Source organism: Erinaceus europaeus, chromosome 12 (genome assembly GCF_950295315.1).
Source record: "Erinaceus europaeus chromosome 12, mEriEur2.1, whole genome shotgun sequence".
NCBI lineage: Eukaryota > Metazoa > Chordata > Mammalia > Eulipotyphla > Erinaceidae > Erinaceus > Erinaceus europaeus.
Window position 1 is genome coordinate 31,870,440 of NC_080173.1, and position 71,333 is coordinate 31,941,772.

The 71,333-nt window shown below is 47.1% G+C and overlaps 1 protein-coding gene across 2 annotated transcripts; it reads left to right on the forward strand.

Moving 5' to 3' along the window:
• Positions 1-2,205: 2,205 nt before the first annotated feature.
• Positions 2,206-39,808, forward strand: FAM3D (FAM3 metabolism regulating signaling molecule D). Of its 2 annotated transcripts, XM_007537471.2 has the most exons (10): positions 2,206-2,467; positions 14,696-14,746; positions 16,209-16,316; positions 17,479-17,502; positions 19,962-20,079; positions 21,860-21,918; positions 24,316-24,366; positions 25,262-25,346; positions 26,326-26,452; positions 39,534-39,808. In XM_007537471.2, exons 2-10 carry the CDS (start codon positions 14,734-14,736, stop codon positions 39,621-39,623), a joined length of 675 nt encoding a protein of 224 aa, XP_007537533.1. In that variant the 5' UTR covers positions 2,206-2,467; positions 14,696-14,733; the 3' UTR covers positions 39,624-39,808. The 2 variants fall into 2 exon arrangements, with proteins under 2 accessions (XP_007537533.1, XP_060058402.1); XM_060202419.1 differs by lacking the exon at positions 16,209-16,316.
• The last annotated feature ends 31,525 nt before the right edge of the window (positions 39,809-71,333 follow it).

Below are 71,333 nucleotides of genomic sequence, written 5' to 3' on the forward strand. Positions count from 1 at the left end.
CCTCTCTCAATTTCTCTGTCCTATTCAATAAAATAGAGAGAAAGAAGAGAAGAAAGGAAGGAAAGAAGGAAAGGAGGGACAGAGGGAGGGAAGAAGGAAGTGAAGGGGGAAATGGCCTCTGGGAGCCCCTATTGGCAATATAAATAAGTCAATAATAAATAACCTTTGGGGATGACAAAATAGCTCACTTTATAGTGTGATGCTTTCCTATGTGTGCAAACCAAGTTTAAATTTAGCCTCCACCACACTGAAGGAAGTTTTGATGCTGTGATCCCTTTCACTCTCTCACTCTTTCTTCCTATCTATCTTCCTTAAAAAACGTGGAGAAAGGCTGGACAATGGCTCACCTTGTTAAGCATACATGCTATAATGCCTAAGGACCCAGGTTCAAGCCCTGGCCACCACCTGAAAGGAGAAAGTTTTACATGTGGTAAAGCAGTGTTGCAAGTCTCTCTCTTCTTCTTCTTCTCCTCCTTCTTCTTCTTCTTTTCTTCTTCTTCTTCTCCTTCTCCTTCTTCTTCTTCTTCTTCTTCTTCTTCTTCTTCTTCTTCTTCTTCTTCTCCTTCTCTCTCCCCCTTCCTTCTTGATTTCTCTATCTCTATCCAATAAATAATAAATAAATAAACATTAACATTTTTTAAAAGTTTCTCACTTCCATTATTATAATCACATTGGGTAACATAGCAAAGAAAAGTTTGGGTTGCAGATGAGATGAAAGTTTGCTTATCAGCTTATTTTAAAATAAAATGATTATCCTGCATTCCACATGAGGGTGCTAGGTAATCACAGGGGCCTCAGTGAGGCAGGGTAGTTGGGGAAATGGCTCAGTGGTGGAACTCAGGGCTGCGTGTGTGAGGCCCCAGGTTTGATCCCCAATACAAGGGATGCCAGAGTAGTGCTCAATATAAATAAAAGCAGAAGAGAAAGATGTGATAATAGAAGCAAGGTCATAAAGATGAAGTATTGCCAGCTCTGAGGTGGAAGATAGCAGGCATGAGACATGAAATATGAAGCTGGAGAGGGGAAGGAAACAGATTATCTTCATGAACTCCCCAAAAGGGATGCAACCTGCGACACTGTGAATTTGTATGTATTTAGGTATGTGTTTAGTTATCACTGGAATCTCTTAGCCCTGGGAAGGCTTTTTCATAGAAAGATAGACACAGGGGCCACCCAGGTGGTAGCACATCTGGTTAAGCTGGAATCTGTGCCACATGTGTGGCAAGACTCGGAACCTATGTGGTGAGCTACCTGCCCAGCAGCCTTACACTGAGAGACTGCTAAGAGCTGGGCCTGCTGCACTGAGTGGCAGGCAGCCTCCTGGCTTCTCTGCTCCAACCAACATGACAAATCAGCAATGACTCCACAAGCTTCATTTCAGGCTGCAGTGAGTACCATCTGCACAGGAGATGGTGCAGAGGACGAGGCACTGGACTTATAAGTCATGGAGTCCTGAGTTGGAGCACCAGCATCTCATATGCCAGAGTAATGCTCTGGTTCTCTCTCTATCCTCCTCTTAAATAAACAAACAAACAAGCAGAAAGAAAGATTGAATGATGGATAGACAGAAGGAAAGTCAAGCAGTCAAGCAGACAGGAACTGGATAGTGGTGCACCTGATTGAATGCACACATTATAGTAGGAAAACCCCAAATTTAAACCCCCAGACCTCACTTACAGGTGAGTGGGGGGGGAGTTCATGAGAAGCAAAACACTGCTGTAGATGTCTCTCTTTTTCTCCCCACTTAGTCTCTCAATTTCTGTTTCTAACCAAAAAGGTGATGGGGTAGGGGGGGAATCAAACAGACAGCTGGGGAAATGGCTCAATGGGTAGAGTGCAGGACTTACATACATGGCTCAATCTCTGCCACCTTAAAAGCCAAGGCAGTGCTCTAGCCTCTCTCTCTAAATGTGACAGAGAAAGAAGGTGGCAGAGATGGCCACCTGCTCCACCCCCAGGGCTGCAGAGTTTGTTGGCATGGGAACAGTCATTTGGAAAGGTGCTGAGTTTTTCATTTGTATTTTTTTGTAGGCAGAGACTCCTAATTGGCCAGGCCAGGCCCCCAAACCAGGAGAGATCTGAGTGGGGGAAAAGACAGTCAGCCAAGGTTCCAGGTGGCTCTCTGGCCAGGCAAGTCCTTAGACTGACTTCCTCCCAACTGAACATTCAAATGAACTTCCTTCTTCCTGGTGGCATTGTTTAACAATGCTGGGAGGCTTTATGGCAGGGTTCATAAAAGAGGGCAGTGTAGGTAGTGCCAGAGAAACTGCCCAGCGGAGGTGCTAGGAGCCTCTCCCTGCAGCATCCAAAAGGCCCTCCCGGCAGGCTCCAGGCCTGGAGAAAGTCAGGAGGTGGGTCCCTAAGTGGCTGCCCACAGTGGTGATTGGTAAACTCTGTGCAGCAGCTCGACCAGAGCACCTTCTCCACAAAAGGAAGAAATTGGGGAAGTGGAGGCCTGAACCCACAGGTATGTTTCTATCTAAAGGGAGCAGGCTCTGCCTCTGGGTTTATATTACTGACCAACAGAAAAACAGAATGAGGTGAGGATTAAGGGGAGAAAAAGCCAAGAGAGGAGGGTAAAAGGAAAGGGTAAAGGGAACTACATAATCAAAGTGATCTCCTAAGATCAGACCAAGCAAGGCAAACAAAGGATCACCTCACAGACCAAGAGTGATCCATTGATCGGATGAGGTGGGCCCTGGACCAAATTCTGAGCCTTCAGTAATGTCTGCAGTGGTTGACTGGTTATATATACCTAACCTAGGCACAGGAAGGAGGCATGAGGGATCTTGAACCCATATTGCAGGCTTTCTTCCTTAACCACAAGGGGCCTTTGGCTTTTATTCATTTACACATTCATCTATTCATTTAGCCATACAACCAAAAAAAGTATACTCTGAGTACCAAGTGTGACCCACTCACACAAGTACCTGAGAAAGGGATGAAAGGTGGAAAACAGTGTTCTTTGATCTTAGCACGTTTTATCTACAGATGAATGGTCTGAAAAGTGACAGTGAAGGTGCAAAGTCTAGAGAAATGGATTCACTGTGTCCTACGATACTGGTTCCTAGCTTTCTCTATGTCTCAGTTTTCTCCTCTGTAAAAGTGGGAGGCAGAATCTGGACATGTGCCCTGCCAAGCCCTCTAGTTCTATCTGTCTGGGTATGTGCACTAATAACGACAAAAAACGCATGAAGTGGCAGCAAGTCCAAGCCCCACTCAGAGCTTAGTGCCCTCTTTATAAGAGTTCATTTAGTTTCCAGTCTCTGGTTGGAGGAGCACTGCTATTCGGCAGAAGGGAAACCAAGGCACAGAAAGACTAAGCAATTTCATTGGGGCTGTATATCTGCAGCTGCTCTGTTCACCACTACAACTTGAACACAGGCTACAACTTGAACACAGTTGATTCTAAATCTGTGACTGGAAGAAAGTGGCCTGGGTACAGGAGTGTCCCCTCTTGATGATTCATCCAGTGGCCATTCTCCAAGCACTTCCTGAATGGTAGGTAGGTAAGCCAAGCATAGTGATTAACAGGGCAGGAATTTGTTTTTAAGATATTGCTTTAGCTACTGAATAGAAAGTTAAAACAAAACAAAACAAAAAAAACTTGATCATTACCATGCACATGGACCTGGTTTTAAGCCTCTGGTCCCCGCCCATAGGGGGAAAGCTTAATGAGCGGTGAAGTAGGACTACAGATGTTTCTCTGTCTCTCTCCCTCTCTATCCCCCTTTCCTCTCAATTTATCTCTGTCCTATCAAACAATAAATAAGAATTTTAAAAGGTTGGTCAGATAATCTTTTTAGTATTTATTTACTACCTTTATCTGATAAGGTAGAGAGAAATTGACAGGGGAGGAGGAGACAAAGGGGGCAGGTAAATGGACACTTAGAGCCATCTTTCACTCTTGTGAAGTTTTCTCCAGGAAGGTGCTTCCTGGTGGTGGCTGAGGGCTCAAACTGAAGTCCTTGTGCACGGTAACATGTGCACTGAACCCAGGCCCCCAGCTAGTCATTTCAAAAACAGTTTTGATGTGTGCCAGAGAGGAGAGCCTGGAAGTTGAGAGAAATTCCCCTGCAATTAAATCTGCCAAGGAGTGCTTAGCAGGGCAATGAGAGCACTGAGGCTCTGACTGGGAGGAGTGAGGAGGGAAATGGAGAGAAGGGGTGGGGTAGTTCTGGCCCAGAGGCCAGGCTAAGCACAGTGCTTGGAGGAGTCTGGCTTTCCCTAATGGCATTTGCCCCAGATTTTCCATCTGCTTTTCCGCTCTAGACCACCTGCCAGCCCCCCCTCTCCCTCCAAATATATACACACACAGGCTGGTGGCTGCATGTGTGATGCCAGGCCAGGCACTGGTGTCACATGGCAGGAGCCAGCTTCCCTGGAGTTTAGGGTCACTTTTCTGAAATCAACTCCACATGACCCAATAGAAATCTGGGGGGTGGGGGGTGGGGTTTGCTGAAAACCCCAGGCACACCCTAAGGTGGGGAAGGCTAGAAGCCAGGGGTTGCCAACACCTAGCTGAACAGAGCAGCTGCTCCTTGGGTGAGACCAGCCTAACCTTGGGCAACAGAGATGGAGAGCCTGAAGTTTGCCCCCAAGAACCATGGCCAGGGAGAAAGACATGCAACAGTCATGGGGAGGGGTCCAGCCTTGGAGTTTGGGCCCCAGCTCTGCCTTCTCACCCAGGACAACTGCCTCATCTGTCTAAGCCTCCAAGGAAAAGAAGGGGATTAACTGATATAGATTTTATAAAGTTATCTTTATAAATCATCCTTCCAGGAGGCCAGGGGGTAGAGAGCACAGACAGTGTTGTTGTCAGAACTGAGCACGCACAAGCCACTGGGCACTGGACTTGGGATCAGGACAGGGAGGTCTTACACTGTAAAGTGTGAATGTTTACCATGAAAGAGGACTTAGGTTCAAATCCCCCAGCCACCGCCTGGGAGCACTTGCATGGGGGAAATTTTATAAGCAGTGGAGCGGTGCTGTGGTGCTAGAAATAATACAACACTATTTCAGCTACTCACAGTCGATGAGATGAACTATTAACATATGAATGATGGCAAGTAGGGCAGGGGCACAGTGAGGCTGCAGATGTGTGTTCTATGTGCTCAGTGCAAGTAATGGCACCATGAAGGGGGCTCAGAGGGAGGGCTGGCTCTGTCTGGAGTGGTGTCACATGCTGAGCTTGGACTTGATCACTTCATTAGAACAGCTCTGTACCTCTGCATGGCTGTTCTCATCATCACTGGTGTGTGGATGGATTTCTGGGGACTGGGGAGGAGAGATGACTTGACCCAGGAGACAAGGCTGTGAGAGGTAGTCTTTGCACCTACACACCCAGATCCAGTGTCCTTGCCCTGAACTGTCTCACACCTGCCATTCTTCTTCTAGCGTTTGCCCTTCTTCCATAGCCCACCTGCCATTATACACACACACACACACACATACATACACACACACCTCAAAGGAAAGTCTCACAAAGGAAGGCAACATTCTATCAAGTATAGAATTCAGAAAGAAGATCACTCTGGTGGGGCAACCAGTCTGAGCAGAGGCAGCTGGCAGGGCAGGGGGGGAGAGGCCAAGGATCTTTCTACAGACATGCTTGGTTCTCAGAAGAAATTCTGCTGGTGGAAATGAGTGGGACAATGTGGCTTCTGGTAGGAAAGCCATCAGGAGGCTGCTTTTAAAAACTGAGGAATGCTAGGAGGTGATCTCTAGGTGCCTGCAGGAGCAGAGATAGCCAGACCTCAGGAGAAAAGAGGTGTGGAAGAATTTTTTTACCATGATCTTTGATATTTTTTATTTTTTTAATTGCCACCAAGGTTATAGCTAGAGTTCTGTGCCTACACAATGAATCCACTGATCCTGGAAATCAGTTTATACTTAAAAAAAATTATTTGATAGGACAAAGAGAAATTGAGGGGGGAGATGCAGCACTGCTTCACTTTATGAAGCTTCCCCCAACTGCAGGAACCAGGGGCTTGAACCCAAGTCCTTGTGCATGGCAATGTGTGTGCTCTCTGGGGTGTGATACCACCTGGCCCCTGAGAAGGAAACTGAATCTGAGTCTTTCTCACCAATGCAACTATGGTGAAAAATGGGGGGGGGGGGAATGTGTGTTAAGAGCATTCTCCTAGGTGCAAGTAACAAAGACAAACAAACAAAAACCCTCTAGAGGCCCCCACAATTAAAGGGCCTATAGCATCCAGGAGGTTTTACAGTGGGCAGAGCACTAAACTTGCAGGTGTGAGAGCTTAAGTTCCATCCCCAACATCACATGTGCCATAATGATGCCCTGGTCCCCTCTTTCTCTCTTCCTATGTTGTACTGATAAATAAGTTTTTTAAAACAAATAAATAAATAAATGGCCAGAACTGACCTACATAATAGAAAATTCTGGGGGGGGGATCTGACTTCATGTGAGGCTGGACTTACGAGCTCTCTGTCTCTGTCTCAGTCTCCAGGATCCTTTCTCCCACATTGCTTCATTCTCAGGGGTATGACGCCACAGGGTGGCCAGGATAACCTCAGCGATTCTGCTCTCAGCCCTCCCAGCTTTGCAAGCTCAGCAGAAGGGAAGTTACTCCTTTCTGAGAAGGCCAACAGGAGTTCTAGGGGAGCCCTCACCTCGCATCTCTGTGATGGGATATGGGCCATGTAACCAGGATGCCCAGAGCAGAGAAGGGACCAGCTCTCCCCAGCTGCGTGGCAGGATCCCCAAAGGGAAATCAGAATGGTCTTGGGAAGAAGGGACCGACCATGGGTGCTAGGTAGCTGACAGAAGTCAGAGCTATAACCACACCCTAACTCCAGCCACCCCTCCTTCATCAGATTCCTTACAGCTTCTACTCTGATGTGTGGTGATATTGCATGTCATTCTACTTGGACAACCTTGAGCTTAATCTCTTTAAGCCCCCATTTCCTCTTTAGTAAAGCATAAACACACACACACACACACACACACACACACACCTGCCTCAGGAGATTGCTGAAAAGATTAATGAAAGGACAAACAAAGCTGAAAATTTACTGCTTATTCACTGGTTACTATGCTAAGAATCACACTTAACAATCACACTTAAATCATACATAAAGCTTGTGCTTAATAATGATTATTAGGATCCTCTACCTCCATGGCTAAGACTTAGCTCCTACTGTCTTCCCATTCCCCTGGCTTCACCCTGAGGTCACCATTTGGGGTTCATTTGGAGGTGAATGTGTTCAGAGATGACCAGCAGCCCCAGATCACCTCAGCCATTGGGATATCGGTATTGGGGGCTGGGCTGCATGCTAGGTGGTCTCTCTTCTCCCCCTGCTCTGCCTGGTCTGGAGGGACACACTCCTGTTCAGAGCTCATTTTTTTCTCTTCCTGGAGGGATTTATACCTCTCTAGGAGGGGGGAGCATCTTTATGGCCCTCTTCCTCCATGCCCTGTGCCTTGGTTTCATCCTTGCCTTTAGTCTTTGCATAATTAGTGATTGCCAGGACCACATTCAGAAGGGAAACTGAGGCTGAGGATGGTGACCACAGTTCCAAGGCAGGCCCCAGATGGGGCTCCCAAGCCCTTATTCTTCCCGGGAACACTACACTAAAGGACCATCAGCCTAGATAAGGCCTCTTCAAAACCCATCTAAATATGACTAATTCTGCACTTACTGGTGGCCTCCTAGGAGCAGATGCCTCCAGAAGCTAGTTTAGTCACATGCACTGAGGAAAAACCCCCTCAAGGCTCCTAAGAGGAGGAGGGCACACATCTGAGCCCCACTGAGCATTTAATGTAGAGGGGAGGAGGGACAGAATCTTCAGAACTCTCCTACCTCACAGAAGCCTCCCTCCTCCACACACAGGAGATTAAAGCTCAGCCAAGGCTGCTTCATGTCCCTTTGGGTCACACCCAGAGAGGGATGGTCAAACTAGAGCACCCTCTATCCAGGCTGAATATGTTTACATGCTGTCTATGGCTGCTCTCCTACTACAATGACTGAGTTAAAAAGTTGTCAAAGAAAGTATACAAGGAAGAGACGTGGAAACAGCAAATTATTATGTAAAAAAAATTATGCCTGGATCTCTAAGGTCCAAGGTTTAGTCTCCATCACCACCAGAAACCTGTGGTGTGGTTAAAAACAAAAATATAGGGGCCAGGCGGTGGCACACCTGGTTAAGCATTCACATTACAGTGTGCAAGGATCCAGGTTCAAGTCTCTGGTCCCCACCTGTAGAGAGGAAAGCTTCACAAGTGGTGAAGCAGGGCTGCAGGTGTCTGTCTATCTCTCCCCTGTCTCCCACCCCTTCTCAGTTTCTCTCTGTCTCTATCCAATAATAAATAAATAAAATATTTTTTAAAAATAATAATTAAAATATAGAGGGGCTGAGAGATAGCTTACCTGGTAGAGTGCATGCTTTACCATATGCATGGGCCAAGGTCCAAGTGTCCAGCACCCACATGAGAACACCTGCAGAGGAGAAAGGGGGAGCTTCATGAGTGAAATGGCACTGTGGTGGTGCTCCTTCTCTCTGTGTGCTCTGTCTCTCATCCTCTTAAAAAATGAAGGGGAGGGGGCTTCTATTAGGAGCTCCACATCTGGCCTCAAGTCACACCTTCCTATTAATAGATAGCAGGGAGGGCTCTGTGGCCAATGCCCTCAGCAGGGAAGAAGCAAATGTGTATCCACAGAGCTCAGTTGCCATTATGCCTGTGTGGTGGGGCTGATGCCATAGGAATGCTAGCTGAGCCTGAATCCCTATAAGGAGCTCAGAAATGGTTCCTGAGTTCTGTCTTTCCAATTAGCTCCATCATTTTTGTTTGTTTGTATAATTTTATTAGTGATTTAATATTTATTTATAAAATTACAAGATAATAGGGGTACAACTTCATACCGTTCCTACCACTTGAGTTCTGTATCCCCATTCCCTCCATTGTAAGCTACAGCAGTTTTTCTAAGGTTACACATACGGGTTCATTATCATTTCTACAACTATCTTTCTATATTTGTATATCTTTGCCCACTTTTTTTTCCCCATGGTCCCATCTTCTCTTCCTTTCTAAGTCACACCTACACCTAATACTACATCCAGATGTCCCTCCCTTTTTCCTCTTCTCCCTTTGGGTCCTGATGGAGTTGGAGTTAAGATCTCTGGCTATCTCCCCCCTCTCATTTCTCCCTCTCTGGGAGCATGGACCAATATTATTTTGGGGAGTGGAGAATGTGGGAGTTCTGGCTTCTATAATTGCTTCTCCGCTGGACATGGGCATTGGCAGGTTGATCCATACCTTCAGCCCATCTGGCTCCTTCTAACTGTGGGCTGCTTATACCAGAGCCTGAGGAGGTGCCCACGATTCATTCAGGGAACCAACAGATGATGACTTTGGCACGTCAGCTTCATGTCAGAGACCATGCACAGATTTCCAAGGCAGAGGAAATGCCTCAAGGGCCTTGATCTAGAGAGCTGCCAGGTCTCCAGGCCAGATTCAGGCAAGGGAAGCACTCACTTATTCCTCCATCGAGGAATCTCCTGGCCCAGTCTGGTGAGGGAGTCAGCCTTCCTCCTTCCATCTTGTCTCAGGGAGGATTGGGGTTGAGTCCAACACTTCAGTGTCCACAGGGTTCTGGGAATTAGGAAGAAGCAGATGCCCCTGTCCTCATAGGGCAAATCAGAAATGTCAGGAGCAAACAGACAGTGAGCTGCTGTGAGTGTGTTTGTGTTTCAGGGAGAAAGCAGACATCTGAGTAGAAGTTCTGGCAGGGAGGCATCAGGATGAGTGGGGTCTGCCAACCAGGAAGGCTAACCAACACTTCCAGACAAGCAGGTCCTGCCCCTACCCCTCTGGTGAACAGGTAGAGTATCACAGAGAGAGAAAGAGAGAGAGAGAGAGAAGAGAGAGAGAAGAGAGAAGAAAGGAGAGAGAGAAGAGAGGAGAGAGAGAAGAGAGAAGAGAGGAGAGAGAGAAGAGAGAGAGAGAAAGTGAGTCCCAGAGAAGTATGGCCCAAACACACAGGGAATAGTGGCCAACTTGGGTCTGTCCCATCCCAGTCTATCTGTCCTTTTCCTGACATCACAAGCTTGACACCCCGTCTAGGGCTTCTAACTCAGCCTTAAACTTGTACCTTCTAGTGGGCCTCATCTGTCACAGGATGAGGAGAAAGGGGTCCCAGCAGCACTAGAGCTGCATGCATCTACTCAGCATAATCAAGAACAGAGCTCTCTTTTGGGTTCCCATGGGCCCACCCTGGGAGGCTGGGGTGGAGGACACCCTAGTTGAACCCACTTTGGTAACCCCCTCCCTCCTGAACCAACAATGAAGAAATCACAGCGTTCCCACTGACCAGCCTTATTAAACAAGGTAGGGTGCTAAGACAGATAAACCTCCCCTGTTCTTGCCCTAAAGGGACCACAAGTAGGAGTTCAAGCTTCATTTGGTACATTCCAGAGGAAGTGGAGTTTTTTGTTTGTTTGTTTTTGTTTTTGTTTTTTCCTACCAGAGCACTTATCAGCTCTGGCTTATGGTGGTGCCAGAGACTGAACCTGAGATTTTGGAGCTTCAGGTGTGAGACTCTCTTTACAAAACCATTATGCTATCTGCCCCCGCAGATATTTATTTCTTTATTGGGGGATTAGTGGTTTATAGTCAGCAGTAAAATATAGTAGTTTGTATATGTGTATTTCTCAGTTTTCCACATAACAATTCAACCCCCACTAGGTCCTTCTCTGCGGTCATGTTCCAGAGGAAGGGATTTTAATACTGACATTTGAAGGGTGGGTAGGAGCATTCTAGGGCAACAATGTCTACCCAGAGGGACTATTAATAGGAACAACATAGCTCTTCCACACCTATGAGCCCCAAACCTAGGGCATAGCTTGCCTGAGGGTACTTTCAGGAATGCAGCCCATAGCTGGCTGTGTGACCTCAGACAAGTGCCCTTTCTGGACTTCAACTTCCTTCTCTGTCTGGTGGTTGAATCCTGCCCTCCCAGGACAAGTGTCTGTTGAGTCAAGCCTGTGCTGTGTGTGTGCACCAATCATTGGCTGTGAAGAGTGTTTGGTGGTGAGGTGTTGGGGGAGGTCATAAAAACACCCTCAGTCTCTTATCAACACACCGGATAATGTGCCATATTTGCAGGGGTAGAAGGGGTAGGGGCTGGGAATGAGAAAGTCAATTTACTCATCACCTCTTCCATGCTCAGCATTTACAGAAAGGACAGGAGACTGAGCCCTCTATGGAAGAGAAGAATATTCTTGTTGTTCCTGCATGTGGCAGCCAGAAATCAGAAGAAGTCTAAGATGGGACAGAGTGAGAGCAGAAGCCAAGGCTGGTTAGGGAGTAGCAGGGACATCCTCCAGGGAGAGCCAGGGAGGTCCTCCAATGTCCCTACTTCCCCCTTACCCAGCTTCCCCTGGGGCTGCCAGATCTGAATAGGGTCATATGTGAGAACAGTGCCATAGCACCTTGCTCCATGGATGTTCTCACAGCCCGAATGACAGGTAACTAACCATAAGCTCCCACCCCACCTCACCCCACCTCACCCCACCCCCAGAATCAGGTTCCTAGAGGAAACTATGTCTGATCTGGCTGCTGGAGTTCTCTGTCTATCCTGCTGGCCTGCCCCCAGGTGCCTGCTCCCCTCCCCAGCATCCCAGAGGTAGGATCAACCATGGGGACTCAATCGCCCAGAAAGCCTATAGGTGTGGAGTGGGCATTCAGGAAATGATCGAGAGAGACCTCAGCCAGGAGACTCCTTGCTACCTGTCCCTCCCCACAACCCTTAAGCCAGACTGACATGACAAGAGGCTAGCCATCACTTCACTCAAGTATATACCCTACACACTGTCTCTGTTAATCTCTTATCTCTCTCTCAGAGTGGCACTTTCACTCTCTAAATCTGGGTATTGACAAGCCCTGAGGTTTTGTTCTTTATCTCTGTTCTCAACCTGTCTCTCTGTCTCTTTGAATATTGGCTATCTCCATCTCTCCTGCCCCTCCCCCGTTCTCCCCCCTCACCTGAAGGTGTGTCAGTTTGTCTGAATTCCAAGGTCAAGACCCATCCTTTCACCATCTCATGAGTTTGGGTTTAAGAGGCAAAAAAAATCTTGGCTTTTTGCATTCCAGGAAGTGAAAGGTCTAACAAAATCTCTGTGAGGAAGCCAGGTGGTGACACAACTGCTTGAGTACACACATTATAATGTTCAAGGACCCAGGTTCAAGCCCCTAGTCTCCCACCTGTATGGGGAAAGAGTCATGAGCAGCAAAACAGTGTTGCAGTCTCTCTCTATAAAACAGTGCTGTGGTCTCTCTCTCTCTCTCTTTCTCTCTCTCTCTCTCTCTCACCATTCCCCTATATTTCTCTCTGTCTATATCATATATATGTGTGTGTGTGTGTGTGTGTGTGTGTGTGTGTGTGTGTGTGTGTGTGTGTGTGTGTGTGTATGTAACCCCACTAACACTTCAACTTGATCCCTGGTAGGCACTAAAGGGCAGAGCAGGGGTATGGAGAGATTTCTGGAATTCCCTCAAGAAGCAGTAGATTGATTGATTGCACACTGAGCTATTGTTGTTTAAATGTCCAGGACTGACCCAGCGTGAGTTAGAGCCAGGAGTCCAGGCCAGCTCTCTAGGCTCAAATCCAGGCTTTTGGCAGTTGGGACTTGCAGACCCTGTCTGTTGAGATAGATTCTTACGATAAAGAAGATTCTGGGCTGGGGAGGAGGCAGGAAAAACAGTGGGGAGTGGGGGAGCCATTGCAGTTAGAGACCCTCTGGCTAGTTACAGAGAGCCTAAGACCCAGAACAGTCCCCCAGCCCTGCCCTCCCCTCTGCTAAGTCTGCAGAGAACTAAGTGGAGTTTTCAGAGCTGCCAAATTGCTGGTAAAGGCCAGTTCTAGGGGGGGCACAGGGAAGAGACAGGGTCACAGAGGCCCCTGCTGCTATCTTAGACTTCAGGAGAGAGGAAAACAGCATTGCTAGTGGGATTCTGTGGGACCTGTGCAGCCAGAGACTTGTACCCCAAATCTAGCTCTGTCTCTTGCAAGAGAAATAACCCTGAACTTGAATATGGTGAGATTCAGCTTGCCTTTCCCCCACAAAAAATGGGGGTGGGGTGAGGGTGGGAATTAAAGGCAATGATGCATCTGCATATCTCAGTGCAGACTTCATATGTGATTCATTGAATCGTGTGTCCCACCCGTGGTTGCTTTAGCAAGGCAAGACTTAACTTTACGTGGCCCTTGGACTGGACATCCCCCACCCATAGGCCAGCTCAATCTCTCTTGGCTGGCTGGAGGGATAGAAGGAAGGGTTCTTAGATGGATGGGTGGCTGCATGGAGTGGAAATAGTTACTGCTGTGAAGCAATTCAAAGAGAGATTTATTAGTAAGATGATTAAGAGTGAACTGGAGGGCTGGGGAGATAACATAATGGTTATGCAAAAAGATTTTCATGGCAGAGGTACCAAAGGTCCCAGGCTCAATCCCCAGAACCATCATAAACCAGAGATAAGCAATGCTCTGGAGATGTATATGTCATGCTGGAGAAAGCATTAGATGTCTCTAAGTGCTAGGCTTCCCCTTCTCAAAGTCTGGTCTCAGCTATAACCATTATTATAGGTGGGATATAAACACACAAAGAGATACAGAATTCTGCCATCAAAGATAAAATGTGACATGGAGTTCTCTAAGAAATGAAGATGGCATCAAGCAATGATCTCTTGGGAGTCTGGCGGTAGTACAGTGGGTTAAGCACACGTGGCACGAAGCGCAAGGACTGGTGTAAGGATCCTGGTTCAAGCCCCCGGCTCCCCACCTGCAGGGGAGTTATGTCACAAGTGGTGAAGTAGGTCTGCAGGTGTCTGTCTTTCTTTCCCCCTCTCAGTCTTCCCCTCCTCTTTCCATTTCTCTCTGTCCTATCTAACAATGACACCAATAACAACAACAATAATAACTAACAACAATAAAAGAACAACAAGGGCAACAAAAGGGAAAATAAATTTTAAAAAAGAATTTTAAAAAATTAAAAAAAAACAATGATCTCTTATTGGACAGAGTAGGCATCATCTGTTTGTGGAACAACACAAGAGCTGGCACTTATAAAGGGTTCTTCCTATGCTAGAGAGGTTTCGGTAGGCATGAAGACCAGGCTCAATAGCTGATCTCTGGACCCTTCATCCAGCAACGTGCAGCATGACAAAGGGAGTGCTGGCCTGAGTGCATGGCCTCTACACAGCAACACTGTTTGGTTATTTATTTTGCTGAGTTGAGACCTCTGTAGCCACTGACTTAACAGTTTCCCAGAGCGGGGAGATCTCAGATGTTTCTTCAGCTGTCGATGGATAAATGGATGGATGGATAGATGGATGGATGGATGGATGGATGGATGGATGGATGGATGGATGGATGGATGGACAAATGGGTAGATGAGTGAAAAAAAATCTGTCCTCAAATAGATAGTAGTCAGCTTCCTAGAGATAGTAGATTTCTTGATACCTTATACTTTATGGTTCCCTGAACACAAAAATTCAAAAGCAAGAGTGAAAGAGAAGGAGGCAGGGAAGAAGGACAAAAACTGCTCCCTTGTTTCCTTGGCAGATGGTGAGGAACCAAACTCATGATCTTTGATGTATCAGTCCAGGCCTTTCAGTCTTGTTCACTTTTAAACTCCCAAAGCAGGTTTCCAAGTCACTTTCCTCTCTCCACAGGTTAACACGGACCCCACACCACTCTTCACCTGGGCAGGATGAGAGTGTCAGGTAGGCCCTGCTCAAAGCCTGAGTTTCGAGTTTATTTAGTCCCCTGAGTTTAATCCCCCCACCCCCGTCACACCCCATCCAACTAATCACCTCTCTGAGCACCTTCCCTTTTTCACCTGGAAATTCAGCAGCATCCAACATGTAAGAGGAATAGAAAGATGGACAAAGGCAGGCCTATAGTGCTGTTTACACAGTACCTGGCACACAGTGAGCACTACTGCAATAGAGCTGATACCTCAGAGCAATCCCAGGTCTCCAGAGCCAGAAGATAAGTAGAACCCTAGAAGATAAGTAACCCCCATGGATGGGAACCCCAACCCAAAGGACCCATGAGAGAAGCAGGATTCTCCACTCACCCCCCCCCCCCATGTAACTAGGCACCAGTATGAAGCCATGGTTGAATTCAGGGCTGGGGAGAAGGGTTACTTTTGAAGAAGGAGATTTGGGAACTTACGGTGAAGGCAGTAGTGGCCTCCAGAGAACAAGAGAGGGAAATAGAATGAGAGGAGAGACAGTACCACTTTACCATCCTTGAAGCTCCCTTTGTTCCATGCATGGTGTTTTCATGTTGTCCAGGGGCTCAGACTTGGGCTTTACACAATGTAAGGTGCACACCTTGTAGGTAAACTACCTCCTCACCCTGCATTTATCTTTTTCTTATCCTTCTTCCTCTCTGTTTTCTCCTCCTTTTTCCTTGCCACCAAGGTTATTGCTGGAGTTCAGTGCCTTCATGACTCCCAGCAGCTCTTTATTTTAATATTTTACTAATTTTGGAGTAGAAAATGAGAGAGAAAGTGATGGGGAAGGAGAGAGAGAAAGACAGATACCTGCTTCACCATGTGTGAAGTTTCCCCCTGCAGGTGAGGCATAAACCTGGGTCTTTGCACATGTGTGCTCAATCAGATGCACCACCACTCGGCCCCTCAGCAGCTATTATTTCTTTTCTTTCCTCTCAACAGAAGGTGGGAGATAGAGATGGAGAAAGACAATGATACAAAAGAAGGATGACAGAGGACCTAGTGGGGATTGTACTGTTATATAGAAAACATAGAAAGTTATGCACAAACTATTGTATTTACTGTTGAATATAAAACATTAATTCCCCAATAAAGAAATTTAAAAAAAAAGAAAGAAAGAAAGAAAGAAAGAAATGAGACAGAAAGGAAAGCAGAGGCACGGCAGCACCCCTCCGCAGCTTGAAGCTTCCCCATAGCAGGTGCTCCCAGTGGAGACCTGAGGTCACTTCTACACACTCTCCCAGGGAAGCCCCCTGCCAGCCCCTGCCCTGTACTTCTGTCTCTCCCTCCCATGGACCCACTTTGGGAATCAATCCCACATAGTACCATCACACCATTGGTCCAAGTGTGGCCTCACCAGGAGGTAACCCAGGCTCATGTGAAGGGCAGGGCCTTTCATCTGCGGGTCATTGTGAGGTCTCCCACAGTACTTCCCTGTTCTGCAGGTGTGCTCCGCCTCCTGGTCCCCATCTCTGCCCTGGTGATCACATGGGTGTTTCTTCACAGTGCTGGCAACATTCACATCCAGACCATTCGCCTGCCCCGCTGGTTGGGTGAGAGGGTTAGAGGGCTGGGGGGAGGTAGCGTCCAGATGGGTGGGTTATGGCATCACTTTGGGGACCCATCCTGGGGGTCATGGGAGTCAGAATCAAAGAGGAAATCCCAGGATGTCTAGAAGACAGAGCCCATGGGGACAAGAAGGTTGGACCTTGGCCTAAACATGTGCTACCCAGGACCATTTGGGAAATGTGACCCCCAAGAAGAAAAAGAAAGAAAGTTGGAGAGGGAGAGAGATGGAAGATGCATAGGGGGACTGTTTCCTCTGCCTAAGAGCCCTTCACACATTTCTCTGTGTGCTTCACACCTTCTCAGTTTTCAGTCACTGCTCAAATGTCACCTCCCCCAAGAGGCCTTCCCCGACCCTTCCAACCATGCACATGCACACCATTAGCCTGTGTCCTTCAGGGCATCTCATCATCCATCCTCTGACCTCTCACCCATACCCTAGGATGGAGGCTGTGCTGATCCTCATGGCAGTATCCCCAGGCCTGGCCCCTGTTACCAAGTACAGGCATACCCAGAGACCAACAGAAGGGCCAGGTGGGGACAGCCAGGGCCCAGTCTGCAGTGAGTCTCCCCACAGCCACTCTCTCTGAGCAGGAGGGTTGTATGATGCACGAATGTGGGGGCCAGGGCATGTGCATATGGGCATGTGCATGTGTGTGTTTCTGTTTGCATATATCTACATGTGGATGTTTGCACATTTGTTTTTGCATATGTATCTGCATGTAGATATGTACATGGGTGTCTCTGTGTTTGTGTGTATGGCTGTGTGCATATGTGTCTCTGTGTACTATGTGAGTGTGTGCATGTGTCTCTCTGTGGGTGTTTGCACATATATCTCTGCACATGGATCTGCATGTGAGCATGTGCACATATGTCCCTGTGTGCACCTGTGTCTGTGTTTGAGCATGTTTGTGTGTGGGATTGAGTCAGTGTGTGTGAGAGAAAGAGAGATGAGGAGAGGCAGCAAGTAAAGGAAGGTTGCAGACATGTTGGGTGGGACTTTTAGCTCATTTAACCATAAGGGAAGGGGCTCTACTTAGCCAGGCCAATGCCAAGGCCAGGTCCCCTTCCCCTAGTTTCCAGCCCTGAACTTCCACCTAGCTGGGGAAAGCTGAGGTTTTCAACCAGGCTCTGCTTTCTCTCCCACAGCTCCTGCCACCACCAAAGAGCTCCGTGAGTATACATCCCCTAGCTCACTGTTTGCCATTGGATAAAAAGTCCCATGGTCCCTATACCCTTCCCTGCAGAAAACCAGTTTCCACACACAGATGGGTTTGCGGGGGTGGGGGGTGTCTGCTCCAAGCTCCATCCATCAGGCAATGTCAGCTGCTGTCCCTGGGTCCTGTGAGAGGGGCATTGAGTCTCATAGGGACTGCTTGCTTATCTCCCTTCGCCAGTCTCTACACCCTGCAGCCTGGATTAAACCCTCACACACACTTCTATCATTCTTATCACAGCACTGGTCCTGCACCCCCTCCTTGACCTTTCACCCAAACCCTAGGATGAGGGCTGTACTTGCAGTCTTCACTGAAGTGTCCCCAGGCCTGGCTTCTGATCCCAAGTAGGGGGTCCCCAGAGACTGACAGAACGGGAGATGCATATTGTCTGTTGATGCACATGTAGCTGAAATGCCAAGACTGGCAGGGAAAGGGCTGTGGGCATCAAGGAAGAGGTGGCTACCTAGCCCCCAAAGAGCTCCCACCTTCCACAGTCAGCATCAAAGTGAGATTTGGGGCAAACTGCACAGTAGACCAGGTCACTAATCCCCTCCAGGGCTCAGCCCCACACCTGAGCTAGGGGTTCCCAGAGAGACTAGGCAGCTTGTGGGGAAAGCCACTGTCTGTATCCACCCCCAAGCCAGAGTCCAAAAAGCAAACCCCTTCCCCCCAGGAGGCTGAGACTCTGGCCATGCTCTCCTTCTGTCGGAGCCTGGCCTGCGAGGGCTGGATGGTCAGAAAATCAATTTCAGGAAAGCCTGTTTTAAGCCAGCCAGTTGACAAGGGGTTAGTAGACTGAGCTGCAGTTGATTAGATGCCAAGAAAAAACACCAGGTGGCCCCCAAGGGGAGTAGTCCCTCTAACACTGGAGGGAAGCTCTGGTCTCAGCCAGGGCTCAGGGGAGGAGTGGGATTCATAAAAGAGAGCTCTCCCCAAAATCCCCTGCATCCCTGGGCTGGGATCCTGTCCAAGTGAGAGCTAGGGGGTTAGGGCCCATGCTGGTGACAGGCTCAGCCAGTGCTTGACTATACCCCCCCAGGTGGGCAGGTGTGCTGAGCCCTTGGGGTGGGGCTCAGAAGGGAGACAGCCAGAGTAGCTCCCAGAGTGCCCAGCATGGCTGATATTCACTGCCGATATTCACTGCTAGAGCCCTAGCAAGATGCCTGAGGGTTGGTGCCCAGCTCACAGAGACAGAGAGACAATGAGACACCACCACACCAAGCTTCCTCTGTTGCCATAGCACCTCTCATATGGTGTCTGGGCTCAAGCCTATGTCACCTGATTGTGGTGCTTATCTATGGTTGTTGGAGGAGGGGGGCTGCCTGCTCCTGCCTGGCAGGTCCTTGCCCTTTTATCACATGTTTGCCTGCCACTCCCTCATGAGGCCTCTGAGCAAGCAGGTGGTGCTAAAACACACATCACCCCAAATGAATGCCTTCTGACTGGCATGGCCCAGTGAGGGCTCAGTCACTCAGTAGCTGTTTGAGAGATCCCTGTGTGTCTCTGTCAGGCTATTCACTGTTGGGCTTCTAGTCCCAAGGAGAGGCACAGGTCTCAAAGGAGCAAGGATCAGAGCAGACACGGGTCTGAGTCCTGGGTCCTGAACCCCTGTCCTGTCCCCAAGGTCCAGCACTCAGCAGGTGTCCAACAATTCAGTGAGGAATAATCAAATGATAAGAAAAATAATCTGTCTGGAGAGATATCTCACCAAGTAGGGTACCTGTACCACCACATCCAAGACCCAGGTTCAAACCCCAGCCCCACATGAGAGGTTCTATGGTTCTGGAGGAAGCTCCAGTGCTGCAATATTGCCCTTGTTTCTGTCTATCTGAATGAGAAAAGTGTCCCAGAGTGGTGAAATCATGCATGCAGAATGCCCACTCCCATTAGAAAGAGGAAAGTCACCAACATGCTCTTGGACATTGATCTGAACTCTTTTATTCCTCACAAGAACCCCCTGAGGGCACCTGTTCCCTCATTCTACCGATGAGTGAATTGATGTTCTAGGGGCCTGAGGACTTGGCCTGGGGACCCAGGGGTTCCCCTGTCCTGTAATGGCTTTGGGAGGGTGTCCATGGGCCCTCCAAGAACTGAAAGTTTGTAGTGGCCCAAGAATAAGACTCTCAAGTGTGGCTTCTGTCCCCTACTCTGCTCCAGGGGGGTCACAGGGACTGTGTGGGGCCAGGGCTATGCTAGGCAGAGACTGTGGACATAATTCTGAGCTAAAAGATACAGCCTAGGGTTTGCATGCTCTTTGATGGGAAGCTACTGGAGGCGCTGGGAGAAACGGGTTGAGGTTTCTCAAAGAGGAATTACCTAAGCTGGGTCCTAGGATACCCCTTCTCAGCCTGCCCCCCCCCACCCCCAAGTCCATTCCCAGTTGCTGCCACCATAGCTGACTTGTCTGCTCCCCAGATGCCATAAAGAGCAAGTGTGGCAACAGGAAGCCCTGCACAGATAACAGCTTTGCCTTTAAGATCTCCAGTGGGGCAGCCAATGTTGTGGGCCCCTCCATCTGCTTTGAAGACAAGGTGTAAGTACCAGAGGGGGGCACTCATGCTTTTATTCTTCTGTCCTTCTTTCCCTCCCTCCATATATACAGCCATCCACCTGCCCACCAAACCACCCATTCCTCCACCCATCCATCTCTCCATCTTTCCACCCATCCCACCATCCTGCCATCCATCCATCCCTCCATTCACCCATCCAACCATCCACCACACATACCTCTACCCACTCACCCACCTATCCATCCCCTCCATCCTTCCATCAGTCAATCCATCCATCCCTCCATGCATTCATTCATCCACCCACCAATCCATTCATTCATTCACAAGTTCAGAGACTTTCTCCCAGCTTCCTGCCACATGGGATAGGTGAGTCACAGACAGCCACACTCCCCACCTCTTCAGTGTCCGCCAGTTCCTGGCTACAAGCTTCATACATCCACCCCATTCAGTCCCTAGCACTCCAGAGGTGATGCTCTCAGTAATTTTCCCATCAGCATAGGAAACTGGGACCAGACAGGACCACCCCATAACCCGTGATAGAGCAGGATTTAAACTCAGGCCTGCCAGGCAGCCAAGCTGCTGGGTTCCCTGTGAAGAAGGCTACCTATGGGGTGAACTCAACATCAGGGTCCAGGTTTCAACTGTATCAAATGCCCATGGTCCAGCCTGGCCATAAAGAGCTGGGGGCCAGTTCAGCCTACAAAATGAGACAGAGATAGGCATTTGAGTCTGGATTTGAACCTCCCTCTTTGTTTTACCCTTGCTTGGATAAAACAAGGTACTTGTGGTTCCTATTTTCAGAAGGTCAGACACATAGGCTTCCGGGTCAGCAGGGTCCAGAGCTTCAAAGCAGGCCCCCCTGCCTCACAGTGTTGTTTTTTTTTAAAGAAGACATTAACAAAACCATAGGATAAGAGGGGTACAACTCCACACAATTCCCACCACCAGAACTCTGTATCCCATCCCCTCCCCTGATAGCTTTCCTATTCTTTATCACTCTAGGAGTATGGACACAAGGTCATTGTGGGATGCAGTAGGTGAAAGGTCTGGCTTCTGTAATTGCTTCCCCACTGAACATGGGCATTGACTGATGCCTCACAGTCTTCTGCTCTGCTCTGCCTCCTTGATCATTATCAGAATCTGCTCTCTTTGGAAATGGATTTTAAAAATTATTTATTTATTTAAGAAAGTCAAAGCACTGCTCAGCTCTGGCTTATAGTGGTGCTAGGGATCAAACCTAGGAGCTCAGAGCCTCAGGCATGAAAGTCTTCTGTTAAACCACTATGCTGTCTCCCCAGCCCTGAAAATAGGCTTCTTTAGGTGGAGAGGGAGAAAGAGAGGAAGGCTGACAGAGAAGCCAGGTCTAGTGGCACTGGTGTGAGAACTTTCCTGACTGAATCTTTTTGGCAAAGACCCCAGCGGGGTCTGCTGGGCAGCCAGAGTCACAACAGCACTACAGTTAGAGCACATGCTGCTTTGCTTGTCCAAGCTGTGGGGGAGGCTCTGTCCCAACTGCCCCCTGAGGTGAATGTTCCCAGGGGCATGATAAGACAAAGTTGTAGCTGTCAAGCTGAACTGAGAGTCCTGGGAGGCCACAGGGTGGTTGCAATTCTGGATTCTGCCTTTATTATGTCCAGGTACCCCCAAAACCTGGGGACATCTCCCATATTCTCTAAGCAGACTGCTTGAGTTCAAGCAGGCCAAGAAAAAGTCTGCCTGGATCACTCCTATGGTCCCCCTTGGGTTCCAGAATGTTCTGTCACTACTATGGACCAAAAATGGTGTTTTGTCATTCTCCTTCAGGCTCATGAGTCCTGTGAAAAATAACGTGGGCAGAGGCCTGAACATTGTCCTGGTGAATGGTGAGCTTCCCTTTCCTTGCATGCACCCTGCCACTTGCAGTGTTTGGGGAAGCACAGAAGGAAGAGAAGGGGAGAAGGGGGCATCTCTTAGTGCCCAGCAGGACAGCCTGGCTGACTGTGACGTGAGAAGACCTAGAAGATCTGGCTCCACTCTGAGAGATACACCTGGCCCAGTGTATCCCAGGAGGACAGGACCCCAAGAAATATCACCCCAACTCAAACCCAGACACATAGGCCACAGGGACCCCTCACAATAGTATGAGAAGAGCCTCTGGGGTATACCTGCACCCCTTCACTCAGCAAACACCCACACAGCCCATGTAGATGTCGCCCTGATGAAGTTTTCCCCTTACAGAGAAGGGGGACCGAGGGCTTGAACCTGGGTCCTTGTCCACTTGTAACATGTGAACATGTGTGCTCTCTGGGTGCATCACCACCGGCTCCTCTCTCTCCCTCTTGAGTAGAGGGGCCTGACTCCAACAGTGCTCCCTTCCTGAGGGAGGATTCACCAGTTCAGAGGGGTCTCACCAAGAGTTACAGAATGTCCGACCCACCTGCCCAACCCACCCTCCACATGCCAGTGCCTCCTTCCAGCCCCTCACCAAGCCTAGAGACAAAAATCAGCACCAAGAAGAATCAGATGAGTTTGCACTGTACACGAGCTCCTTCGTGGCTGCTCCTCAGCATCTGGGATGGAGCTCTGCCTGGGTGCCCCAAGTTCCAGGCAAGACAGGAGACTCTGAGAAGCTGAGCCATTTGCCTAAGGATACTAGTCAGTGGAACTGCTAGGGGTGGGGTGGGGGGGCGGGGGGACAGATTTACTGGAGGCCTTCCCAGCTCCATCCCTGTAGGTTCATCTCAGAGCCTCTTGAAAGATCTGCGAGATAACATTCAAGATTGATAGGCAGATTCCAGTCTTCATTTATTAAGTTATAAGGTAGATATAGTGCAGAAGTGAAGTTAGAATGAAGACAAAGCTCAGAGGATAGAGTCCCTGAGGTCCTGGAAAGATTCCCCAAAAAGGGCCTCTCTGTGTGTCTTCTCCTTATACACGTCACACCTGGGCTAGCTTCCTATTGGCCTGCTGAAATCGCCCAGGATTGGTTACCTTACCAGACCTCCTCCCACAGTGTGCATCTGTTGTGCTAAAGTTCCTACTTCCCATGTGGGTGATGGAAATGCAGCAAAGTGTCTGTGTTCCCAGGCTCCTTTCTATCAACTCCTTGACCTCAACAGAACCATCCAGATCTGAGCCTAGGGCTGGCTGCCTCTGTGTCCACAGCATTCAGCTGAACTGCCTCCCTGGACTAGAAAGGCCTTCAGGCAAGAGCATAACACCTCCTGTGGGGGTCAGAGCCAGCAAGGAGCTCCACCAACAAAAGACCGATAAGCACCGAAAGTTCTTCCCCCTAACAGAGGCTCACATTTCATACATGCTGTTCAAACACCTCCTCTCCCTAATCCCAGAATTTCCCCACCCCCCAACCCCACAGGATCCGGGATCCTAGGTGAAGTGCCCCAGGGAGTGGCAACGGAAGGGGCTGTAATGTGAGCCTGCAGCCCCACCCTCTCCCTAAAGAGAGATCTATAGGGAGGGCTAAGAGTAGAGCCCCATGGCCTCTGCAACACCTCCATCTAGTGGCGTAGCTTGAAAACTGCGACTTCCCACCTGAATATCTGCTTCCCTTGAGGGACAATCTCGCAAAGCCTGCAGGTAGCAATTCTAGCTACTGAACTCCGGGGACCACCGAAAGGGTGGTTTGTGTCCACTGCAAACCTCTTAGCCTTAAAGATATGAAGGCTCAGATTGTGGGCTCCCTCTCTAGACTAACACCTGTCATTATTTTAATTCCAATTCTACAGCTAGCACTTAACACACACGCTGGCAATTTCCTCTCTCTCTCTCTCTCTCTCTCTCTCTCCCCCCTTTGGCTCTCATAGCCCATTGTACTGGGTAGGAAGACAGGCAGGTTGGCGCACAGCCAGTCCTGGGGAGACTCCACCTTTTTGTCTGGTGCCTTTTCTCTCTCAGCCCAGCTGGTGTTAGGGGCCTGAGTACATTCTAAAAGACCTGAATTTAATTTTTTAAGTGTATGCTTTATTTTACTTTAATGAGAGATATATGAAGATAAATATACCAAAAAAAAAAAGAAAGAAAGAAATAAAGAGTGACAGCACTGTTCAGCTCTGGCTTATGGTGGTGCTGAAGACTGAACCTGGGACCTCAGAGTTTCAGGCATGAGAGTCTTTTTGCATAGCCATTGTGCTGCCTCCTCAGCCCTAGAAGATCTGGCTTTATCCCTTGTTATTCTGCTTTCTGACCTTGAGCTGGAGGAGGAGGCACTTTCTTCAAAGTTACCTGCAGCAGAAAGTGACAGCTCTGCTCTCATCCCTTAGGCACCACGGGGGCCATGCTGAGGGACAGCTTTTTCGACATGTACTCTGGAGGTATGGCTGTTGGCACTGAGGCCCTGGGGGTGGTGGGATGTCGGGGCACTTGGCTCCTATTTCCATGGGGAACTGCCTGGAAGAGGTGTGTGTATGTGGTGGTGGGGTGGGGGGACATCCTGCTGCCTATGAAAGTCCTTTCTCCATTCTCTGCTGGGCTTTCTCAGCTGTGGATCTGGAGAGTCTAAGTGCAGCGTTTGAGACAGTTTCAGGGAATAGCCATGGGATGGGGGGTGGGAGGGTATCTGGAATATTTGAAGACTTTGAAGCCCTTATGAACACACAGCTCAGAGAGAGAGCTCAAAAAGGAGTGAGGGGTCAGGGGGTTGGGTAAGAGGGAGAGAGAGAGACAGACAGAGAGAGAGAGAGTGTGTGTGTGTGTGTAGGGGAGAGGATGGTCAGAAACACACTGGCAGCTGGGGGCCAGGCTCCAGGGAGAAATGCAGGGCTGGTTGGCTGTGCCCAGGAAGTGGCCGTGCAGAGGACATGATAACCCTAACCCTGGCAAAGCTGTGGAGGAGAGGGTGGAGCCTTCTCCAGGACCCCACACACACACACACACACAGATCAGTAACCCACTGGCTACTCAGCCCCTTCCTGCATAGGAACCTCCACCAGGAGCCATGAAGTGTCAGGGCCCCTCCACAAATGGGCAGGGCACCCCAAGAGCTGGGTCTTCTCTCATTCCTGCTGCATTGGGAAACAACCCAGAGAGCTGTTGCAGGCTGAAATTCCAGGTCTGGCAGCCCAGCCCTGCAGGGGGCTGCCTCACTTGCAATTTGCACCCCCATCCACCCACACCCACTGGTCACTAGGGTGGCAGCAGAGAAAGAGTGACCACCAGCATTCTTCCCCCTGCCCCCCCCCTAACCTGCCACTCTCCCTTCCTGCCCAGACCCCTCACTCCTGGAGAGATTCCTTAAAGAAGTCCCAGAGGGCACACTGGTGCTGGTGGCTTCCTACGATGATCCCGGGACCAAGTAAGTGGGATGCATCACCTTCCAGGTCACCAGGGGGAGCCACCAGAGCTTCAGAGCTGATCTGGAGGTGTTCACAGCCTCAGGTACAACAGGGGAAAGTGAAGTACATTCACTCTGCCCAGTCAGAGCCTGGTTATAGAAAATCTGACCTCGCAGGGTGAGATAGCATGGTAAAGACAAGGGAAAGACATCAGGCCAGCTCACAAGATAACACAAATCCTAGCTGAGGGCATAGGAGAATGTCCTTCTTCTGGTGCTGGAGGTGGAGGAGGGACAGGTTGTAAAGGGAACTGGTGTTGGGGGGAGCAGTTAGGGGCTCATTCCATGGAGCACACACTTCACCAAGCACAGGGACCTGGGTTTCAGCCCCAGCCCACTTTCTTGAAGTCTGGGAGCACCAGCAGGGGAGAAGCTTCCTGAAATGTGGTGTCTCCCTTTATCTATCTCCCTCTTTCATTCTCTGTCTCTCATCCTCTATCAGAAAGAGACAAAGAAAAATAATTGGCTGCTGTGAGCAGTAGAGTCATGCATGCCCTGAGCCCCAGTGATAACCCTGGTGTGAAAGAAGAAAAGAAAGAGAAAAAGAAGGAAGGAAGGAAGGAAGGAAGGAAGGAAGGAAGAAAGGAAGGAAGGAAGAGGATGGAGGGAGGGAGGAAGGAAGGAAGGAGTAAAGAAAAGAAGGAAAGAGTTGGTATGCCTGAGAGAAGAAAGCATGAAGGAAAACTAGGAATATTTCTCTAGAATTATGTTAAACGAGGTAAGAGTGACATGTCTAGATACTGTGCAATTGCCCACACTTTCCAGAGGAATATGTGACAGATTTGCACATGGAGGCAAGCCCTCTTGCTGCCTCCAGCCACCTCCAATGTTTTTGCAGAGGGCCATGGTGGGTGGGGGTGGGGGAGCAGGCTCCAGGCCCTCTTTCCTGCCTGCCCCCCACCACCACTTAATGTGTCTGTGTCCCCCTCTCCCTGTGAAGAATGAATGAGCAGCTCAAGAAGCTCTTCTCAGACCTGGGCAGCTCCTCTGCAAAGCAGCTGGGTTTCCGGGACAGCTGGGTCTTCCTGGGGGCCCGGGGCCTCAAGAACAAAAGCCCTTTTGAGCAGGTGAGTTTGGGCCAGCCCCCTATCACGGGGGGGGGGGGGGGTTCACCAGGAATGGATGGACAAGGATGGAGGGTACTTGGCTACTTCCTAGCCCACCTGCCCAGTCCCCAGTAGGGAGGAACCCTGGCCATTCTACAAAGAGATGAGTCATTCAAACACACACACACACACACACAGGCAGAGGAGAAGGCCAGATAGAAGAGGCATGACTGTGGAGATGAGGTCTTCTATAGGGCTGGCCACCAAAAGCAGGCGGGAGCAGGGGCCTTTTGGCTTCTGGTGCCTTCCATGACCTTGGCGAAGTCCCTCTTCCCAGGCTGCAGTTCCCACCTACAGAGAGGAGGATTTGAGGCAGAACAGCTCAGTAGGGAGAGTGTCTGCCTTGCTATGGGAGAGGGGGGCCCTGGGTTTGATCCCCAGAATCATGTGGGATCACCATGGATATCATCAAAGAAATATTCTGTGGGTGTCACGTCTCTGGCGGGGTGATCTCCAGGGGAAAGGTAACGGACTGGTTCTTTCTAGAGTAAAGACACCGGGGAGCCCTTCAGCATGCTCAGAACTTGTTTATTAGCAAGGTGGACATGAGTTAAATAAAAAACCAAACAAAGGGAATTATTATTGAAATATGTCAGAAATTACAGGTTTCTTAAAGGTCAGCTTGCCCCAATACAGGAATTGATGCAGATACATAAAGGTCAAGATAATTAGTCTCCTGATGCAGGCATTTAATTACCCAAAGGCGTTTTAGGGGAGGAGAGGGGTTGAACCAGTTAAGGCAAAATAGAGAGAAGATAAGCAAGGTTTGATGCAAATTTAGGACATCAGAGTGCACTGCTAGGAGTGTGTGATAAGGTGTGTTCTTCTGTGATAAGAAGGTGACTTTGAATAAGTGAATCTGTGGCCATGTGGCATGCAGTTAATGGAGGGAAGTACTGGAGTTTCTGTGGGCCTGAGAGTCAAGAAGGAAAGAACAAAGTCTGAATTTCCCCCCTTTTGCTCACCTCGGTTGAGAGCGACTCACCAAGAGGTTATCTTCTCAGACCTCCATCCAAGGATGGGGGTAGTTCTCCCTAAGCTCTATCAGGCTTACACATAGTCCCAACATCTCCTCCTTATTTCTTTAATTAATGAACAGTGTTTATGGATCAGTGTCAGAGCATTTATTTCCTCTAAAGGAATACGAGTGTAAGGGTGAACAGGGACCCTCTGCACTGTAACATGTATGATGTCATGTATGCATTTCTTGAGGAATTTAATGAGGCAAGAAGCAATCAGCAATAGAACTATAATAGCTAGCAAAGGGCCTAGGAGAGGCAGAAGCCAAGCAGTTAAAGAAGAAAACCAAGAGTTAGTATTGAAAGGGGAAAAGGAATTCTTAATATCAAGGCTAAGTTTGTGCAAGATATTGACATTTCATTCTACAAATCTAGTTTAATTTATGAAAAAACACATTCTTCCTGCAATGCTAGACAAAGGTCACACTGTTCTGCATAAATCAAGTCCAAATTATGGCGGTTCTGGAGTACCACCTTAGCAAGGGAGTTTATCTGTCTCTGGAGAGGCTTCAAGCTGTCAGAGGTAAAGTCAAATGGACTATTAAAGTTGATTTTCAATGTGTCCAGCAGCATAGAGAGATTATCCCAAAGTTCACCAACAAGTCTAAGGGGAGCAGTCAGTTGATGTGATGTCCAGAGGAAGAAACAGCACATCTGGTCCTCTGGTGGGTCAGTGCCATCTGATGAAATTCTTCTTCTTCATAGAGGGTCAGCTGTGGAACAAGCGAAACTAGGAGGCAAGGACCAGGTAGAGAAAAACTGACACGAAAATATAGGGGGGTGTTGCACCAAAACACAAACAAAGGAGGTGCATACACATTAGAAGTCAAGGTGAGGTTCCTTGAACATCGAGGAACATTGGGAGAAAAGTGAGAGGTCAATAAACATGTAAGAATGAAGTCAGAGCCAATGGCTTCTGTATAAAGAGGAACTGAAGTCAGAGGTGGTAGGTCAGCAGAAAGAGAAGACTTGGATAGGCTGGTGAGGTTAGCTGGAGCATATACTGGCATGGTGTCCTTTATGGTAAGGACTTGCCAACAGGGACTCTGGATTTTCTAAGACCAATAATGACATCCACGATAGTAAAAGAAAAACAAATATAGACATCCAGTGTTGAAAAAAAGAAAAAAAATGTCTCTATGACTGGAAGAGTGGGTTGCTTTGCCAATGAGATATAATAGATGGACAATTTGAATTTTTGTAAATATTAAGAAGGTTTAGTATAGTTACTTCATTGACACTTTAGCCAGCTGAATATTGGGGGGGGTGCATTCCCCTTCTTTTTTTATTTAATTGAGCTTAAGGGTTATAGTTCTGGGAATACTGTAATAATAATGTTCTAAAGGAAACAAAAATACATGGAATGGATATGTCTATTGAAGCAAAGCAGGAGAGCATATGGCCCATAAGGTTTTTGAGCTTTTTCTTGTTTGAGCTGTAGCCCACATAAATTTAGAAAAAGTACCAATTGAGAAGAAAAATATATATTTTTGTTTACCAAACATGGGCAGGTGAGTTACATCAATCTGCCAGAGAGCATTGACTTCTATCAATGGGAATTAATCTTAAAAGTCTGAATAGCAGGATCTTAATTAAACAACGCAGGAGCCAGTAAAGTGCTCTCACTATGGCAGGTCAAGCGTTAAAATTGTAAGAGGCTTGTAAAAAAATGAGAGAAAAATTTTAGGATATGAGTGTCTTTAGGAGTCATCACACACCCATAAATAAAAACATGTGGGTATGAATTGGAGCTTTGGTCTTAATTCTCTCTCTCTCTCTCTCTCCCCCCCCCCCCCACTGTGGGAAGGCTGCTCAGCAATATCACACATATACAAGGCCTTGGGTATATATATATTTTTTACCTCTTTTTTTTTTTAATTTTTTATTTAAGAAAGGATTAATGAACAAAAACATAAGGTAGGAGGGGTATAACTCCACACAATTCCCAACACCCAATCTCCATAACCGCCCCCCCCCGTGATAGCTTTCCCATTCTCTATCCCTATGGGAGCATGGACCCAGGGTCATTGAGGGTTGCAGAAGGTAGAAGGTCTGGCTTCTGTAATTGCTTCCCCGCTGAACATGGGCGTTGACTGGTCGGTCCATACTCCCAGTCTGCCTCTCTCTTTCCCTAGTAAGGTGTGTCTCTGGGGAAGCTGAGCTCCAGGACACATTGGTGGGGTCTTCAATCCAGGGAAGCCTGGCCAGCATCCTGGTGGCATCTGGAACCTGGTGATTGAAAGAGTTAACATATGAAGCCAAACAATTTGTTGAGCAATCATGGATCCCAAGCTTGGAATAGTGGAGAGGAAGTGTTAGGGAGGTACTCACTGCAAACTCTAGTGTACTACTGCTTTCAGGTATATATTTAGCAGTAGTTTATGGATACGTGTGAACATAAGCTCTCTCTCACAGAAACTGGTGTATATCTAGGTTATGGGACTTTGTTAGAAAGTGAACTACCTGAGATGAAATTAGAGTGTACTATAAAAGGAAATGTCTCACCTGAGTAATGAAGCTGAAGGGTTGTCATTCCACACATGAAGTCTCTGGACACAGTCTGAGCTGAAGCATGTTGAGGTGGCAATCGTTGCGTTGGTTAGGTTGTGATCGGCGGATGCAATATTATTTGGTTTGGATTGGGAGATGCATACGGGAAAGTGGGCCCTATCCAAGGGTTCCAGGACTGGGGGAAGTAGGGGCTCCTATAGTGGAGATGTGAGGTTCCTGCTGTCTTAGGGTTCAAAAAGACAATCGATAGTTAATGTTATCATCACATTATTTGTTAATTGGGTTAACTTTGAAAAGTCCTTTTGTTATGGTTTGCTGTACAGTATCCAGTATCTTGTATATAGCTGTGCTATTGGATGCTTCTAATCTACTTGGTCTAGGCTTTTGAGAGAGTCTGCATATCAAATACACAGCCTATATATTAAAAGGATTCAGTTTGTGTTTTGAGAAACTTTGAGACATACAATTGATTTTCCCCCTCTCATATTAATTAACTACTGACTTATATGTCTACATTTTGCTAGGAGTGTACATAAACACCATTCATTCCCACCACCAAAGGACTGTGACCCATCCCTCCTGCCCACTCCCACCCCCCACTGGCCCAGGAAGCTACATGTCTACCCCTCACCACTGGGTTTTTACTTTGGTGCCCTACTTACAATTTGATCAGGTCCTGCTTTTAGTTTCCCTTTCAGATCTTCTTACTCAACTTCTGTTGATGAGTGGGATCATCCCATATTCATCTTTATCTTTCTGACTTAGTTCACTTAACATAATTCCTTCTAGCTCTGTCCAAGATGGGTCAGAGAAGGTGGGTTCATTGTTCTTGATAGCTGCATACTATTCCATTGTGTATATTACCACAGCTTTCTCAGCCACTCATCTGTTGTTGGGCACCTGGGTTGCTTCCAGGTTTTAGCTACTATGAATTGTGCTGCTATGAACATAGGAGTACACACCTCTTTTTGGTTGGGTGTTATGGAGTCCTTGGGGTATAACCCCAGGAGAGGAATTACTGGATCATATGGAAGGTCCATGTCTAGCCTTCTGAGAGTTTTCCAGACTGCTCTCCACAGAGGCTGTACCAATTTACATTCCCACCAGCAATGTAAAAGGGTTCCTCTGTCCCCACATCCTCTCCAGCATTTGTTGCTGCTGTCCTTTTTGATGTATGCTATTCTTACAGGAGTGAGGTGGTATCTTAGTGTTGTCTTAATTTGCATTTCTCTGACAATCAGTGACCTAGAGCAGTTTTTCATATGTTTGTTAGCCTTTTGGATCTCCTCTGAGGTGAATGTTTTGTTCATATCCTCTGCCCATTTTCAGATGGGGTCATCTGCTTTTTTGGTGCTAAGTTTGCTGAGCTCTTTATATATTTTGGTGATTAGTTTCTTGTCTGATGTAAGGCATGTGAAGATCTTCTCCCATTCTGTGAGGGGTCTCTCTGTTTGTTTAATAGTTTCTTTGAATGTGCAGAAGCTTTTCAATTTGATGTAGTCCCATTGGTTTGTTTCTGCTTTAGTCTTTCTTGCAATTGGGTTTGTTTCATCAAAGATGTCCTTGAGGTGTAGGTGGGAAAGTGTTTTATCAATGTTTTCCTCTAAGTATTTGATTGTTTCTGGTCTGACATCTAGGTCTTTGATCCATCTGGAGTTGATTTTTGTTTCTGGTGAGATAAAGTGGTTCAATTTCATTCTTCTGCATGTTTCAACCCAGTTTTCCCAGCACCATTTATTGAAGAGAGCCTCCTTTTTCCATTTAATCCTTTGGGCCCCCTTATCAAAGATTAGATGCCCATAGGTGTTGGGATTTACGTCTGGGCTTTCAATTCTGTTCCACTGGTCTGTGTGCCTATTTTTATTCCAGTACCATGCTGTTTTGATGATGATGGCTTTATAATATAGTTAGAGATCCGGGAGTGTGATGCCTCCATTTCTGTTTCTTTTCCTTAAGATGGTTTTGGCAATTCTAGGTGTTTTCAGGTTCCAGATAAATGATTGTAGTGTTTGTTTTATTCTCTTAAAGAAGCTTGGTGGAACTTTGATGGGTATTGCATTAAATTTGTATATGGCTCTGGGGAGAATATTCATTTTGATGATATTTATTCTTTTAATCCATGAGCATGGGATATCTTTCCATTTCTTGGTATCAGTTTCTATTTCCTTGAGTAGCGACTCATAGTTTTCAGCATACAAGTCTTTCACTTCTTTGGTCAACTTTATTCCTAGGTATTTGATTGATTTTGCTGAAACAGTAAATGGGAGTGATTTCTGGATGTCTTCTTCTTCAGATTTAGTGTTTGCATAAAGAAATGCCACTGATTTTTGTACATTGATTTTGTAGCCTGATACCTTGCTATATTGCCTAATAACTTCCAGTAATTTTCTACTGGATTCTTTAGGTCTTTCTATGTATACTATCATATCATCTGCAAATAGTGAGAGCTTGACTTCCTCCCTTCCAATCTGTATTCCTTTGATTTCTTTCTCTTGCCTGATTGCTATGGCAAGAACTTCCAATACTATGTTGAAGAGTAACTGTGACAGTGGACAGCCCTGTCTAGTCCCCGATCTGAGGGGGAATGCTTTCAGCTTATGTCCATTGAGTATGATGTTGGCTGTAGGTTTGCTATATATACACTCCACTATCTTGAGGAATTTCCCATCTATTCCCATTTTTTGTAGAGTTTTGAGCATGAATGGGTGTTGGATTTTGTCAAAGGCTTTCTCTGCATCTATTGAGATAATCATGTGGTTTTTGGCTTTGCTTTTATTGATGTGGTGAATGACATTGATTGACTTACAGATGTTGAACCAGCCTTGCATTCCTGGGATGAATCCCACTTGGTCATGATGAACAACCTTTTTGATGTGTTGCTGTATCCGGTTGGCCAAGATCTTGTTTAATATTTTGGCATCTATGTTCATCAGAGATATTGGTCTGTAGTTTTCCTTTTTTGTTCTGTCCCTATCAGCTTTTGGTATCAGGGTGATGTTGGCTTCATAAAAGGTGGAAGGGAGTATTCCTGTTTCTTCAGTCTTATGGAATAGTTTAAGAAGTATGGGTATTAACTGTTTCCTGAAAGTTTTGTAGAATTCGTTTGTGAAGCCATCTGGTCCAGGACTTTTGTTGTTGGGGAGATTCTTAATAACGGTTTCAATTTCTTTGTCTGTGATTGGTGCATTTAGATTTTGTAGTTCTTCTTGGTTCAGTTTTGGAAGTGCAAAGGTTTCTAGGAATTGTTCCATTTCTTCCAGATTCTCTAGCTTGGTGGCATATAGTTCTTTATAGAAGTTTCGCAGGATTCTCTGGATTTCTGTGGTGTCAGTTGTGATATCTCCTCCATCGTTTACAATTCTATTAATTTGAGTCTTCTCTCTTTTTTGTTTGGTGAATCTGGCTAGGGGGTTGTCAATTTTGTTTAATCTTTCAAAGAACCAACATTTGGCTTCATTGATCTTTTGTATGGTTCTTTTATTTTCAATGTTGTTTATTTCTGCTCTAACTTTAGTGATTTCTGTCCTTCTGGTTGCTTTAGGGTTCCTTTGTTCCTCTTCCTCTAAGTCCTTGAGGTGAGCAGTAAGGTCATTCATTTGAGCTTCTTCTTGGTGTTTAATATGTGATTGTATGGCTATAAGTTTCCCTCTCAGTACTGCTTTAGCTGTGTCCCAAATATTTTATAGGTTGTGTCTTCATTTTCATTAGTTTCCAGGAACATTTGAATTTCCTGCTTGAGTGAGTCTCTGACCCAGTGGTTCTTAAGGAGCATGTTGTTTAGTTTCCAAATTCTGTGTCTTTTAATAATTTTCCGTTTGTTGTTAAATGTTAGTTTTACTCCACTGTGGTCTGAGAAGATACTTGGGATGATTTCAATGCTCTTGAATTTATTGGTGCTGTCTTTGTGGCCTAACATGTGGTCTATCCTTAAATATGTGTTATGTGGATTTGAAAAGAAGGTCTATTCCAGTTTTTTGGGGTGGAGGAGTCTGAAAATGTCCAAGAGGTCTAGTGTGTCGATCTCTTCATTCAATTCTCTTGTATCTTTATTGGTTCTCTGCTTTGTTGATCTGTCTAAGTGTGAGAGTGGGGTATTGAAGTCTCCCACTATTATTGTATTACTATTGATGTATTTTTGAAATTCTTTCAGTAGATGCTTAGTGTATTTAGATGGTCCCTCGTTGGGTGCATAGATGTTAATAATTGTTAAGTCTTCTTGGCTGATTGATCCTCTAATCATTATGTAATGTCCTTGCCTGTCTTTTATTACTTTATTTAATTTAAAATCTATCATGTCTGAGATGAGAATGGCTGTTCCTGCCCTTTTTTGTGGTCCGTTAGCCTGTATGATAGTCTTCCATCCTTTCACTTTAAGTCTGTGTTTATCTTGTTGTGACAGATGGGATTCTTGCAAGCAGCATATGGTTGGGTTATGTTTTCTGATTCATCCCCCCACCCTGTGCCTTTTGATGGGTGAGTTTAAGCCATTGACATTTATTGATATTATGGATTTAATATATTGTAGTGCCATTGTTCAAAAAAATTTATTTGCTCTGATATATTGCAAGTATTATACTGATGTTCTTGTTTATAAGAGGTCTTTCAGATCCTCTTTCAGGGCTGATTTGGTGATGGTTGCCTCCTTTAACTGTTGTTTACCTAAGAAGGTTTTGATCCCTCCATCTAGTTTGAATGAAAATCTAGCAGGATATATTATCCTTGGTTGAAACCCTTTTTCATTCAGGGCTCCATAGATATCTTGCCACTCCCTTCTGGCTTTTAGAGTTTGAGTGGAGAAGTCTGCAGATAATCTTATGGGTTTTCCCTTATATGTGACTTTTTGTTTCTTTCTTGCAGCCTTTTGGATCCTTTCTTTATCCTTACTTCTTCTCATTGTGACTATGATGTGTCTTGGTGTCTTCAGGTCTGGGTTGATTCTGTTTGGTACTCTCTGGGCCTCTTGAACCTTTATATCCTTTCTGTTATTCAGGTCTGGGAAGTTTTCTTGTAATATTTCCTCTAGGATGTTTGCTTCCCCTTCCTCTCTTTCTTCCTCTGGCAGGCCAATTATACGAATGTTACTTCTTTTGAGATCATCCCATATGTCTCTGTTGTTGTTTTCAGTGTCTCTCAATCTCTTCTTAAGCTCTTTCACCTCTTTCTTTGTTTTCTCTAACTCATCCTCTGTCTGACTAATTCTGTTTTCTGCTTCTGTTAGTCTGCTTTCCCTTGCCTCAGCTTCTTTCTTCATTACAACTATTTCAGCTTTCAGTTCTCTAATTGCCACCAGATAATCAGTATTTTCCTTGGGAGTCTCAACTGTTGTTTCCCTAATACTGCCATTCCTTTCCTCCAATGTTGTTTTCATTTCTGTGATTAATAAGTTTATTATTGCTTGCATACTTTTCTTATCTATGGTTACTTCTGGCTGATTTGTAGTTTCTTCTGGGCTCTTGTCTTCATTCATTGGAGTAGCAGTTTTATTTGTTTTTGATCTACCCATTTTTTTTATTTATGTGTTTCTTTCTTTTTTTATGCTCTGTTGTTCCTCAGTTGTTGTGTCTTGAGTACAAGTAACACTGTACTAAATACCTTTATGACAATTGCACTCACCAACCTCCAGAATTACAGTAGCAACTGAAGTAAGTATTGAAGTAGTTTAATGGTTACCAGTTAGCCAAACAATTTCTTCAGTCCGTGAAAAAATAGTAACCAAATCCCAGTGAAGAAAGAGAAAAGAAAGAAATGATAGCAAGAATAGACAGTTATGCAAATCTACTATCCACTGTATATTCTAGGGGTAACAAGAGGGTAAAGGGAACTAGAGCAGAGATACACACATATAGAGTCCACTCTGAGTCAGATTTCTTCCCCCAAAAAATTCACAAATTCAGAAAGGCAAAGAAGAAGGAAGAAGTGTATGACAAGATTTAAAAAAAAAAAAGAAAGAGAGAGAGAGAGAAGAGAGAGAAAAGGGAGAAGATAAGAAAAAGAGTTGTAATTAAAGAGCAGTGCAAGGAACTTCCAAATGTGTATCAGTGAATTCAAAAGAGCACCCTGTTTGGTGGTGTGGGGTATCCTGCTAGGAGCTGGTCCCCAGGGACTGCTTGTGGCGGGGGGGGGGGGGGGCGGGGGAGGTATGCTTGAAAATTGAAATGAAGAAAAAAGAATTTTTTTCCCCTACTCTAATTCTTAACCCAAATTAAGTTATAGTCATCTCCTTGTCACCACTATGACACCTTATTGGCTGGCCTGCTAAAGGCAGAAAATCCTATTGTTTCCAGGGGATGTGTTTGGAGCTCAGCGGCTAGCAGCTTCTCAGTCCAACATCTTCTGGGAAACCCCCCCCCTCCAGACATTTTTAAAGGATTTCTCGAAAATGAAAACTAGCTCCAAGTCCTTTGATCCAATGAGAGTTATACTTAAGAAGTCTTTGGATCCACCCTCAGGGTTGCGGTGGTCCCTGGAGACTCCCAAGAGAAAGCCCCCGAGCTATATTGCTCCCTCTGGGTCCTCTGCCGGCCGCCCAGCAGCACTCTGCAACTGGCGGAGGAGCCGCCTTCCCGGGCGGAGGACAATGCCCGGCGCACCCACCTTGCCCACCGCCACCTGGGAAGTCTGGAGCAGCCCGCCCGCTAGTCCGTGCCACCTTTACTCTAATTCTTAACCCAAATTAAATTATAGTCACCTTTCTAGTGACTATAATTATTGACTGGCCTGCTAAAGGCAGAAAATCCTACCGTTTCCAGATGTGATCAGAGCACACGCTGCTAGTAGCTTCTCAGTCCGCCATCTTGCCCCAGAATCCTCTTGGGTATATTTTATGGTACTTCATAAAAAAAAAAGGGTTAAGCATACATGGTGAGAATTGCTAGGACTGGCATAAGGATCCTGGTTCGAGCCTCTGGCTCTCCACCTGCCGCTTCACAAGTGGTGAAACAGGTCTGCAGGTGTCTATCTTTCTCTCCCCCTCTCTGTCTTCCCCTCCTCTCTCCATTTCTCTCTGTCCTATCCAACAAGGACAACAATAATAACTGCAACAATAAAACATCAAGGGCAACAAAAGGGAATAAATAAATATTTTTTAAAAAATGAAAAAAAAGGTGAAAGGGGTAGGTGACTCCCAAGGCACTTTGAGTTCACTGTTGGCAGGGTGTTTGCACAAGTGAATCTCCTGGAGAAGGGGTTCAGAATAAGGGGATCCACAGTCACAATACACAACCGCCCCCCAAGCAGAGGAGTTTGAGGAGCACTCACAAGAAGAAAGAGGAGTCCGTGAAGGGCTGGAGGACTCCAGATCATACTGTCCCTGGCAGCATGACCCCAGCTCAGAGCCCCTCTAGGCCCAGCCTGAAGCAGGCTGGCCCCACGCTGCCTAAACCCTGAGGCAGAGACCTACTTACCACACACCCATGATCCAAACAGACTGGTCCACTAGAGAGAGTGGGTTATGTCCTGGTGGCAGTAGGGAGCCATGGGAGGCTAAAGTATAAGAGCGGTAACAAAAAAGACTGGCCTTCAGTGGGCATCTGCTCTGTGCAACCACACCTGAGCAAACCACCCCAGGAGTCCTACTCAACACTCAGAATCACAGGTGCCATTTCCATCTTACCTCACAGGCTAGTGCCCAAGGTCTGGGAGGGTGTAACCAACTTCTCAGGCCTCAGAAATATAGGTGCACTTCGCATGTTGCTTCCTGCTTCCACAAAGGCCCATGTGCTTAAAATGAGAGTGCATAATATATTTCAGAGCATGGAGAATGAATACTGGGGCAGGGGTAGGCAAACAAATTGTCATGCCTGAGGCTTCAAAGTCCCAGGTTTAATCCCCTGCATCACCGAAAGCTAGAGCTGAGCAGTGCTCTGGTATAAAAAAAAGAAGGGGGAAAGAAAGGAGGAGGAGAATAAGAAGAGAGAGAGGACTGTGGAAGAGGAGCAAGTCTGAGACAGAAATCTGGTGGCTACAATGATCACCCAAGAGGCAGATCAGCTTGGGGAGTTGGGGGGGGGGTGGGCAGAGATAGAGCCAGATGCTCAGGGCCTGACTCTAGGCAAGGGACTCTGAGAGGCCTGCCTTTCACTCAGTTTGTACTAGACCATTCCCAAGAGAATGCATTTAGAATATTAAGCAACCCCCCTTTGTTAAATTATTTTTATTTATTTATTGGATAGAGACAGCTAGAAATTGAAAGGGAAGGAAGTGACAGAGAGGGAGAGACACCTGCAATACTGCATTATTATTCGCTAAGCTTTTCCCCTGGCTCAAACCCAGGTCCTTGCACACTGTAATATGTGTTCCCAACCATGTGCACCAACCAGGTGCACTGAAGTCTTTGGAGCCTCAGGCATTAGAGTCTCTTTGTATAACCATGATGCTATCTACCCCCATCTGATCTATCTTTTTATTTAATTTTTTGTTTATAAAAAGGAAACATTGACTAAACCATAGGATAAGAGGGTACAACTCCACACAATTCCCACCACCAGAACTCTGTATCCCATCCCCTTCCCTGATAGCTTTCCTATTCTTTATCCCTCTGGGAGTATGGACCCAAGGTCATTGTGGGTTGCAGAAGGTGGGAGGTGTGGCTTCTGTAATTGCTTCCCTGCTGAACATGGGTGTTGACAGGTTGATCCATACTCCCAGACTGTCTTTCTCTTTCCCTAGTGGGGAAGGGCTCTGGGGAACTGGAGCTCCAGGAAAAACACTGGTGGACAACCCTCTTTTTTTAAAATAAGGAAGAAGGGCTGGGAGGTAGAGCATACACTTTGTTCTGTGCAAGGACCTGGGTTCAAGCCCCTGGCTACCATATGGGAGCATCTGTATGGGGGAAACTTCATGAGTGGTGGAGCAGTGCCTCCCCCATCCCTCTCTCCCTTTTTATCTCTTTGTCTCTCACCCTCTATTACTATTTTTAACTAGAGCACTGCTCAACTCTGGGTTATGGTGGTGGCTGGGGATTGAACCTGGGATCTGTGAGCCTCAAACATGAAAGACTTTTGCATGATCACTATGCTATCACCTGGTTCCCTTACCTCTAAATGCAGGCATGGAGGCCCAACAATCACCCAGATGAAAAAAAAATTTTGAAAAAAAGAAAAAGAAGAAAGCAGGAGAGATGGCATAATGGTTGTGCAAAGAGACTTTCATGCCTGAGGCTCCAAGTCCCAATTCCAATCCCTCACACAATCATGAGCCAGAGCTGAGTGGTGCTCTGGTAAAAGAAAGAGAGAGAGAGAGAGAGAGAGAGAGAGAGAGAGAGAGAGAGAGAGAGAGGAAGGAAGGGACAGGGAGAAAGGAAAAAAGAAAAGAGAAGAGAGAAGAGAAGAGAGGAGTCCAAGTAGCTTGCACTAGAGGAGAAAGGGAGAGCGCCCTGCTTATACCCAGGGGCCAGGGCTGGGAGGGGGTGAAGAGTGTATTCCAATGTCAAAGCATGGTACAGATGCAAGTAGGACCCCAAAACAGCCTCCCTGGGTAAGTCTCAATCTCTCTCTCTCTCTCCCTCTCCCTAGTTTTTAAAGAACAACCCAGAAGAGAACAAGTACGATGGCTGGCCAGAGCTCCTGGAGCTGGAGGGCTGTGTGCCCAGGAAGGTGTTTTAGGCTCCAAGGCTCCTGGCCACCTGGGGGGAGTTGGAGCACCAGCTCAGGGCTGGAGTGGTGGGAGCCCCAAGAGAGGGGCCAGAGCAGAGGGAGAAAGCACTGAGACCCCATGCTCTCTCCCAGTGGAAGGCTGGGACTGCTGTCACTCTCTCCAGCACTGCTCATATTAAATGTATTTGTGTTGTTTGGGATACACCCTCCAAACTGAATGAGCCTCCCTGAAAGGAGCAGGTGCCACCGGGGTTCCAGGGCTGTGTTTGCTCTGGAAGGAGGCTGACCCCCACAGGCAACCCCCCTGAGCCTTCCAGACCCTGATCCCCAGAAGGTAACCAGGTAAGTGCAGAGGATAGCCTCCCTGCTGGCCCTGGAAATCAGGGCCTGAGAGATGGAGGAAAGCAGCAGGAGATCCAGAGGATGCCCAGTCCCCAACTAGAGACTTCAGCACAGGCCACTGACTAGGAAAATGATTCTAGAAAACTCAGGGCTAGGGAGAAAGATAGAGAAGGCAAGGCAGCCCATGATGGGTGTTCAGGCACAACTTAACACACCCTGCATTCCAGTGGAGAACACGCCTCTGAGATCTCTTAGCTTGAGCCTAGTAGGCTGGACACTCACACATCCACTCCCATCAGCCACAAATCACCTACTGTGTGTCGTCACTCACCTACTGGCAGGGAAAGAAAGGCCGGCACAGCCTCTGTTCAGAATCTGGGAGACACAGCTCAGCTCAGGAGGCAAGATGTTCCACTAAGGGCTGTGCTGGGAAAAGGATCGAGGGAGGCTTCCTGGAGGAGGAGGAAGCAGCCACACAGAACCTTGGGAACTGAACCTTGGGAGTTTGCTGGGCACTGGGTGGAGGGAATCACGATCCAGGCTTGGAAATAGCATGAGCCAGCTCAGGAGGGGCAGACAATCAGGGACAAGGGCTGAGTTGTGGGGTGGAGTGGGGGTGCAGGAGTCAGGTGGACTAAGAGAGCGGGGGTGGATTTTCTTTTTCTTGTCCTCTCCAGAGGTCTGACACTCTGGCCAGCTTTTTTCAGACAGAAAAAGGAAGAGACAGAGACAAGATGGGGGAGGGGGAGGTAGGGCAGGTTAAGGACACAGCATCAAAGTTTCCCCCAAACACTGGGGCCACACACAAGGCAAAGCAGGTCCCTCCTCCATGCCACTCCCAGGACTTGGATTTTTCTCTGGGGGGTGGGAAAAGGAGGAAGACCAGCAAGGAGAAAACGGGACCAGACTAGGTACTGACTCCTACCATCTGGAACTCCTGCAAGCCCCTCGTGAACCCAGAACATGGATCTCTGTCTTCTCTACCCCCTCCTGTCTTAGTGCCAGTCGTGCCTCCCAGAAGAAATGATGGAGTTAGGTTGATTGGGCGTGAGGGGAGGTGTGGTGTTTCTATGACCACAGGCACAGGGAGGGCTTTGCAGCAGCTGCAGTTCTAGTTCCTGCCAGCAGGTGGCAGCCCAAACCAGAAGGGGAAGGGTGAAGAGCTTGCCCACACCCAGTCTGTCTGTAGAAGGACTGTGCTTCAGGGACTTGCCCAGGTGCTCTGGGTGCATTGTCACGGCTATTAGCATCACACACAGTACTTGACTTCCACAGAGAGTCACAGTTGTCCAAATACACTCGTTAAATGAATGACCTTTGTTTCATCTGCAGAACCCCATAAGCTGGGGCAACTGAGAACACCCACTTTATGCAGAGGGAAAAATAAGGACCAGAAAGGTCGAGAAACTTGTACACAGTCACACAGCAAGGGATCCTCAGCCTAAGGACCAGGTTCCCAGTCTTATTTCCAATACTACATGAAACACTCTTCGTAAACCTTTATCCTAAAACTACTGAGGTGAACAGCATTCCTCTTTCCCACCTCCTTCACTCCATCCCCTTCCTCCTCTTCCTTCTCTTGAATCCCCCAGGAGACATCTGAACATTTCTCAGAACTCTGAGTCGGTGTTCTCAACATCTATCAGCATTGTTCAGAGAGAGAGATGGGGAAGCAGTGGGTCTAAGAGATTTGGGGCACCTCTGTTCAAAACCATTCCATACTCTACTAGTCTTGCTTCCTTCTGCAAGTGCCTTAAGAGTCACAGGTTGGGCATGGAAGTGGGTCAGTGAGTAGAGCACACACCTTACCATTCCTGAGACTCTGGGTTCTATCTGCCCCAAGCACCACATGGAAGCATCATGCACAGTACCAATGACTCCCTGTGGATGATGAACCATTGTTTTGGCCTTTGTATCTATCTCTGTCTGTCTCTCTCTCCTTTATCTCTCAAAAATACAGATTAAAGATTAGGCCAGAGGGCTGGAGAAACAGCATAGTGGTTATTCAAAAGATTTTCATGCCCGAGGCTCTCAGATCCCAGGTCCCAGGTTCAATCCCCAGCACCACTATATGCCAGAGCTGAGCAGTTCTCTGATTTCTCTCTCTGTTTTTATCTCTGTGTCTCTCACTAATAAAAATAAAATACAAAATATATATATTTTTAAAATTTTTTAAATATTTATTTTATTTATTCCCTTTTGTTGCCCTTGTTTTATTGTTGTAGTTATTGTTGTTGTTGTCATTGTTGGATAGGACAGAGAGAAATGGAGAGAGGAGGGGAAGACAGAGAGGAGGAAAGAAAGATAGACACCTGCAGACCTGCTTCACTGCCTGTGAAGCGACTCCCCTGCAGGTGGGGAGCCAGGGTTCGAACCGGGATCCTTATGCCGGTCCTTGTGCTTTGCGCCACCTGCGCTTAACCCGCTGCGCTACAGCCCGACTCCCACAAAAAATATTTTTAAAGAAAGATTGGGCCAAGGAGTCACTTAGTGACATGGTATACAAGACACTGGTTCATTCCCTGGCACCATGTAAGGGAGAAAAAAAGGAGCAGATGTTGAACCCCATTTTGCAGGTGGAGAAAAAAAGCTGGGGGTGGGGCACAGCAAACTGGAGCCAGGACATCTGTTCATCTCACAGTTGGTACTTCATCCCTCATCCATGTCTGCATTGGAAGACCTGTTTTGTGGGCACACTCAGCTGAGCACACACATTACCATGCACAAGAACCTGGGTGCAAGCCCCTGTTCCCACTTACAGGAGGGAAGCTTCATGAGTGGTGAAGTGGTAATGCAGGTATCTCTCTCTCTGCCTCTCTATCCCCCCTTTCATCTCAATTTCTCTAATAAAAGTAAAAGGCATGCCTCTCTATCTCTCCCCTTCATCTCCATTTCTATCTCTAATAAATTAAGCATAAAAGACATGCTTTGTGGCAGGCACTATGCTAGGCTCCGGGGTCACATGCCCATTCCCCCTGCCTGTGGCTTAAGGTCCAAATGCTGCATTTCATACCCATTTCCCCCAGGACCTATGTCCAAGACATTCAGCCAGTTGAAGTCCTCAGTCTTCCAAGCTTTTCGGCACAGCTCATAAATCATATTCTAGTAAGATGCCAAGCAGATGGAGAAAAGATGAACCAATGTGGAAAACTACTTTTCTGTCTTCCCACCCCCAAAAGAACCCAGCTGGTGGGTAACTATGGGCCATCTGCTGAAGGAGTTCGATCCTCAGTGTTGACTTAGGGCATTTTTGCTGCTTTGGCTGGCTGCCAGCATGGTCACTATCTTTTACAATTGTGTGGGTGCCCTTCTTACCCAGGGAATCAGAAGCAGCACCCCAGTTATGGCTGCAGTGGAGAGAAAGGAGCAGGGAACAGCTAGAGCAGGCCTGGACTGGGAGAAGGTTCAAGAAGTCACGTTTCTGCTTGGCTGGAGGGCTCCCAGCTGGAGGAACCACAGTAACAGTACAAATTACCAAGCTGCAGGAACTTCTGAAAAGTCAGGACTGTGTCTCACTCACTACCAACTTAAGCTATTCAGTTTCATCCTCTGGCATTTAGTCCTTGACTTCACAGGCCTTCACTGAGCAGCTAAAGTCAGGCAAGCCCTAAATTCAGATTCTGGGGATGAACTGATGAAATAAACCTAGTCCCAGCCTTCATCTGCCATTCCAGGAGGGGGCACCAGAGAGGCGACACAAAAGTGGAGTCATATCTGCTGCTGACAAGTGCAATGAAAAAATAGGGAGGGCCCAATATGTACACATCATCATGCACAAGGACACAGGTTCAAGGCCCTGCTCCCCACCTACAGGGGAGATACTTCACGAGTGGTGAAGCATGCTGCTGCAGGTATCTCTATCTATCTTCCCTTTCAGTTCTTCTCTGTCTTTATCAAAGAAACTAGAGAAAGCATTTTTCAGAAAGGATAAGAGAAGTCTTCTCTGAGGAGGATAGAGTCATGCCAAGATTTAAAAAGGGGGGTCTGGACAGTAGCATATTCAGTTAAGTTCACACACACAGTACAAAGCACAAGGACACATGAAATGATCCCAGTTCCAGCCCCCCAGCTCCCCACCTCTGGGGGGGGTCACTTTACAAGTAGTGAAGCAGGTCTGCAGATGTCTTTCTCTCCCCTTCTCAATTTACTCCTCCCCTCTCCGTTTCTCTGTCCTATCCAATAAAAATGGGAAAAAATGGCCTCCAGAAGCAATGGATTCACAGTGCAGGCACGAATCCCCAGTGATAACACTGGAGGCATAAATAAATAAAATAAGAATAATTTTTTTTTAGAAATGAAGGCTCAAGAAACTGAATCTTTCCAGGTAGAGTAGACAAAGTAAAAAAGCCCTAAAGTAGAGAGGAAAACACTAGAATCCTGGAACTTTCAAGGAGGGAGAGGAGTGAGTGATAAGCGCCACAGGTGAACAGCACTTGCTGCTTTGCCATGTGCATGTGCATGACCCTGGTTCAAGCTAGGTCCCCACCACATTGGAGGAAGCTTTGGTGCTATCCTCCCTCCTTTCTGTCTTGGGGGTGTAGGGGGGCAATACTGGAATCTCCCCCACTCCATCTTAGCTTCACCCCTTGCCAGCCATGGGGAGAAAGAGGCTGCCAGTCAGGAGGAAAGTGTTGGAACATGGGGACTTGACCTCAGGCCTGGAATCCAGCCTCTAGATAGTCCCATGGCCTGAACTCCCAGCCTGTGCCTCATGAATGAAGTGCTCTGCTCTCAGCTTCCAAGAGCCTCATATGTCCCCAAATATCCATTATTGCCACCCCCCAAGCCTAGATGCCCACTCAGGCCCACCAGAGCCTGGCTCAGCCACTCCACTTGGCCTCCATTGCCTGGGCATTTAGCTGAGTGGAGCTCAGCCTGGAGAAAGCAAATCCTGCCTGCAGGGCTGGCCAGATGGAGGTCACCAGCTGTGCCTGCACTGTGGAAGGAAAATGGAACTGCGTTACTTCTCCAGTCTCCCTCTCCCAGGTACTTCAGTTCCCCTTCCTCAGGGAAGGGGCTCTAGGAGCTGAGAGGGCACCACAGGAGGACCAGCAAGCTGCTGGGAGCACAGAGCCTCTCTGTCAGGATCAATCACCCTAAGCTTGTCAGAGGCACCCAGGGATTAGAGCAGCTGAGAAAGCAGCCTTGTGCCCAAGACAATGCACCGCGATGGGGGGCTTGACCCAAGGAACCCCTCAGGACCCAGCTCCTGAATCAACTCAGGCAGAGAAGAGCCCCCCAGTCAAGCCAAGAGACCACCTAGAACTGGGGACCACTCCATGCCATGGGAGCAGCCCAGGGGAAGAAGGTAGGAGTTTGGGGGGGGGTGCTACAGATGGGGGTGGGTGGGAGGGAGGCTGGCCTTCACTCACCTGCCTGCCTGCTGCCCACTGCCCCTCCCTGAGCTCCCAGCTGAGACTCAGGCACTCCCAAGCCCATGCCTGATCACTCATCTCTCTGTCTGTCTGTCTCTGAATGGAGCTGGGAGCTGCTCAAGCTCTCAGTTCCTCTCTTCAAACATACACACCTCCCTGCCTTCCTGCCCAGGGGCTCAGTCCACTCCCTCTCTACATGCCCAAGGCATGCAGGCACAGGGGCAGGGGCAGGGCAAAAGGGAAAGTCGCGCTCACTCTAAGGAAGCTGCCTGACCAGCTGTTCCCTGATGTGGGCAGTGGGAAAGTGGTGGTTACTTTCTGGAATTGCTCCACCTTCAGTGCTCTTGGATGAGAACTGGCAGGCAGCAGCAGTGATACCCTATTTCTCAGAGTGTGCCCTGGGGTCCCTGGTCACATAGCATGATGGGGTAGGGAAAGGGGGCTAAGAAGTAGTTGCCTTCTCATATCCCACCTAGATGGGCTTAGAGATTCAAGGAGAGCCAGGGCCTACAATCACCAAACTCCAGGGAGCCTTGCAGCTTCCTTACCAGGGACCCAAGACAGGGAGCTCAGCAGGGCCCAGCTCCCTCACCTCTCTCCCTCTCAGGCAGCCCTCAGGATCTCAGCTCTGGGCCTGCATCCCAGGACTGGACCCCACCACAGGGGAGGCTTCCTAAAAGTATTCCTGTAGAAGTCAGCACACTACACACAGGCTTCAACCCCCAGGCCCCACTGGCAGATCTGTCTCATTGAGGAAGGAAAATGAAGCTCCAGACAAGGTGACTTCTCAGGCAGAGCCACCAGTGAAAAGAAGGGGTATCAATCTGACTGGCTCTGCTCCACTCCAAATACCCGGCCACCCAGCACACATCATACTTTCCCCAGGGAGGAAGTGCTCTGGGACTCAAGATCCCCATTTACAAGAAGAGCATGTTGAGCTAAATACCTCCTAGGAGGCCCTGGTGCTGGCCTGTGCCTTCAACCCCCTTTCACATGCAGCCAGGCCTCCAGAGCCCCACCTCCCTCAGCACCTCCAACAAACAGCTTTCAAACTTGACATTCAGAGCAACCCACAATGCTCACCTCCCACCTGCAGAGGTCACTGTGGGTCATCTGCAGTCTGGACAGGTGGATTATCTAAAACCCACCCTGGGTCCCAGCTGGAAATCCTAGAGCAGCAGTCCAGTTAAGCCTTGAGCCTCAACTCACTGTTCCGTACTGCCCTTCTGCCCTCCCTTCTCTCAGAGAGAATGAGCTTGGTCTCTGGATCCTGTCTGTGCTGATCCTGAATGTGGACAGTCACCTCAGAGGCTCACTAGCTTCCTGTCCTAGGAAAGACCCCAACAGGACATCAAAAACAGCTCACTTGGATAGTGTTCTACTTTGCCATGTGAGCGACCCAAGTTTGAGCCCAGCCCTCATCACACTAAAGGAAACTGTGGTGCTGTGGTCTCTTATTCTCTATTTCTCTGTCTCTACCTAAAAAGAAAAAAAGAGACAATATGATAGCATGGTGGCTATGCATTGAGCTCCATGCCTGAGACATCAAAGGTTCCAGGTTCAAATTTTAATACTACAAGAAACCAAAGTTAACAGAGCTCTGGAGAAAGGAAGGAAGGGAAGGGGGGAGGGACAAAGAAAGAGAGAAAGAGGGAGAGGATATTTCTGATAATAGTCCCATGTCTCCCAGCTTTTGCATCAATCCTTTCACTCATGCACATGAAGACAGGCTTTCCTGCAGGCAATGTTTATCACCCAACTGGGCTTCTCAGAGCCTCTGTCTCCTCATCTGTCAAATGAGTTGATGGCTTCACCCTGCACACTGAGAGGAAATAAGGTGTCTAGCACAGAGCAGGTGCTCAGAGAAAGTGCTGGAATTATAGCTGCTACTGTGGAAGCTTCAGGTGAGGCTGCTGAGGAGTAGGGGGCAACTGTACCCCTGAGGTCTCCGAGTCACCCCTGCAAGGATGGGACAGTTAGTTTCTCTCACACACTTCCCCAGTCCCAGGGTGGCCTAGGTCTGTCCCCTCAGGAGGGCATCCTGTGCCCTGACCCTGCTCATGTTTGCCCACATGCTCGTGGCTTCACATTCATCTTCATTAAGGAAAAAACCTCCTTAACTGAAACAAAAGGAGAAAAACAGGCACTGTGGCTAACTTTGATAAATGGCTTGGAAAGGAACACTCCTCTTTTATGGCGCCCCAAAGACACACATCTGGCTGGGCCGGCTGGATCCCCAAACAATTATCCAGGAGGATGATGGATGGCCTGCCCAGTGTAAGGGCCCTGAAGAGGGGGGCCAGGCTCCCAGGTCAGCTCACCCATGGGGTGGGGGTGCTTGTTAGGAGGACAGCAGCTTGTCTGTGCCACCCTGTCACCCCCATTCTGCCTACTGCATCTCAGAGGGGAAGTACAGCTAAGCACTCCCCTCAACCCCACCCCACCATACACACACATTCCTCAGCTGAGGGAGGAGCCCACAGCTGGGTACACAAGAGACTCCTGGCCTGATAAGGGGGCTCAGGGACGAAGGAAAGAGGTTGTCAGGGGCAGTTGTCAGGGGCATCCTTACCATCTTAAATGCTGTCTGGAGCCCCCACCCTGTCCCACCCCACCCTGCCCCTGTTCAGCATGCCTCAAGGCCTGAGCTGTGCCTCCCACCTGCTCTGGGTACTCATCCAGGTGTGCCCTGAGTTCTGGCTGCATGCCTGAGATTTATGCATTCCATCAGGCAAGAGGAAGGAGGATACCCACCCACCCCAGTCCCCTGAAGCTACTACACCCCTCTTCTAGGTGCTGCCTCCCCAAGTACCTACTTCACAGATGAGCAATGCTCATTCCCCAGCTGCTCTGGCCTTCATGCCTGTGCAGGGCACCCTGGTGAGGAAAGGACAGAGGGCCCTAGGGGCAGAAGAACCACAGAGTGAGAGAAGCTTTTGGATGCCCAAACTGGGTCTGAAGAAGAAATAGGGGTGAACTACAGAGAGGGGCCACTGGGTCTGCAGAGGCCCAGAGGTCCAGAGGCATGGGGCATGTGGACATGTCCCAGGAAAGAACTGACTCCTGGCTTAGACAGTTCTATTCCCCAAGTCCGGGTTCAAACGCTAGCACCACCAGAAGCCAAAGCTGAGCAGTGCTCTGGTGTGTGTGGGGGAAACCTCTTTTTTCTCTTGCTCAATTATCCAAACCAGAGTTGAGAGAAAAAGAAAAAAGAAAGAAAGAGAGAAAGAAAGAAAGAAAGAAAGAAAGAAAGAAAGAAAGAAAGAAAGAAAGAAAAGGGGGAGAAGTGATAAAGACAGATTAAGACATCAAGAGAAAGTCCCCTTGTGGACACCTCAAACCTGCCTTCCCTTACCTAAGTCCCCCTCTGCTACCCCCAACCTGAATGCCAGCTAGGTCTCTATTTCCTGAGAGGAAAGGGGAGAAGAAGCCAAGATGGCCACCATTACCCACTTTCAGGCCCCAGCTGGGAGCCAGTTTCCTTCCCTGGATGAAAGTGAAAAGGACATTCATCTCCTTCCTTTTATTTTAACCAGATAGCTACTCAGCTCTGGCTTATGGTGGGACAGTGAACTGAACCTGGGACTTCATAGCCTCAGGCATGAAAGCCTCTTTCCATAACTATTATGCTATCTCTACCCTGCCTTTATTTCCTTCCTTTCCCTTACTTCACATGTCTCCTTTGAGTCCTACCCCCTAACAGAGAAGTCTTTACCCTAGAAACTCTGAGTGGCCCTGGGCAAGATATTCTATTTATCTATCTCTCCTCTAGAGCTCCTGCCCTGTCAGACCACAGTAACTGTGCTCCCACTTATTTAGAAGAGGGGGGTAGTGAGGAGCAGTTGTCCCCCAAAGGAGGTAACGCTAGGCCTTCAGGCCTCAGCTGTCTGCCTGCTATTGGCCCATTTCTCAGCCTCAGAGTAACTGGATTCTGTGTTCACACAGGATGGCCTTCAGAGTCCTCTCATGCATCACAAGCCAAGGGCCTCAGAATCCATGGACAGCACTGCCTGACCTTGGCCTGCAACCATAGGCTAGACTGTTATCACCCCAAATGTTTCAGAAACCAGAAGCCACATTCCTCTCAGGCCTCCCCTCACTCACTCCCACTCTCCAACTCATCTACAAAACAAGAACTTCCTGAAGATAGAGAGAAGGAACATTTTCCAGTAACTGGACTCCCACAGAATCCTCCCCCAGCCTGGGCAGAAAGGTTTTCATTTCACAAAGACGGAAAGGCAGACTCAGAGAGGTTGAGTTTACCACTCAAGATCACACAGCCAAAGAGAGCATGAGAGCCAGGAGCTGAAGGTGGGGATGTCTGACTGCAGCCCACCTTCTCTATAACTTGTTTGTGGAATATCAAGACAAACCAGCATCTCAGCCAGAATTAGCCTTCACCTCATCGGGTAGAGTTACTAGCTGGCAGTGCCTTGGTCCCCCGGGGACTTAGCTGAAGAGTGCCTCAAAGTTCAGAAGAATTTAGTTTCCACTGTGAAAGGACTTGGAGGTGGGGCAGGAGACACCAAATCAAAAGCTGACTTTTGAGCAGGGAGATACCCTGAATCCACAGCTCCCCCTGCTGCTCCCCAGGGTCATCTTTCAGAACATCTTGTCTCCTCCAGGCCTGTGAACTAGGGGCTTTGTTTCCATAAAAAATAAGATCTCAGGGCCTGAGAGGAGGGAGGGACTGTACCTTTCTTGGACATTTGAAAATCCAAGAGGAAGCCCAAAGAACTGGTAAACTGGGAGAGTCTGGCTTGGTTTTTTTTTTGTTTTTTTTTTGTCATTACCAGGGCCTCACCTGACTTTTCCAAAGAGAGAGAGAGGGAGAGAAACAGCACAACACTGAAGCTTCCTTCAGTGCAATGGGAGCCAGGCTTGAACCTGGGTCATGTGCTATCCAGGTGAGCTATTTTTAATATTTATTTATTTATTTATTTATTTATTTATTTATTTATTTATTTGAGAGAGAGAGAGACTGAGACTAGAGCACTGCTCTTCTCTGGCTTATGGTGGTACTGAGGATTGAACCTAGGAGCTCAGAGTCTCAGGCACGAGTCTTTTGCTAAACCATTATGCCATGTCCCTAACCCTTCAGGTGAGTTATTTTTCCAGCCAGCCTTGATAAAATCTTACTCTTAGGGGAAGTCAGAGTGGGACCTGGTATGTCCCATGAGACCATCACACCTAGAATCTACAAACTTCAGCTTTCAGAGCAGGGCTGCTATACTCAGACATTCCTCTACCCCAGACCATTCTCCCCCCCCCCACCAACCCACAAGCTGAGTTCTTGGGGACACTCTGATGTCCAACATGGCAAATATTTCTAGAAAGTGCTACTATAGTGACCTGCTGGCGCTGAAGTGACTGGCTTCTATGAAGGTCCCATGATGTCTGGGTGATCACACCACTGCTGTCCTGTGGCTGTGTAATCAATCACCACATGCTGCACACAGAGAAAATATTTTCTCGGGGCTCTGGAAGGCAGAATTCTGTAACCCAAGTGCCAGCAGGGCCATGTTCCAGGGAGCATCTCTGCTTTCTCTGAGCTTCCCGAGCGAGACTGGGCCTAGACATGTACCTCCTCAGGCTCAGCCACCATTGTCACACAGTCTTCTCCCAGTGTGTCTGTGTATTTTTCTAAGGATACCTGTCATAATGGTTTAGGATCCATCCAAATGACTTCACCTCTACAAACAACCAATGGGGGCAGGGGGTGGTGGTAGGTGGCACACCTAGTTGAATGCACATGCTATGATGCACAAAGACCTGGGTTCGAGCTCCCACCCCCACCTGCAAGGGGGTAACTTTAAGAGGTCTACAGGTATCTCTCTTTCTCTCTCCCTCTTTGTCTCTCCCTTCCCCCCTCAATTTCTCTCTGTCCTATCTAATAAAGGGGGTGAGGGAGGAAAGAAAAAACCCAGGAGCAGTGGGTTTACTGTGCAGGCACAGAGCCCCAACAATAACCCTAATGGCAAATTAAAAAAAAAAAGAACCAATATCAGTATCTGGAGGTGGCATACCTCCAGATATTATGCAAAAAACAATATACCAGATATTATGCAAAAAATGTTCATGCCTGAGGCTCTAAAGTCTCAGGTTCAATCCCATTACCACCATAAACCAAAGCTGAGAAGTGCTCTGGATTAGAAAGTAAAAGCAAGACCCAACTTCAAAATAAGGTGATAATCATGGGCCTGCGGGAGCTGGGACTGCAACCTATCTTTGAGAGGACACACTTCAATGTCCTGTGAACCCCACCATACCCCCACCCTTCTCAGGTGCCTGAAGTCCTCCACAGCTTTAAGTGGATACTGTTGCCCCTGCCAAATATGACCTAGGGGTCTTGAGTCCACTGTGGCTTCTGCAGCCCAAGGAGCCAATGTGAGCTGCTTTGATTCAGAGCCTGAGGCTCCAGGCTCCTCGGTAAACTCTGCTAAGAGCAGTGGTTGGAACCTTCACACACACACATACAATGGCTTCATACGGCTTCACCTCCTACAATCTCCAGCTCACCACTCCAGCCACACCATGTGACTCTGACACATCAAGCTCCCTCCTTCCCCAGGTCCATCTTTGCTTCTGCTGTTCACCTGACCTGTTTCCACTCTTCCTGGCTCTTCCCAAGACTAGCTCCCTAGGTTCAACCCAGAAAGAGAAAGAGGCCTCCCTAAGCCCTCCAGCTAAAGGAGGCCCCACCTTGTCCCTAGCTTTGCATTTACCTGTGAGGACTTAGCAGCAAGTGAAATGACCTGCTGTGGGTGATTCTTTTGCTGTTTCTGACTCTCTAAGTGAGCACAAGGGTGGGCCTTGCCACTGATCCTAGGTGCCCAGGGCCCAGGGCAAGTTAATTCATTCATGTAATCAGCATGGATAGATGCATGGATGAATCCATAGCCACTATAGAGGGCTCTCACTCCATTCCACAAGTCATCCTTGAGCATCCTCTTTGAGTCAGTCACTGCCTCAAGTCTAGAATGTGGAGGGGAGCCCAGTCTGTTACCAGGGCCACTCTGCAGTGATCAAAGACACTGAATAGGTGACAACAGTTGACAACACAAGAAGCAGACAAAGTCACCTTCCTCATAGACTTTCATCATCAGCTACCAGGAGATCACTACCTCAAACTGGGCAATCTGCAGTGGCAGTGATGGCCCAGGACCACTGTGTTGCAGTGTGATGCTGTCCCAAGGGCCAGCTCCCCTGCCTGATGTCCTCACAGCCTGAAGCTCCCTCTACCCCCAGCAGCCCCAGAACAGGGGAAGAAAGAACAAGATTTAGAACAGTGGAGGTATGCTTCCTGCCAAACAGCATGTGGGGTGGGGGTTCTGATTGCCATTTAAACTCCATCAAGTGGGCTGGGAAAATAACTAAATGTGTCAGAGCACAGGACTTGTATGCCTGAGGCTCCAGAGACCCCAGGTTCAATTCCTAGCACCATTATATGCCAGAGTTGAGTCTGCTCTTTCTCTTATAAAACTAGATGCATGGATGAGAAAGAGAGAGAGAGAGGGTGGGGGTAGATAGCATAGTAGTTATGCAAAGAGACTCTCATGCCTGAGGCTCCAAAGTCCCAGGTTCAATCCCCCATACCACCATAAGCCAGAGCTGAGCAGTGCTCTGGTTAAAAAAAAAAAAAAAAAAAAAGAGAGAGAGAGAGAAAGTTATTAAATGATCAAAAAGAAGTTCATGTGTGTGTGTGTGTTTGTGTGTGTGTGTGTGTGTGTGTGTGTGTGTGTGTGTATTATTGCCACTGGGTTTATTGCTGGAGCTCTGTACCTGCACTACAAATCCACCACTCTTGGAGCCTTTTTTAAAATTATTTTTATTTATGAAATGAAAACACTGAAAAAAACTTAGGATAAGAGGGGTACAATTCCCACCACCAGAACTCTGTACCCAATCTACTCCCTTGAAAGCTTTCCTATTTTTTTTATCCCTCTGAGAGAATGGACCCAGGATCAGTATGGGGTGCACAAGGTGGAAGGTCTGGCTTCTGGAATTGCTTCCTTGCTGAACATGGGCAATGACAGGTCAATCCATATTCCAAGTCTGTCACTCTCTTTCCCTAGTGGGGCAGGGCTCTGGGGAAGCAGGGCTCCAGGACATATTGGTAGGGTCATCTGCCCAGGGAAGTCCAGTTGGCATCATGGTAGCATCTGGAACCTGGTGACTGAAAGAGACAACATATAAAGCCTAACAAATTGTTGATTAATCACAAACCTAAAGGCTGGAATATTGCAGATGAAGATTTGGGGTCTCCATTTTGAAGATAGCTAGTAGGCCTATTTTAGTTATATTCCAAAGGGCCCATGACTATACTAGTTTTTTCTTGAGCCTGACATTTGATACGCAGGTGGACCCAAGTTATTGTCTGGGGAGATGATGTCATGGCTGGAAAAAGAGCTAGGAAGCTGGATCAGGGAAGACAGTAGCTCCCAAATATGGGGAAAGCATATTGCCGGGCTAGCTTCTCAGGAGAGAGAGAGACTGTGGAACTCATGGCAGAGCGGGAACACAAATCTTTATTCATGCAGGAATCCAGAGCTGGGTGTGAGCACAACAGGTTTAGGCCACATGGAGCTAGCAAAATGACCACCTCCCGCTATGCACACCAGCCCTACTCCAGGTCTTCTCCAGGTTGGGATGCAGAAGAGAAAGAGAGAGAGAGAGCGGAAACAGGAGTGACTTTTATAGGAGGATTCCAGAAGTGGCAAGTTGGTACGGAATTGGCTAGGAAAGGGGGTGGAGAAAACAAGGCACTCTGGGAAGGTAGACAGCTTCTGTAGCAATGGTTGCTATAGTTTTTTAGCTTGCGGGAATGGGTGGTACCCTGAGGGGGTAATGTGGTGGCGGAGGAGTCATTTTAAAACAAGGCAGAAGATTGATATGTAAATAATAATACTCATATGGAAATATGGTGGTTTATGGGTCCTGCCTAACTCAACCACATCTGTACAATATCCCAACAGTGTATAAATATTGTTGACTGTAAACTCCATCAATTTGATCCAGGACTCATATTCAGTATAGGAGCCTATGTAACCTCTGCATCCCTGTAGTTCCAAACTCACATTCTGTGGTCATGAGTAGGAACATTCCAAGTTGCACCAATTTCAGGACCCACCTTCCTCAGGTGGTAGATAAAGTATATTATCCAACCCCCCCTTTGGAGGATGGAACATTCTCTACCATTGTTGATCCAAGTTGAGGGCAAGGTCTTATGGGGATCCCCAAAGGGGGAGCCATTTTTTATTATTATATTTATTTTATTTATTGGCTAACAGCCAGAAATCTAGAGGGAAAGAGGTAATAGAGAGGGGGAGACAGAGAGATACCTACAGCCCTGCTTCACCACTTGCAAAGCATTCCCCCCACAGGTGGGGACTGGGGGCTGGAACCTGGGTCCTTGTGCATTATAACATGTGTGCTCAACCAGATGCACCACCACCCAGCCCTGGAGCCAGTTTTTTCTCCCTTTCTTCCTTTTTTTCTTTTTTTTTCCCTTTTTCGATCTTTTATTTGTTAGAACAGAGAGAAATTGAGACAGGGTGGAGGAGAGACAACAGAGGGAGAGAAAAGGAGAGATACCTGCAGCAATGTTCACTGCTCATTTCCCCTTTGTAAGTGGGGCCTGGGGTCTTGAACCTGAGTCAGTTGAGCAGTGAACATGGCAATATGTGCCCTCTGCCCAGGTGCACCACCACTGAGCTCTAAGAAGAAACTCTTGAGCTTGTAGGGAGGGTTATCCCAGGAGCTGGAATCACCAAGAAGAGCAAGTCTGGCCCATCTCAGCCTGGGCTGTCAGGGTGGGCTAGTCCAGAGAGTCCCCAATTTCAGCATTTCTGATAGGAAGAAGCACGGGCTGTAACCCCAAAGGCCTCTCCTAGACAGAACTTTCTGATGATCCCAAGCCTCATTCAGCCCCTGCTCCTAAAAGAACCCAGTGAGGTCATACATGAGGTCAGTTATTTGATTCTTTTCCAAAGTCCGCATGGAGGCCCTTCTCTATAACTGGACCCAGGCTTTCTGAGAATGAGAGCACAAAGTGAACTGGCCCTGGCATAGTCTCCCCCAAAGATGCTCTCTGGATAGGGAAAACAATGTATTATAATTATCAATTTTGTTTTAGAATTGTTTCAGTTAAAGGGGGGGGAATGTTTCAGTTAAATATTCAGTCACTACAAGAGACTATTTTAAAATGTTCCACAAGGAGGGGTCGGTGGGTGACCAGTGGGTTAAGCGCACGTGGCACAAAGCGCAAGGACGGGCATAATGCCCCCGCTTGGAGCCCCACCTGCAGGGGAGTCGCTTCACAGGCAGTGAAGTAGGTCTGCAGGTGTTGTCTGTCTTTCTTTCCCCCTCTCTGTCTTCCCCTCCCCTCTCCATTTCTCTCTGTCCAGTCCAACAACGAACAACATCAACAACAATAATAACCACAACAAGGCTACAACAACAAGGGCAACAAAAGGGGAGAAAAAATGGCCTTCAGGAGCAGTGGATTCATGATGCAGGCACTGAACCCCAGCAATAACCCTGTAGAAAAAAAAAGAAAAAAAAAGTTCCCCAAGGGGCCAGTCGGTGGCGCAACTGTTCAAGTGCTCAATTTACAATACATAAGAATCCACTTGCAGGGGAAAAGCTACACGGGTGGTGAAGTAGAGCTGCAGGTGTCTCTCTGTCTCTCTCCCCCTCTATCTCCTGGCCCAAGTATGCTGCTCTGCCCTAGGTTTATTCTGAGCTAAAGACACTTGAGAAGCAGCAGGAGTGAGGAGGGCACTCTAACTATTACATTACTCACTACTACTACTAGCGTTTGCCCTTCTCCCGTAGCCAGGCAACAGCGTCAGGTTGAGCCTGATGTAAAGTTTCGAGACCTCCTTTGAATCTGGAGAGGTGGCAGTCGTTGACTATGTGGGTCATAGTCTGTCTGGAGCCACAGGGGCAGTTCGGGTCGTCTCTGGCTCCCCAGTGATGGAACATAGTGGCGCACCGGCCATGGCCTGTTCGATAGCGATTGAGGAGGGCCCAATCATAACTTGCCAGGTCAAAGCCGGGTTGACACTTGCAGGGGTCTGTGATGAGGTGTTTGTTCTTTACCTCAGCTGACTGCCAACTCTGTTTCCAAGAGTCTGGAACAGAGAAGTTCAGTGTAGGCGTAGGGGACCAGATTGGATGACGAGACGTCAAGTGTTTAACAGGGTAGGCGAAGATATCCGCGTATATTGGCAGGTCCGGTCAAGCGTAGACGTGGGAAATGAACTTAGATGATGCTGCATCCCAACGAATATCTGGCGGGGCGATGTTGCTAAGAACTGGCAGCCATGGAACCAGGGTGGAATGGATGGTTCCAGAAATTATCCTCACGGAGGAATATAATTTGGAATTACATTACTCACTGAAAGCAAGAGATAAAATGTTGGTATGCTTCTAATTCTGCTTTTAAAAACCCCTTCTGTTTCATTTGGTTTAATACCCCCTGCATTCTATTTACATAACACTGTATTCTATTTACATAACCTCTGTTAACAAGCACCACCCTCCCTCCAGGGCATTGGTGGTTCAGTGGAAGAATTCTTGCCTGCTCCACCCCCTCTCCTTGTCATGCCCTGATTTTCACCAGTCACTTTTCTCTCCACCCTCTCTGCGTCACATCCTGTTCCCACCCTACTGGGCTAGTATATTTATAAGGACAAGATTGTTTGTAGTTTTTAGTTTAGCTTAGCTCAGCTTAGATAGTGCTGCATCCTGCATGAATAAAGAGATACTGCCTACAACTCAACCATTAGTCCCTGGTCGTCTGTTACCCGCCCGTGAAGCCAGCCTGTCAAAAACAACATATGGTGCCTACAACGTGGACCGGACCTGCGCAACTCCCAGATAAGTGAAGACTTTGCCTACCTATGCACTATGGTCTTCTCTTCTGCTTACGAAGCAGTTTGCCAAAGCCTCTACTGTTTCATCATGAGACAGTTATTCTGTCTCTGGAACATTTTGCTCTGGGCCACACTTTGTTTCCCTGAACAGGAACTTTAGTTTCATGTGACCCTAATCATAGAACTTGGGAGATGCACTGAGATTTCTCCTTGGACTTTCTGGATTCCCTCTCCCATGTTTCCTGAGGAAAAGGACTACATTTTGCTCCAGGCCACAATTTGGTTCTTTATGATCGTGATCATAGACCTTGGGATATGCATGGGGATTTCCACTGGGACTTTCTGGACTTCTTCTCACATGTTTCCCATGGAGATGGACTACTCTAATTTGAGGAACGTTCTCCAGTACCCTGGCAGTCCCCAAGAATGGAGACACATGGTTAGTTCTACTCTCCTGATTGGATTCTTTCTTCGATGGGAAGACACTTTTAAAAATGGGTGCCTGAAGCAATCCTGCAGGAACAGTCAGAAGCACCCTAAATGGAATTTTGAAGAGCTTTTTGGACTAGGATGCCCTCTGGGGACTCTTGATGCTACATGGTGAGATCTGTTTTTTAAGAGAGTGATCTGAATGACTAAATTTTTGTTTGACATTGACTTAAAAAAAATGCTGGACACAGCCATGATTTCTAGAGACATCCAGAAACAATCCAAAAAATTGTTTTTTCCTCCTTTGATTTCTTTTTTATGTCTTAGCATAAATCTGAAATGTTTAATCCTGAAACGGTATGAGTTATGGGCGGGGCAGATAGTGCAATGATTATGTTAATTATTCTCAAGCCTGAGGCTTCTACCATGGTTCTTCTGTTTACCTTTCCACATTTTATTGAGTTTAAACTGTTTAAACAAACCTTAAAATCATACTAGAAAGGACTTCCAATTATAATGGAGTTATCAATTATAGTAAACTTCTAATCTGCGACAAGTTTTGTTTGACAAGCAAGTGAATTTCAGCTGTCAAGTCTTCACATGAAAAAGCATCTACTCAAATAGAGTTCCCAGAAATCCATTTGGACCCCTGTTCTCTGACATCGCCCACAAGACGGAATGACTACAACACACCCCCAGAAACCAATGATGTGACCTGGCATGACCTGAAGAAACAGATTAACAGACTCCAAAGCTCACTCTCTACAGAAAAGCAAAATTCTGGTGGCCAACATTCCCCATCGAGACAGACGTGCAGCGTTTCATCCCCTGGAATTTTCTTCCATGGTCATCTACTTTGGACTGACACCTCCATCGGACTTACTGGTACATGCTGCTGTGTTTCTCAAAGACTAACTTCAGCCAGTTGCCTTGAGACTTTATAGGCCATATCCCCTCGCCTGCAGGCTCTGCTCTCAGAGACAGAAAACTCCCCCTCCTTATTAGGTTATGCCCACAGAGGCAATAAAACACCCTTTGAGGCAAGAGATGCCCCCAGAGGCATAAAGCGCTCCCAGAGGCAAGAAATGCCCTTTCGCCTGCTAGGCCTTGCCCTTTGAGGCAAGAAACGTTCCCCTTGGCATCACACTGGTTATTGCTGCTCGCCTATTTTGTTTTCCATGTCTTATGCCAGTTCTTTTGAAAACACCTGTACGATATAGATTTCTGTTCACCCCACAATCCTGATACTATGGCCATTAGTTAAAAAGAAAGGGGGAATTGTTGGTATGCTTCTAATTCTGCTTTTAAAAACCCCTTCTGTTTCATTTGGTTTAATACCCCCTGCATTCTATTTACATAACACTGTATTCTATTTACATAACCTCTGTTAACAAGCACCACCCTCCCTCCAGGGCATTGGTGGTTCAGTGGAAGAATTCTTGCCTGCTCCACCCCCTCTCCTTGTCATACCCTGATTTTCACCAGTCACTTTTCTCTCCACCCTCTCTGCATCGCATCCTGTTCCCACCCTAGTGGGCTAGTATATTTATAAGGACAAGATTGTTTGTAGTTTTTAGTTTAGCTTAGCTCGGCTTAAATTGTGCTGCATCCTGCATGAATAAAGAGATACTGCCTACAGCTCAACCATGAGTCCCTGGTCGTCTGTTACCCACCCGTGAAGCCAGCCCATCAAAAACAACAATAAAACTCCCCCATGTTTACAGTCAACAATATTTATATCCCTTTCCCATATTAGGGAGCTACTGGTCCTTTTCCCAGCCATGACATCATCTCCCCAGACAATAACTTGGATCCACCTGCATATCAGATTTCAGGCTCAGGCAAAAAAAAAAAAAAAAACACTAGTATAGCTACAGGCCCTTTGAAATATAACTAAAATATGTCTACTAGCTATCTACAAAATGGAGGACCCCCCAACACTTCATCTGCACTATTCCAGCCTTTAGGTCCGTGATTGTTCAACAATTTGTTTGGCTTTGTATGTTAACTCTCTTTTCAGCCACCAGGTTCCAGATGCTAGCATGATATCAACCAGACTTCCCTGGACAGACAACCCCACCAATGTGCCTTGGAGCCCTGCTTCCCCAGAGCCCTTCCCCACTAGGGAAAGAGAGAGGCAGGCTGGGAATATGGATCAACCTGTCAACACCCATGTTCAGTGGGGAAGCAATTACAGAAGCCAGACTTTCAACCTTCTGCATACCGCAATGATCTTGGGTCCATACTCAGAAGGTTAAAGAATAGGAAAGCTATAAGGGGACAGGCTGAGATACAGAGTTCTGGTGGTAGGAATTGTGTGGAGTTGTACCCCTCTTTATCCTATGGTTTTGTCAATGTTTCCTTTTTATAAATAAAAAACTCCCCCATGGAAGTGGCTTCCCTTTCCTCTCAATCTCTCCTCCATCACTCTCAATTTCTCTCTGTCTCTATCCAATAATAAATAAATAAATAAAATAAATATTTAAAAAAAGAAATGTTCCACATATAAGAACCAATGAAGCAACAGATGAGTGGACAAGTAAGTTGTGGTCTATATATACAATGGAATACTGCTCAGCTGTTAAAAATGGTGAATTCACCTTCTTCACCACATCTTGGATAGAGCTTGAAGGAAACATGTTAAATGAGATAAGTCAGAAATAGAAGGATGAATATGGGATGATCTCACTCACAGGTAGAAGTTGAAAAAAAAAAAAAGATCAGAAGGGAAAACACTAAGCAGAACTTAGACTGGAGTTGGTGTATTGTACCAAAGCAAAAGACTCTGGGGTGGGGGTTTCAGGTCCTGGAACATGATGGCAGAGGACCTAGTGGGGGTTGAATTGTTATGTGGAAAACTGGAAAATGTTATGCGTGTATAAACTATCGTGTTTTACTGTTTACTATAAGCTGTTAATCCTCTAATAAAGAAATGTAAAAAAAGAACCAATGAAGCACGACCACTTAGCTAAAGAAAACTGAACTTGCCCCCCAGACCCACTTCAAACACTGTCAGGGAGCCCCGAAGTTCGAAACTGTTGGAACCTTAGCTTTCTGTGAGGTCAGTGTCTGTCCTCCACAGCTCCTTTTTTTTTTTTTTTTTTTGCCTCTAGGCTTATCTCTGTGGTTCAGTGCCTGCACTACAAATGCACTGCTCCTGGAGGCCATTTTTCTCCCATTTTGTTGCCCCTGTTGTTATTATTATTGTTGTTGCCATTGCTATTGTTGTTGGATAGGACAAAGAGTAAATCAAGAGAGTAGGGGAAGACAGAGAGGAGGAGAGAAAGAGAGACACCCGCAGACCTGCTTCAGCAACCCCCCTGCCGGAGGCTCAAACCAGGATCCTTATGTCAGTCAGTCCATGCACTTCACACCATGTTTGCTTAACCCATTGTGCTACCACCAGCCCCCCACAGCTCCTTTTGTCTCTCTTTTTGCTGTTTGTTTCTGAGATCCAGGCCTGGTGTGTAGACCTACAAAGCACTTTCAAGGCCAATTAATGCCCTCTGCTATAAACCTACCACACTTCAACCATCCACACTACAGCTGGTGGACATTTTGCCTGCCCCCTCCCCATGCCCCCTGAATCTACGCCATTACAGAAACGCTGCTGTGAACATTCTCGTATGTCTCTTGGAATGTCTGTGTCTCTCTTTTGTGGATCTAGAAATGGGGTCACTGAATCTAAGGGGTCATATAGTCTCTCCTAGACGGGAGGCAAACTTTATCTCTCAGGGATTGGAGGTAGTTCACTGGGTAGGTCTTACTCATTACCATGCTTGAGGACACAGGTTCAAGTCCCAGGCCACCACATGCTCTATGAGTTTTATGAGCAGTAGAACAGTGCTATGGTGAAATAATTATTTAAATAATTTTTTAAAAAGAGAGAGTCTGCTTGGAGCAGGATCATGCAGGCACTGAACCCCAATAAAAACTGTGTTGGCAAACAAACAAACTTGACTTTTACCCTCAAGGTATCTTCTGGGTCTGAGCATTAAATCCACCTCAGACAATATAACAAGAGGAAAGCTGACAGGTTCTTACGTATACATGGGCATCCCTAGAGGAAAATGAAGCCCCTCTAAAGCAGATAGGCCAAGGTGCTCTGATACCAGGCTTAATACAAAACAGTCACCTTGGCAAAGTAACTGAATGGCCCAGGCAGACTGAAAGAAGATAGCACAGCTATCTCTTTGTACAGACTCCTCTTAGCCTTGGTCCTCTCTCTAAATGAAGCTCCTTTCCTCCTGACAGAGGGAGGCCACTTCCACGAGGGAGTTTTATCTCTTGCTTTCAGTGAGTAAAGGAATAGTTAGAGTGCCCTCCTCACTCCTGCTGCTTTTCAAGTGTCTTTACCTCAGAATAAGCCTAGGGCAGAGCAGCATACTTGGGCCTGGCACATTCAACCACTTTGGCATTTTGGCTAGATAAAGGCAACTTGGTTCTAGCAAATACTTTTCACTCCTATAGTGTATTAAAGAGCTCAGATGCCCTTACATCCTCACTGACAACCTAGGTATCTAGGTCATACTTCTGTGAACTGCCCCATCTCACCTGACCTTGGAAGCTAAGCAGGGCCAGGCCTGGTTAGTACTTAGGTGGAAGAACCTAATAGAGGTATGCTAGCAGCTCATTATGGGCTTTTCCTTTTTTAAAAAAAAAAAAAAAAAAAAAGGCAAGACCAGCTGGTGGCACACCCAGTTGAGCACACATATTACCATGACAAAGGACCTGGGTTCAAGCCCCCAGTCCCTACATGCAGGTAGGACATATAGAAGTAGTGCTGCAGGTGTCACTCTTTCTCTGTTCTTCTCTATCTCCCCTCCCCTTCCAACTTCTCTCTGTCCTATCAAATAAAACAAGTATTTTTTAATGCCTCAGGCCTGTTGGTGGTACACCTGCTACAGTATGTACATTGCCATGTGAGTTCAAGTCCTCAGTCCCCACTTGCTGGGGAGAAGCTTCATGAGTAGTGGAACAGTAATGCAGGTCTCGGTCTCTCTCTCTCTCTCTCTCTCTCTCTCTCTCTCTCTCTCTCTCTATCCCTCTCCCTCTCCCTCTCCCTCTCCCTTTCTCTCTCTCTCTTTCTCTCCCTCTATCAAAAAAGGAAGTAAAAAATGTGCACCTGGAACAGTGAATTCATTATGTAGGCACTAACTCCCCAACAATAGCCCTGGTAGCAAAAATAAATGAATTTTTCTTGTTGCCTCCAGGGTTATCACTAGGGTGGGGTGCAGTGCTTGTGCAATGAATCCACCACTCCAGGCAACCATTTGTTTTGTTTTGTTTTGTTTGTTTCATGTATATGTATATGTATATGTATATGATAGGACAGGGAAGAGAGAGAGAGACTTGTTGCACTGCTTCACTATTCATGAAGCTTCTTCTCTGCAAATGGAGATGGGGGCTTGAACCTGTGTTCTTGTACATGATAACATAATCACTTCATCAGGTGTGCCACTTCCCAGCCCCTAAATAAACATATATATTTTTTAAGTATTTTATTTATTTTTTATTTTTGAATGAGATGAAGAGAGAGAAACACCAGAGCACTGTTCAGCTCTAGTGTATGGTGGTGCAGGCGATTGAACCTGGGGCTTTGGAGCCTCAGGCATGAAAGTCTTTTTGCATAACCATTATGCTATCTACCCCAGCTCATTTTTTAAAGGCTTGGTTTGTAGGTCTAGAAATCTGTCATTTTTGTATTCCAAGTGCTCATGGAGCATTTATACATTTGACATTACAGCACAAATTCAGACACAAGAACCCACCTCATATACCTCCTACTGCGTATCTGTAGCCCAACTAAGTAAGAGAACAAATTAAAAAGAAGCTAAAACATGTTTTTAAAAACTGTCAGACAGTTCTCTATCTGCCATTGAAGTTTAGGCTTTATTGATAATGAAAATACTGTACACAGCTAAGTCAAAGATGCAATTAAATAAGCTTCTAAGAAGTTGACAACTTTGAAAGGACAGAAAAAAAAGCTGTATACAAGAGAGATAGCATAATGGTTATACAAAAGACTATCATACCTGAGGCTCTGAAGTCCCAGGTTCAATCCCTCGTACCACCATATTCCAGAGTTGAGCAGTGCTCTGGGGGAGAGAGAGAGAGAGAGAGAGGAAGAGGAGGAGAAGAAAGAAAGAATGGGACAGGAAAGGACAGGGAAGAACGGGACAGGAAGGGAAAGGAAAGGAAAGGAAAGGAAAGGAAAGGAAAGGAAAGGAAAGGAAAGGAAAGGAAAGGAAAGGAAAGGAAATCTGAGATTTACTGATCCAAGTGTCAAAGTGAGAAGCTGATAAAAAAAAAACAACAGAATGGATCAGAGGAACAGAGAGGGAGTGAGAATAATGAGAGACTGACTGTCCACCCAGTGGCAGCACACCAGATTTGCATGTCTGAGGTCCCAGGTTCAACCCCTGGCACCACCACATGCCAGAACTGAGCTATGCTCTGGTCCCACTCTTTTTCTCTGATAGAAATAGATTACTCAATGAAAACCATAAACTGAAAAAGTAAGAACAGAAATTAAAGAGATGGAAAACAGAGCTGGTGAATGGCACATGCTTGAGCCACATGGGCCCAATTCTCTGCAGATGGGCCACCCAGCAGGAGTCACAGGAGATGACTTCATGGGGACAGAGCTGTCAAGCTGGAGCCGGGGGATAAGAAGGCAGAAGCAGAGCCAGAACAGAATCTGATGTTAGACAAGCTGGCAGAAGGTTCCCTTTTTTCCAGATTGCTTTGTATGGCCTGGAGAGATGTAGACTATGATCTGGATGTTGAAACTCAAAGGAAAGGTGGATACAGTATAGAAATATTTCTCAAGAAATAAAGGAACCAGAGCCAGCAAAAATAACTCACTTGGGTAGTGCACTGCTTTGCCATGTGTGACTCAGGTTCGAGCATGGCCCCCACTACATTGAAGGAAGCTCTGGTGCTGTTCTCTCTCTCTCTCTCTCTCTCTCTCTCTCTCTCTCTCCTCTCTCCCTTTCCCTTTCTTCTCTCTCCCTCTCTGGAAGAGAGGGAGAAAGGGAAGGAGAGATGGAGAAAAAAAGAGCCAGGCAGAAATTATAGTGTATTTCTCTCAAGTGACTCTTCTGCCTGTCCCACCTTCCTCCACCTTCTTCACCTTCTCCCCATCAAGCGCCCCCCCCCCCCCCGGGACCGCACATCCTGTCTCCCTCCTCTTCAGATGCTCGGTGTGAAAACTACAGCAGGGTAGGGGGAAGCTCTTCATGGTGACCACTTCCACTTATAGAGAAGTAAATATAAAATATATATTCATTGGCTGTCTGTATTCTTAGTAAAGTTCCCTGTTCACAGCAGGCTACTCACCACTATGTTTTTGGTGAAATCAAAGTTCTACTTAGATGTTGACGGGTGTACCTAAACCCGATTGTTCAAGAGTCAGTTACAGAAAGTGATGAAGGTCAGTGCAGCCAGAGGTTTGGTTCATAAATTTCAAAGGAAAGTAGAGAAGGATAAAAAAAATAAAAATAAAAACACGCCACCTGTGAGTGGAGGAGTTGTGCAGGCGGACAGGGAGGAAGGGGAAAAAGTGCTCTGAGTTCCTGTCAGTTTGATCTTGCAGTCCATTGTTAGAGCTGGGAGCATTCTAGACTGCACCCATTTCAGGCTTTCCTGAGTCAGAGAGTGGGGCACCTACCATTGCTACTTTATAGTGAGGGTAAGTAAGGTTCTTGAGAGGCCCACAAGAGATCTTATGATGATGTTCCTGATGGAAGCAACCAACTATGGTAGAAAGAGGAATCTATTAGAGGTCTTCACCCATATTGTCTATGGGAGAATCCAAGGAGTCCCTGACTAGGGCCCCAGGTAATGGGGTGGCCTGGTAGTGACCAAAAAGATCATCAGTAAGTGAGCCAGTCTCTCTCTTTTTTCTCTCTTTTCTTTTTCTTCCTTCCTTCCTTCCTTCCTTCCTTCCTTCCTTCCTTCCTTCTTTTCTAATCCAGCAAGGAAGAAAGACCTGCAGCACTGTTCCACCACTCATGAAGCTTCACCACTGAAAGTGGCGACCCAGGCTTGAACTCGGGTTCTTGCACATGATAATAATGTGGACACTCTACCAGATGCACCACCACCCACCCAGCTCCCTATTAATAGCATCAAGTAAAAGAATAAAGTCATGAGTCAATCTTCCCACAAATGATCAGACTATCAGTTATTTTCTGTTTTTGTTTTACCAGAGCATGGCTTAGCTCTGGATTATCATCCAGGGGATTGAACTATCAGGCATGAGAGTCTTTGTGAGTAACCATTATGCTATCTCCCCCACCACCAGACCATCAGTTTTGTAGGTTAGTATTGCTAACCTACAAAAGAATTCACCAGTCTGACTTTAGACAGATCTTCTAAATTACACAGAGAAAGGAAACAGATCCCACAGCCAGGACCCTGCAGCATTGGGATGTGGGGATTCTTTTTTTTTTTTTTTTGCCTGAGTGTTAGGGGCACTTGTTCTCTGTGAAGCCAGTCTAGGACAGAGCCACAAAAGCAGACAGGCCTGCAAACAGCCATGGGCCCTCTGCCCCCTGGATCCTGTCACTCCAGAGCCAGTGGGAGGACCTAGTGATGGCTTTCACAGAGCTGTCTCCCTCAGACCAAGCAGAAAAGTGTCCTGGGTGACCTTATGGGTGCGATGGTCAACAAGTACCCCCCTGCTCTGCCCATATCCAGGAATGCCTGTGGATGCCCCTAATAGCAGGGAACTGAGCCAGGAAGCTGTCTGGGACTGAGGTAACACATGGAGAGGCCATATGGACTGAGCTTCTGTCCTTCTGCTTCCTGTCCTGCAAAGGCTTCACCATCCTGGAACAAGGTCATGATAGCTGGGGACACTGAGCTCCTTGAGGTGACTGAGTGGGAATAGTCTCTCCAAGAGTTTCCCCTCCTTTCAGCTCAGCTCTCAGAAGCAACTAGCCCTGGAGAGGAGGCATCTGAGAAGGCTTCCTGGAGGGGCTGTCACTAGGCAGAGTCCTGGGGTAGTATACCTGGCCAAAAGGAGGTGTCAGTGCTCCCAGTGGAGACCAAGGCCTCTGCCACTCAGGAAACTGCAAGCAGCTCTGGCAGGGCAGAGCAGGGTACAGGACTGGGGGCCAGGCCTGGGGAGGAGGACAGCTGTAGGAGAGAGAACAACCCTGGGTTCCAGGGGGCAGACTGAGCAGCAGGCATGGTAAGGTGGGGGACAGTGGGCTATAAAGGGTTCCAGACAGTATTGATAACCTGTGCCCCAAAGCTAGGCTAATCTCACCCTACCTCCTGCCTCCCACACTCACCACATCCTTGGCCAAATCATCTAACCTCAGCCTCCTCCTCTATGAAAAGGGCCAGTAATTAGTCAACAATTTTTTTGGCTCTATATGGTAACTCTTTTTTTCAATCACCAGGTTCCAGATGCTAACATGATGCCAACCGGACTTGTCTGGGCAGATGACCCCACCAATGTGTCCTGGATCCTTACTTCCCCAGAACCCCACGCCACTAGGGAAAGAGAGAGATAGGCTGGGAGTATGAATCGACCTGTAAACGCCCATGTTCAGCAGAGAAGCAATTACAGAAGCCAGACCTTCCACCTTCTGCAACCCATAATGACCCTGGGTCCAAATTCCTAGAGGGATAAAGAATAGGAAAGCTATCAGGGAAGGGGATGGGCTACAGAGTTCTGGTGGTGGGAATTGTGTGGCATTGTGCCCCTCTTGTCCTATGGTTTTTGTCAGTGTTTCCTTTTTATAAATAAAAATTTAAAAAGAAAGGAAGGAAGAAAAGGGCCAGTAAGGAAACCTCAGCACACAGAAGGAACTCAACACATGAAAGAAATGCCCTTTAATTTGGTCAGGGAGGGATCAGAAGCCAATGACAGGCACAGTGAGGATAACAGAAGCCAGGAGCAGAAGAGGGAATGGGAGAGCTGGGGTGGGGGACAGAAATAGGCCTCCACATTCCACAGATAACCAGACAGAGAGAAAGGCTGTCTCTGCTCAATTTTTCCAACTTTCTTCAAGACTTTCATTAAATAGTGAGACTGATATTTCTTTCATACTGTTATCTTATGATTCAAATGCATTTTATGCATTTGAATGTTTTGTGGATGGATGTTTTGTGGTGGATGTTTTGTGGGGTTTTGTTTGTTTTTTCTTAGTGATTTAATAATGATTAACAAGACTGTAGGATAAAAGGGGTACAATTCCCACCACCAGAGTTCCTTGTCCCATCCCCTCTATTGGAAGCTTCCCTATTCTTTTTTTTTTAATTAGGGGATTAATGTTTTATAGTCTACAGTAAATACAATAGTTTGTACATGCATAACATTTTCCAGTTTTCCACATAACAATACAACCCCCACTAGGTCCTCTGCCATCATGTTCCAGGACCTGAACCCTCCCCCGACCCACCCACCCCAGAGTCTTTTACTTTGGTTCAATACACCAACTCCAGTCTAAGTTCTGCTTAGTGTTTTCTCTTCTGATCTTTTTTCTTTTTTTCAACTTCTACCTGTGAGTGAGATCATCCCATACTCATCCTTCTGGGAAGCTTCCCTATTCTTTATCCCTCAGAGAGTATGGACCAAAATTCTTTATGGGGTGCAGAAGGTGAAAGGCCTAACTTCTGTAATTGCTTCTCCACTGAACATAGACATTGGCAGGTCAATCCATACCCCCCAGGAGAAACTTTTTAAAAATCTTGATCAGAAAAGGAGAAAGATAGTCACCCATTTTCCCTTCATCCATTGTAACCACTGCTGGTACCTGTCAGACTCTGACTGACCCCCATCCTCTCCTGTTATCACTTCTATGTTCCATGATTGATGACATGCACATGATTGATCAGCACCCTTTCTGCTCAGTATATAGTATCCCACCAATATAGCCATGCCACAATACTGGAATTTGCACTGACTATACTGTATCCATCTGCTCCCCTCTCTGGAAGGACAAAAATATGTCAGATAGAAGCAGTTTCCTGGGAGCTGGGCAGTAGCACAGCAGGTTACGTGTACATGGGGCAAAGTGCAAGAGCCGGCTCAGGATCCAGGTTTGAGCCTCCAGCTCCCCACCTGCAAGGGGTTGATTCATAAGTGGTAAAGCAGGTCTGCCAGTGTCTATCTCTCCTCCTCTCTGTCTTCCCCTCCTCTCTCGATATCTCCCTGTCCTATCCAACAACAACATCTATGACAACAATAACAACTACAACATGCACAACAACAAGGGGGAAAAAATGGGGAAAATGGCCTCCAGGAGCAGTGGTTTCGTGGTGCTGACACCAAGCCCAAGTGATAGACCTGGAGGAAAAAAAAACAAAAGAAAAGGAGAAAAAAACAAAAGAAGAGAAGAGAGGAGGGGAGGGGAGGGGAGGGGAGGGGAGGGGAGGGGAGAGGAGAGGAGAGGAGAGGAGAGGAGAAAAGAAAAAAGAAAAAAGAAAAAAGAAAAAAGAAAAAAGAAAAAAGAAAAGAAAAGAAAAGAGGAAAGGGAAGGGAAGGGAAGGGAAGGGAAGGGAAGGGAAGGGAAGGGAAGGGAAGGGAAGGGAAGGGAAGGGAAGGGAAGGGAAGGGAAGGAAAGGAAAGGAAAGGAAAGGAAAGGAAAGGAAAGGAAAGGAAAGGAAAGGAAAGGAAAGGAAAGGAAAGGAAAGGAAAGGAAAGGAACAGTTTCCTGTCAGGACAGGGAAAAGTTAAGTGTAAGGAGTGGGTAGTGGGGGGGGGGCATTAAGCAGGGTCCCTGTCCTGCCATCTCCTTTCATATGGTGGCTTATGTCTACAGTAGCACACACTGAAGGAAGAGTTACCTGGCAGGAAGCTGCTGACTCCAGACAGGAAGCAAAGGCCAGAAGAGTCATCCTCTGGGCCTCCCGGCTGTAGGAGTACACAGTAAATGTACTGAGCAATTTCTATGCCTGTGCTCAGAGCTGATTGCTGTCTCATTTCATCCTCTCCCCAACACTCTCATTTTTACAATGATTTTTTTTGTTAGTAGTGATTTGATGGTGCTCTACAAAATTATAAAATTTCAGGGGTGTAGCTTTCAGATTTGCACATGTGTGTATAACTTACCACACCTGCCACCAAACTTCCTGTGTCCCCCCTTTCTCTGTGAACCACCTTCAGTCTTTAAATTTGAGTTATTGATTAAATAGGGGCAGGGAGTATCCCTTTGGCACATATGATGCAGGGAACTTAACCCAGGACCTCATGCTTATAAGCCCAACCATCGGGAGTCGGGCTGTAGCACAGCGGGTTAAGCGCAGGTGGCGCAAAGCACAAGGACCGGCATAAGGATCCCGGTTCGAACCCGGCTCCCCACCTGCAGGGGAGTCGCTTCACAGGCGGTGAAGCAGGTCTGCAGGTGTCTATCTATCTCTCCTCCTCTCTGTCTTCCCCTCCTCTCTCCATTTCTCTCTGTCCTATCCAACAACGACAACAACAATAATAACTACAACAATAAAACAACAAGGGCAACAAAAGGGAATAAATAAATAAAATAAATATTTAAAAAAAATAAAAATTAAAAAAAAAAAAAAAAGCCCAACCATCTAGTTACTAAGTCACCTTCTGAGCTGCTAACCATCACAGCTTCTACAGGTCTAAGAGATAGACTGACTACTGTTTTTCCCACAAGAGTTATTGCTGGGGCTCAGTGCCTGCACAAGGAATCCACTGCTCCCAGAGAGAGGCATTTTTTGGGGGAAGGTCAGTAGTATAGCCAGGAAAACTGAAAAGAAAGGGAGAGACAGAGACAGGGGAGAGAGAGAGAGAGAGAAAAACACCCGCAGTACTGCTTTACTGTTCATGAATGTCCCCTATGGGGACTAGGGACTTAAACTTAGGTCCTTGTGTATAGTAATGTATGTTCTCTACAGGTGAGCCACCTCTCAGCCTGTGCAAATTTTTGTCTATATTCCGCATATTAGTGAAACCATCTATAGTTCTCACTCATATTTTTACTTCTTTCATTAACCACCACCATCCCCATTTTGTCTCAAACAATAAAGCATCAGCATTTTTAATTGCAGAGTAGTACTCCATTTAATATATATCCTATCCCTTCATTATCCAATCTCCTGTTGATGGGCATTTTGGTTGACTTCATATGTTAACCCATGTTCCTATATGAACAGTGCAGCTATGAACATGGGTGGGGCAGTGCAGAGATATCATTTCAAATGACTGTTGTCCTTTGGCTAGGTGCCTAGGACAATACTTTCATTTTCCATATGTTAAAAGGTATCCTTCCAGGTGATTCTGCCCCCAGGTGATTCTGAGGACTGAGTATTGGTGATTATTGGCAAAGGGCAAAACAGAAAGATATGGGGGTTCTTGAGAACCTTATTCCATGCCCTTTTGATACCTGCCCCCCCCACACACACACACCTCAAGCAGTGCCTGGTGTGTTGATTGGTTCCCTGTTGCTGATAGTAACTAATGGTGTCATGTCAGACCATGATCCATATCTGACACAGCAAGAACAACTGGAGGGTCTCCTCTCCCTCCCTCTCCCCCTGCTCCCTCCCCCACCCTTCTCCCTCTCCCTTTCCCTCTCCTTTTTTTAAATTTTTTATTTAAGAAAGGATTAATGAACAAAACCATAAGGTAAGAGGGGTACAACTCCACACAATTCCCACCACCCAATCCCCATAACCCACCCCATCCCCTGATAGCTTTCCCATTCTCTATCCCT

Coding starts and splice junctions, on each gene's coding strand:
- FAM3D (XM_007537471.2), top strand. Junction 17,503..19,961: donor TGCCACCACCAAAGAGCTCC/GTGAGTATACAT, acceptor TCTGCTCCCCAG/ATGCCATAAAGAGCAAGTGT. Junction 21,919..24,315: donor GAACATTGTCCTGGTGAATG/GTGAGCTTCCCT, acceptor CTCATCCCTTAG/GCACCACGGGGGCCATGCTG.